The 71,844-nt window shown below is 43.7% G+C and overlaps 3 protein-coding genes across 6 annotated transcripts; all 3 read right to left on the reverse strand.

The window, feature by feature from the left end:
• Window positions 1-5,867: 5,867 nt before the first annotated feature.
• UGT8 (UDP glycosyltransferase 8) lies at window positions 5,868-51,959 on the reverse strand. 4 transcript variants are annotated; one of them, XM_053403627.1, is made up of 6 exons: window positions 51,852-51,959; window positions 22,193-23,016; window positions 9,572-9,714; window positions 7,771-7,847; window positions 6,679-6,898; window positions 5,868-6,348 (listed from the first exon to the last, which is right to left on the reverse strand). In XM_053403627.1, the coding sequence occupies exons 2-6, from the start codon at window positions 23,012-23,014 to the stop codon at window positions 5,985-5,987; spliced, it is 1,626 nt and encodes a 541-aa protein (XP_053259602.1). In that variant the 5' UTR covers window positions 23,015-23,016; window positions 51,852-51,959; the 3' UTR covers window positions 5,868-5,984. The 4 variants fall into 4 exon arrangements, with proteins under 4 accessions (XP_053259602.1, XP_053259603.1, XP_053259600.1 ...); XM_053403628.1 differs by lacking the exon at window positions 51,852-51,959 and adding an exon at window positions 32,330-32,591; XM_053403625.1 differs by lacking the exon at window positions 51,852-51,959 and adding an exon at window positions 32,122-32,591.
• Window positions 51,960-58,078: 6,119 nt separating this feature from the next.
• On the reverse strand, window positions 58,079-61,168 carry LOC128421201 (protein NYNRIN-like). The gene has a single exon (XM_053403629.1). It carries the CDS (start codon window positions 60,505-60,507, stop codon window positions 58,948-58,950), a length of 1,560 nt encoding a protein of 519 aa, XP_053259604.1. The 5' UTR covers window positions 60,508-61,168; the 3' UTR covers window positions 58,079-58,947.
• Window positions 61,082-64,294, reverse strand: LOC128421092 (uncharacterized). Its single transcript, XM_053403348.1, has 3 exons — window positions 64,241-64,294; window positions 63,359-63,961; window positions 61,082-61,246 (listed from the first exon to the last, which is right to left on the reverse strand). The coding sequence occupies exons 1-3, from the start codon at window positions 64,292-64,294 to the stop codon at window positions 61,082-61,084; spliced, it is 822 nt and encodes a 273-aa protein (XP_053259323.1).
• Between the last annotated feature and the right edge of the window lie 7,550 nt (window positions 64,295-71,844).

Genomic DNA, 71,844 nt, shown 5'->3' on the forward strand with positions numbered 1-71,844 from the left:
TACTTCCCAAAAGTGCATGCAGAATTCTGTACTGCTAACTCTAACTCATGTTAAGTACCCATGATGGAAACATGTAGAGAGTAAGTCCACTTTTTCCTCATCAGATACTGAAGTAACATCATTCATAGTGCTTTTGTTCCCTCCTCTTATGGACAAATCAAATACTTAATGTAAGACAATGAAAGGGATTGCATGTGTTTCATTATTCTTCTGTTCTGCAGATCAATGTTTCCCAATCTGTGGGTCACAAAGTCTGTACAACGGGATCATGGGTTTTATAGGTAAAACTCTCTCTCTCTCTCTCTCTCTCTCTCTCTCTCACACACACACACACATGCTTGTAAACCTTAACTCATATGATAAATACCTCTTACAACTTTTTGGTTTGTTGGTGTATTATAATGCTGTGGTGACACTTGTAACCAAATGCCAGAAAGGCCTGAATCTTACATGTTTGCAGGCAGGAGATCCACAACAGTTTGCCACAAGGTGATTGTGCAGGATTTTTGAATGCCTAATGCAGCTCGCCTCTGATACGCAGGTGCCCAAATGGTGAGCTGTAACAGTCATTCAAAAACAGTGCAGGATGCAAGCACTTTGTGAAGGACTGACACCTGAACTGCTGCCAAGGTTCATTCATAGTTAAGCCAAGGTTGATTTTACATTTGCTTAGTCAAAATTTGTAAGCTACATTTCTACTGAAGAAACAGACATGAGAGTAGGCATGAAAGCCATTTACAATTTACAAAGTTGTCTTGTGCAAAAAGAACAACTCACTGGACTGCCGTGTGATAGGACCATCCAAGATACATTTTTTGGAAGTGGGATTTCCCCAAAATTACTCAGTTACTCAGTATCCTGAACTTGCCGATACAGGAATATCTGTGCTGCTCCCGTTTGGTAGTGTGTATCGCTGCAAGACAGTTTTTTCAGCAATAACTGCCATTTAGACAAAATATAGTAGGCTATGTATCAATAATGATCTGGGACCATCAAACCATCTGATCTGAGATCATCAAACCCCAACACAATGGCAAAATGCAAGTCCAGCCACCTCACCAATACTTGTCGAAACAGATATAGTTCTATTTTGGTGTACGGAAAACAGAAAGTAGATTTCTCCTTGTGAAAGTGGACGGGAACGTGAGAGGAAAAACGGTCTTGAGTCAAGCGGTTCTGTTTTCTTTCAACTCACTTAGCCCTTAGACTGCATCAGTGTTTTAATCTAGGTTTATTATACCTCATAAAATGTGTGCAAACCACGCCTTCAATACAGAAGCCCATGGGTTCCACCATTTCTGAAGCCTTGGGAGTCTCCTCCTCGATGTACATGTGCTAAATATGTCTTCAAAGCATAACTGTATCAGCTTTAAACCAGAGGCCTTTCTCCTGGGCATAGTTGGCCAATTGGTATTCCAAAGAAGGATAGAACTTTCTTTATGTATGCTACAGCAGCAGCAAGAATACTCATCGCAAAGTATTGGAAGACACAAGAATTACCCACCTTGGAAGAATGGCAGATGCAAGTAATTGACTATATGGAAATGGCTGAGATGACTGACAGAATCCGAGACCAGGGAGATGTGCTAAATATGTCTTCAAAGCATAACTGTATCAGCTTTAAAAACCTGTACCCACATCCTAAAAATCCACTTGTCAGTAATCCACTTACCATATAGAAACACCATTTATCATGTGAAAACTGAGGACAAGTTGTCTTGTTATATAATCCTTCCAGTGCTAAAAGTTGTTTACCTTGAAATGCAAAAAAAAAAAAGCCCTTCAAAGGACAAGTGTATAAATACAATTGCATCACTATGCCAATATATCCAAGTACTGGAGCTCCCTTCAGCTATTTTAAATGCACACATTGGCAGATCAAGCTACATATGATGCTAAACATATCACTTGAAGTTGCATGTATTTTATTTTTGAATAAATGGACCAACTCCCCTCTTCACACCCTGTGGGGATCAAAAATTTACATACACACATTCTGTGCATTTTCTGTTTTAAAAAATGAGGTGTTGGTACTTCCATTTTCATATAAGCGCCACAGGCACAACCCTCCCCCCAAGTGATGGAATTCTGTACCAGTGAGTAGCATTACCAAAAAGTACTAATGTGCATGTGTAAATGTATAAATACACTCCCCGCCCACACACTATACAACCAATTGACATTCATATAAAGTTTAGCCTTCTGTCATGAAGTTGACCAAAAAAAATCTATTCTTCAGGGTGGGGATAGAAAGATCAGTATATTTTTGCTTTGTTTTGCTTTCACGTGCCTCAGAATTCTGTTTCATCCCATTCCTACATTAATCTGATTTTTAAAACAAGGCATAAAAATTAACATTAAGTACATAATCAATCACTTGCTTTGAACACGTTTCCTTGCAGTTCTAAATGAACTTTAACTTGAAAGACACAATTTGATACATTTGAGCTAAACAGCAATGTCAATGTGGAATTGTGTGTTTTAAACTATTTGTTTGTGCATGTTTTAAAATGTTGCGTGTTCTTGTGGAGCCAATACAAAAGCAGCTTAGTTAAATGTGTGTCATAATTTCTGTTTATTCAGTTATTTTAAGCACCTCTCCGAGTACTCAGGTAACACGGGTTTTAATTCACTGAATAGCAGAAAAATTAACTCCATCTTCACTATTCAAACTGAGCAATGCTAATTTTACACTATCACCCAATAATGCTGACAAAATGCAATCTTGATTTATAAAAATCATATTAAAGACAATGGCTGAAATGAATTTGCTGTTCCTGAACTGCTCCCATTGAAGTTTCTGAAGGATCATCTTTCCCTGAAGGGAAATGAGGAGAAATAGAAACAGCTGGGTGAAATGCCAACATCCAGCTTTCATTGTTTTATTCCCTTTGTAAACTACTCTGAGGTTTTTAACAATCAGGTGGTGTATAATTTTTATGAAATAAAATAATAGATAATAAACAAACTCAGGAAAATTACATGGCAAGTTAACTTTCTTAACTATACAGTGGTACCTCTGGTTACAGACGCTTCAGGTTGCAGACTCCGCTAACCCAGAAATAGTACCTTGGGTTAAGAACTTTGCTTCAGGATGAGAACAGAAATTGCGTGGCGGCAGGAGGCCCCATTAGCTAAAGTGGTACCTCAGGTTAAGAACAGTTTCAGGTTAAGAACAGACCTCCAGAACGAATTAAGTCCTTAACCCGAGGTACCACTGTACTAAGAAATTAATTATTTGGGAACAGCAGTCTCATGAGAGTCTCTCCCAACCAATTTATTGTGAAGGTATAATACTAAGGACTACAAGATCATCAAAACTTTGGGGGCAAACAGGACTCAATAGCAACTACTTTGAGGTTATGTGAAAACATTTGTTGCAAATCAGTTGTGACAACTGGTTGCCAAAAGCACAAGTTGCTGCTGTGCACGTGACAAGCAGGGTGAATTTTCTCACATAGATCATGATGTGCCTTTGGGGGATATTCACGGTAGCCAATTCACATGAACAGTGTTCCTCACAGACACATCTAATAAACACAAGTAAGTTTTTGTCGAAGTAGCTCTTCCAAAATAGTTACACAAATCAACCCTAGCTTTCATTACTCCCAGTAGGGATTTACTTCTACAAACATATCTCGAATGGTCTGGTCTACAAACATATCTAGAATAAAAAGTGTCAGGTATGTTAGGGAGCATACAAACTAGGTACAAGATAGAGATACCTGGAAGATTTTGTGGAAATTAGCTATTCCTAAATCTAAATAACTTCAATATTGGTACCACACTGATTCTTTTCTTGCTTTATTTTTCACACAGTGAGCAATGTCCAAGAATTTCAGTATGATGAAAAACTGCACTGTACTAGAACACAATGTTGCAGACTTAAGTGAGCCCATTTTATTAAACTGACAGTGGACCAAAGGCATGAGGAAATAGGAGTATTTCTTCTTTTCAACTGTGTTATGTAATGTGTGACTGAGTGTATATGCAGAACATACGCACACAAGAATATAAAACCTAACAGATATTAGCCATGCACACAAAGGGTATAGCTGTTAAGTATACACATAAACAGTGTGTTTGAATAAAGATGTGCTTCCAACCATTTGTTTCTATATTAAATCCATGTTTATTGCTTAAGTTGTATCACAGTGGAGATTAAATTATTCTTAATCATCCGGTCAGTGCTTGTGTACCATCAATAAGAAAAACATTAAAACCAACTCATTCATACACTCTAGGTCCTGTCACTTTCCCAACACTCATTGCCTCTTTGTGTTCCTTTAAGTTGCCACATGTTGATAGGATTGTAAAAAGATAAAGCTAACAGACTTATTGATAATATCATTTTTTCTTCAAGTATTTGGAAAGGCAGTACAACTGTCCTGTACTGAATATTAGAAGCACATTTGCAATGCTACTTTATTGCTACAAGATAGAGGCTCCTGATGGGATGATAATGGAATGCCATGTCACTGTGTATGAAGATGGTTTTTAGCATTCTGTTTTGTTCAGAACTCTTCCCATGTTAGTGAACAACACTCAGTAGAGACTTCCCGCCCCCAGCCCCCTGCTGTTAAGACATGGGATTTCAAACTGCAAATAAATACAGCGGACACTCACAACATGTGCAGTGCAAATTCCAAGTAAACAGAATGACATGGAAATTAATAAACTCATAGTTGCCAACACTGGTTCAATAGGACCGTCCTGATATTTGCTCAACGCCCTATGTTCCCATTCTCTGTTTAAAGCCAGAAAAGTCTGGTATCGGCTACAGTGATTGAAAGTGTTGTGCAGAAGGGCAGCTATGGGCGTGGGCAGAGACAAACATTCCAACTAGGTTTCCTAGGTTCAATGTCATGCATGATATCAAACCTCTACAAAGACAGCAGTAACTGACAAAAAGGATAGCCTCCAATTTATTCAGAGAATTGATGTTGGCAACTATGTAACATGGATTGTGTGGCCCAGACCAGCAGAAGGAACACAGATAGAACTATTGACAGTGAACCTCAGAACCACCATGGCTCTGGGGTGCGAGTGGGGAACTTAATTGCAATAATATAAAAGCAAAGACATTCAACTTTGTAACAAATCCCAAAGGTGGTTTGATTCTGCATTGCTCAAGGGACATGGCAAGACCTTTTCCAAAGAGCCTGGGACAGATTTTCTTTCCCCTCTGCTTCATTTGTTTTTCTAAATCTATCTAATCTATCCACACAGCCCTTGTAATTATCAAAATAAAACAACACCCTTACAATGGCATAAAATAATGGATATGTGGAAAGTGAAGAAGGAAGATAAAATATACATAAATATAAAATTACAGCTTACGGTACTCTTGTGCAATTTCCTTTTCTCTAAAGAAATGGAAGAGAAAGGAAGAGTTAAAAAGGATATCAAAATTAGTGTTTTGTTATCATATTCTTCAGCGCCGTTTAAGAATATGATTTATATGGCTGCATTATGATTCTGCAGTTTGTTCACTGCTATATACCAAACACCAGGAAAGATGACTTTAACATCATTGCCAGATAACATAGTGAAACTTCAAGGAATCAAAACAAAGTTCTCTCTGGAAAAATGTGAATGAATATATGAAAAAAAGGAAGAATAGTTGCCAAGTAAGAGTGAACCTTTCCTTATCTGGGACGCACACATGTAGATTCACAAATGGAGAAGTCATAAATATACTTATTGAATTACTTCAGAGAATTAAGGCTTCTAAAAAAACTTCAGTGCCAGAATAACCTTTTTGCATCAGTATTAAGAATAAAATACATTTTGCATTTTAGGTTGTGCTTCATTTTTCTAAAGATTTTCCTTAGTTCTGCAAAATTTAATCGCATAAGATTACATACTGTAGGGGAGCGTTAGAACTGTTTATTGTTTTGCTTTAAGTAGGTGTTAGACTAAGTTACAGCTATAAAATTCAATTATAGAACTGATTCGCTGCTAATGTACATTGGGTAGTTGGCTCATTTCACCTTTTTTTCATGTTTAATGTGGCCATTTCTTCTATACTTGCCATTTGGTATCCCATTTTGGTAATGTCCATTAATGGTAGTATGTTCATCAGTGGACCAAAGATGTTTGCTTTGCTTGCGGATAAATTTTGCTATCCTGACCAAAACATAGCAGAGTAAGGCAGTACCAAGCAGTACAATAACGGCAATATCCAATAAGAAATACTGATATAAAGAGACTGTGAAAACAGCAGCACGTAGATGCTGTGCTCCATTATGACGAAGGATGTAATTAATCCAGTAGACTGTTCGATCAACAGGATGGCCTGGTTGGTCTTTATGAATTTCAGACAGCTTCTGGGCCCTTTGTCTGTAGCTGTGAAGTGCGAAAACAGAACTAATTCAGCATATTGCATCTATGCAATTCCCCCAATTAATTGCTTCATCACCTCTGAATGTAATTTTCTGGAGGTGAATCTATGAAATCTATTTCTTATATTATTACATTTCTGTTTTGCCCTTCCTTCAGAGGAGCCCAGGGCATTATAATATAAAATAACATACATCTGATATTATACAACACAATCATAAATATCTATAAAATATCAACCATTAAAACTCAGTGGACAGTTGCATATGGCTACTATAACTACTTTATAGACTTGTTTTTTTCCACATTAGTGGAAGCTTAGCAAAGGAATCTTACCTGGGATCATTAATAACTTTCACTAGTGCTTTATATAATTCATCCTCAGTAATAGTCTTCCAGTTTAGTAATATTCCCATGCCTTTGGCCTGCACTCGGGTCATAGTGTCATAATGATCTCCGAAAAGAGGAATTCCCACCACAGGTACACCGTGGTACATGGTTTCAAAAATGCTGTTCAGACCACCATGACTCAGGAAGGCCTTAATCTTAGAGTGACCTAAAGCGGCAAGAGGCAAAGGTGTAGGGAAGAAAACGTTTCATGTTAGCTTTAACTTATCATAAATACCGTATCTATGTACTTAATAAATAGGCATTTGCATAAACTTAGAATGGGAATAAGAGGACTTCCCCATCTCCCTTGGAAAAGTGCTTTTTCATTGCAGGTGACATGTGCATGTGGCAGTGTTGTTGCCATGGCTGAAGAACACAGAAACAAGCTATTGCTTGCCAAGCCACTTTTCGAACTACACATGAGATCTAAATTCTGTCTTCACGCTTCAAAGTATGGGCAATAAAAACATCAATGGCTTCACTTTTTAAACAGTGGTCAGAACAGATGCTAAGTAGGTGTGTATACTGCCAAGAGAGGCAATCTCTCTTAAATGCTACATTATTAGCGATAATATAGCTGATGTACCACTAAGCACATTAGTATAACTTTGGTAGTGCAAAGAAAAGAGCCAATGTGGTGTAGTGGTTAGTGTGTTGGACTAAGACCTGGGAGACCAGGGTTCAAATCCCCACTCAAGTCATGAAACCCACTGGGCGACCCTGGGGCAGTCACTACCTCACAAGGCTGTTATTGTTGGGATAAACTGGGGAGGCGGAGAAGCACGTATACCACCCTGATCTCCCTGGAGGAAAAGGTGGTATACTGACATGATAAAGAGTAAACAAATAAAACCATATTCACAACCAAAAGTAATACAAAAAGTGGACATATCTTTCCGAAACACTATTTGAGTTATCAGAACCCTGGTTTTTAATAATACCAAATCTAGAAATCCAATGTATTATACAAATAAGATAAAATGGGATTTTAGTGTTTAAGAGCAGAGAGAACTAAACATCATTTCCAATTCTACTTACCCAGTAAGTCATTCTGCGGTAACCATTCTATGAGTTTTGTATTGTTACCCAAGTTCCTAGGTTTCTTCCCCGAATACCTAACACAGAGAGAAGAAGTCAGTTTCAAAATGCATTCTAAGGAAGATCTAGAGAACAATTTGCTAGTTCCTTTTCTACTGTGCAAATGACTTGCAAATCAAAGGATTTAAAATCCAGTATGCAATTCATTAAAAACAGAAACACATAGCTTATGTGTTAGGACAAGGGTAGGCAATTTCTGGACCTCGGGCCAAAATACACCTGCCAGGGCTACCCAAGAGGCTGTTTTGGCCAAGTGAAACACACCTGTCCTATACCTGGCGTCATATATGTTGCAGCCTTCTCAGAATGTTAACACCTGTGCTCAGAGGTCTGCACTGCTTACCGATGTACTTCAAGGGCTGAGTTCACGGTGTTACTATCAGTATACAATGCCCTTAACAACTTGACACCAGTTTACCCATGAGATCCCCTTTCCCCATATGTACCCAATCAACTGCTTCAATTGGAGGAACAGGCATTTTATAGTTGCTACATAATACTTGCACCGCATTTGTAAGAAGTCAATCATTTAGTGTGGCAGCACCAAAACTTTGGAACTTCCTGCCTACTGGTATTAGGCAGGTGCCTTCATTGTATTCTTTTTGGTGCCTGAAGATATTCTTAACTAGACAAGCCTACACAGATTTTTAGAAAGTTTGTATGAGTTTTAATTTGTTTTACTCTCTTCCATTGTGGTTTTTAAATTTCTGTAATTTTGTAAATTTTCTAGTGATAATTTTACTGTTTTATCTTTTTTGTAAACCGCTTTGAGTGGTACATAAATCTTATGAAATAAATACGATAAATACATGAAGTGTGTGGCAGCTGAAGTTGTGGCTGGACCAAAAACTCGGAGTTGCAGGCACTGCCAATCAGCTGGTTGATGGTGCCCACAAAGACCTGGTGGCTCTTTGGAAGCCCTGAAGATCCACTGGCTGGTGGTTTGCAGACAGCTGTGCATGGCGCTTTGAAGCATCAGCTCATTGTCAGGATTTCAAAGTGAAATCACTGAAAGCACCACAAACATCTGATTGGCAGGACTGGGGCAGGCCACTTGTTTAACATGGCTCATGGGAGGGTGGAGTTATCAGCCCCTGGGTTAGGACAAGGGCAGAAAATCAGGTGCATCAAATGAGGTACACTGGGGATGGATTTTAAAAGTTTCACAAATAGGCTAAAAGCCAAATACATCAGGTCAGTTTTCAGTTCAAGAAAGCTCATGCAATGTAACACACTGATGATAAATAAGACTGTTAAAATCCAAAATTAAACAACTATGTAATATTTGCAATACATTTTTAGACAACCCCCCTTGATTTGGACCTTAAGAGTTATTTTCTTGGCCTACACTTCTTTCCCACCTGTTGTGAACTGCAACTTAAAAGTTCTGTGGGCATGTAGTACAGAAAGGTGGGTGAATGCGCCTGGAATAGACGGTGCCACTCCTTTGTATTTTTTGCTGCCTGTGCTGCACTCTCCTAGACAAGACTTGGGCTGCATAAACACCATCCATTCAAAGCACATCCCTACCCCACAAAAAAAAGCAGGCAGGTGCAATTTACCCTTCACAGAACCACAAATCCTATAACCCTAAACAAATTATGATTCCCAGAATTTTTTGAATAAGAAATGTGCTTTCAATATGCTTTAAATGCATGGTGTTTATGTAGCCTGGACTTGGTCCTGGATATCCATAAATGTTTTAAACCTATTGACAAAGCTATTGTGCTATGATACATACCTCCAAATGACTCGTTGAGGAAGTCTTGCCAGAGCATGGGCCAATTTATGCGCTATATCTTCTGACAAGTATTTGACTCCTGCTCCAAATGAAACAAGGACAAAGCCTTTTTCATGAGCACCATCCACCCATGTTTGGAGATCCTGAGAAAATAAAGAGCTTGCTGTCATGGCTAGCAAACACCATGCCACAAAGGGAAATGCACCCTTATGATCAAACAGTGTCAAAACAAATCCATATGATAAATGCAGTTTTGTTGAAGATTCATTATTTCATTAATTAAAAACAAAAACTGTGAGTACAATCCAGAAAGCACAAGTGCAACAAGTGCAGAATTGAAACCCAGCCCACGGAATTACTAGATACTCAAAGGGAAATAGATTTCCATCACCCCCTACAGGGCATCCGATATTTAGGGAGTCAAGGATGGGATAAAAGGAAGTAATCAAGTAGCCTGAGCATGTCACTAGTTAAGTCCTTCCTCCTCATCCCATAAGTCAGGAGGATCCTGCACAATCAAAACTATGAGCAAACTAGACTTTTTTTGAGGCTCTCCTATTGCTGCCCATAGCTCGAGGCATCTCATGACTAAGGTGGAGATGGAACCACAAACTGGCATACACACTGGACACCTGAGCATCCTCCCAGGGCTGATCAGTTGCACCAAGGATTCATACACTATCTTGGTATGCAGGGTAATGTATAGATTGTGCCTAAAGCACTTAATGCAAAAGCCATATGTCTTAATCTATCTTTTAATAATCAAATGAGTCTTACAGTTCCGAAAGTCATTTCTAACATGCAAATACCACTATGACTTTCAGGAATGGATTCAACTGCTGAATCACAGTTTATTGTCTGTAACTGTAAAAAAAAAATTTTTAATGACCTGTTTCATAAGGAGAGTGTAAATTGAGCCAAGAATGTCTCAGCTGTGTGGCTGTGGTCAAATGGTGACTCAATCACCAAGCAATTCAGGATCAATCCCTTTTCCTCTCCACCTTTTCCCCAGCTGAAAGAGGAAGCAGCACTTTTTTACAGGGAAAGCAGGCAGGTTGGCAGTTTGCAAAGATGGGGGCCAAGAGAGACATGCTTGGCCATAGGAGCCAACTCCTATGGGAGGGGTCTTCAGCCCCCCCCTAAAATATTTGAGGTAGGTGCCCCACCCAAGTTTATGGGCATTGCCATTCAAATTGTGTGCGTGCACTGCATCATGGTGATCTATTATATGGGGCAGGGCTTACGTGTGCCGCTCTAATATTTTATTCAAATTGGCACCCCTGTGCCTGGCTGAAGAAGTCTTAAGGGAGATGCAGTCATAGCAGGGACTGCTACTCTTGGCCATATGTATGATTGCAACCTCTAAGTCTTGCAGTGTTGGCCATCTTGTGGATTGATGTAGCAGGACAGTGAAATACATGAGCTATGACCCAGAAGGCCTTAGCCGTTAAGTTAATTGGAGGCACTAGGCAAGCGACTCTTTCTTAGCTTTTCATCTACAGCCTGAACTTTGGAGGTAATGCAAAATTAACATAGATTATTCCTAAAGACTTTTAAATTTCCAGCACTCTGAGCAGAAAGTTTTTTAAAATAGTATAAATATAATCCAGAATATTACAATCACTAGAATAATACAACGCCCACACATTTTTACATGTAATTGGAAAACCCCAAGATGTGAACTTTGCCTCTCATATTCCAGCACAAAGTCAGCCAAATCACTCATGGGAGATCCGATGCAACAATACTGTACATACTTGAAACTGCCTTTGGGGTAATTCCAGCAGAGGAAGTGATTGATTATATGCTTGCAGAATGTAAACTTTATTTACTTTATTCAGTAGCAAAGATTAGCGTATCACACAAGGAAAGACCCTTTGAGGTAAATCAGTAACCAAGAATAAAAGAATGCTAAAAGAACCCAAATATCTGAAAGTTACAGAATGTTTTTCACTTACTGACTGACACTTCATCTGAGACAGATTGGGGTTTTTTGGTCCTAGAATTTTCACAAGCCCTTAGTGAAGTCAACATATTTTCTAATTTAAGGATAGGAATCTTTGAGGTTTCCATATTCCTACACCTCCTGCAACATCCCCATCTCCCTTGAATTGACTAGTGTCCTCATCTAACCCTTCCATATGCACCTTTTATTCTTTTCCTCCCTGCTTCAAATTGTGTACACACACACACAGCCCGCAGCACTGCTATTCTTCCTCTTTGTCATATTATCAACCCCTCCTTGCTTGTTTCCTGCAGTATTCAAAAACAATCCTCTCTCCCCTTTCCTCAAGAAACTGTTGTTTGGCCTATCTTTCAATTACTAGAGCATGTTGCATTAACTTCTTCTTCAGACTACTTGGATCTTGACTGTCTCCAGTCTGGCATCCACCCTCTGCAGGTCACTGAAATCACCCTCATTAAAATCACTTACACATCAGAATGCCTCTGTCTCATCCATCTTCAATTCACTGCTGCCTTCCATACACTTGATTTCCTTAGCCATGACTTTATCCTAAGCTGATTCCACTCCAACCTTATTCCTTCAGTATTTCCACAGAGGAAGTGCTTCCTCTCTCCACTGGAGAGCCATATGTTCTTGGCCATTCTCTCTTCACACACTGTCTCTGTGAGACCTTATCAAATCCCATCCCATTACAATGACAATATCCAGTTTCATATCTCTCTACCTGATACTTCTCCTTGGATGCTTCAATGTCTTAGCATAGCCAACTCTGAATTTCTGGTTTTTCCACCCAAGCCCTTCTCTCATTGTACTTTCTACTTATTAGTCAACAATGTCTCCTGTCACCCTGCTGTATAAGCACAAAGCCTTTATCTGTCTCCTTTCTCCCCTATATTTTGCTGTGAAGTCACAATGCTTCTGTGTTTACAGCATGGCAAAAATTTGGCCCTTCCTCTCTATTCCCTTGGTGAAAACTCCAGTTCATATTACAGTCAGCTCTTGGAACTAAATTCTACAATATTTGCTTTTATGATCTTTCGTTGACTTATTGGAGGCTTCTCAGTTCTCCCCAGCACTTTACAGACAAAACCATTCACCTCTTTCATGGATACTAGCCATGATGCCTGTTCTGCCCCTTTTCAAATCTCTATACTGGCTTCCTGCCCACTCCCGAATCCAGCACAAATTTCTTGTTCTTCTGCTGAAAGTCCTCCACAGCCTTACATCCTCCTCTCCTCATTCTGACTTCCCTGTACATGCCTTCAAATGACATTTGCTTCTCCTGTTCCACCAACTTGCCACTCCTTACCACTCTCCCCTGTGTCAAATTACAGAGCAGGAACTGCCCTCCTGCACTCTGCAAAGCACCTTACACAGCAGAAGCACTATATAAAAAACTCCAATTGTAGAATCACAGGTCCATCTAAAATGTATTGGACTTATGTGAGTGAAGCCTTGTAACCAACGGGACATGTATGACGACAGCTAGAAGGCAGAACTGATTGGCACATGCTCATCTTTCTCTAACGGTACTACAAGGCTAGATATTCTGAATGCCTATAGCATGTACTCATGATGCAGGACAGCACCATGGAAAGCTTCAAGTGGGCAGCTTGCTCCCGTGAAGACCGGAGGTGAACTGTGGCCTTACAAGTTCCTCCACCCAATCAACCCATCCCAAACCCCACCTCCCTGCAAGGGAAATTTTGTAGGCTGGTGGCTGGGCCCAGTGAAACCTAAGAAGTGACTGCTCCTAATGGGGACTCAATTTCATATACTGATGGAACTTCTCAGTCAAATCTTTGGCTGCAGGCCTTTGATCTTTATTTTAGTCTTCACTTCAGAATGCCCAGGGCAGTATGAAGGCAACTTATATTCCTTTTCATGCCTTATTATTATTATTACCAATTTATTGAGTTTACATAAAACCCTATACCCGGAGGTCTCAGGGCAGTTCACAGAAAAGATCACAACATATATAGTCAGAATAAAAACAACAACCCAATAACACATACACAGCCCGAAAAGAGCCACATTTTAAAAGGGTATAGGATGTCAAACAGATCAACCAAAGGCCTAGTTATTGGCACTTTTACATCTATATTACCTACCTGACATTTTTGTTTCAATCGTGCCCATCAGAACTTGTCTCATAAATCTGAACTGGATTTGAAAAGGTACCACAAAGAAGGGAAAGAAGGGAAATGTAGATGTTGCCCTGGTCAAAAGTTCCATCAAAGTCATTTGAATTAAAATCCAGAATATTGTTCTAAGGTAAGAATCATATCAAACTATATTTTATCCCTATCAGCAATGGAACTAAGTTAAGTTGATTAGTGGACATGCCTCCTAACACTGATAACATTTCACTAACAAAACAGAAACATGGGCTGTGTTAGTACCATTCTGCATACAGAGATCTTTCTTTAGAGCAGCTTCTAATCTGGAAATGAGTATCAGCCATATTTTAAACCTAAACTTCAACTACATTTCCAAAAAATCATGTTCCATTTAGGAAACTGTTATAAGAACAAAACATTGTATCAAATCACATGAATTCATATTCTTATGGAAGGTCATACATTTTAGGATAGGGTATCAAGCGTGTGAATTAGGACTACTAAAGTGCTCCCTGCAGTTTTGCTTTAACCATTTTTGTACTTATATAAAAAATACAAGATATCAGACAGATATGGTATTGTATTTACAGTACTGTGTGATCTTTGTTCTCTTTGGTTTTTCTAGCTAGCTATTCTGCACAGCTGTGACTATAGTGTGAGGTCCCAGCTGGCAGTAACCAGTGGTGCCTAATACTGAGCTTTGTTTCAGATAAACAAAGCACATAAATACAAACATAACTTGGTTTCAGTGTCTGCAGCTCTCTCCCTGTTCAGCTGTTGGAATCAAATATGCAGAAGCATCAGCGCCTATTTGCCCAAGACTTTTGTGAGCAATCATCATTCACAAAAATATATCTTGATGATGTTACTGTACAAGCCATGAATACATAATTTATAAAATAATTATTTAGAAAAAAACTGAAAGATGAGCTACCTTATTAGTAGGTAGTTAGTAGGTATTGAAGCTTTGTTACAAATACTATATAAAAGGCTACATTTAAAAAGCTTTTATCCCATCATAAATGCTTTCTGGAAAATCAGTGGAGGATATTCTAGGAGCATGCATTTGCTTAAAAATAATAATTTTTAGATGCAACGTTTCACATAAATCTATAAAAATAATTCTTAAATCAGTTTGAGAATATATACTAAGTCTATCCAATGTCTGTAACATTTGTACGAGCAATGGAGTTTCAAAGCACCTTAACATGATGTTGCTGCTACATCTTTAGTCTTAGAAGGATGTGCTCTCAAAATTAGGGTCTAACAAATAGTCTACTTCTTCTTACATTACAAATCTTAGAAACACATGTGCGTCCATTTCCAAATAGAAAACCCATGATCAGGAAAGCATATAAGAAACAGAAACAGAAAATATAAAAATAATAATCCTGGCACTGTCTGAAGTGACAACCTCACAGTTCTTAATACTGAACCAATAAGAAGCTAATTGTTCAAGGCAATCTAACTTTGGAAATCATTCAACTATTCTGCATTTTATTGTTTTGCCTTTTTGAAAACCACTTTGAGGTTTTGTTTTGTTTTTTTACAATAAATTAATAAATCACCAGCCCCGCAACCCTTTCCTTTTAAAGTCACTCTTGTCAGGAAGCAATGTCAGAGATAAACTAAAGGGGAAAAGAGAAATAAGATCACTTCTTCCATTCCCTCTGGTAAACTGCTCAAGTGATAGGATGGAAGGGCACAGTGGCTTCAACAGCATGCTAGCAGTACACCAGAAAAAATGGGGGTGGGGTGTCTTACCTCTCTCCTTAATACAACATATCATTCATTACGTTCCGGCTAATCATCACTGGTGCTCCTGTCTAGCCACCGCGTTAAATGTAATTTAAATAGAAAGATGGGAATGGGTTTGGGAAATCACTGGGTGAATAAACTAGGAATCTCTTAATCTGATAGAAAATAATTTTGGAGTTCATAAAGCTCACCTCCCTTTTAAGATGAGCCTCAGAGAGCTTGTAAAATCCTGTGTTAGGCGCCTAAGCCTGGAGAACTTTATCAGCACCTCTATGAAAAGTTTCCCCACATTTTGCTTTAATCCAAATATCTAGCCTCCTTCAGCCATAGCCCTAGCATCAATATGGAGTATAACCAATTTTAAGAAACACCTCCTTGAACTAGGTCTGACACTGTCAAAAATGCACTCTAGACTTAACTTGGGGGGGGGGGGAGAGAAAGTACTTCTTTTTAAAAAGTGTATATGAGTGACTTTCCACATTGCTAGTTATAGTTGACAATGGAAGCAAGGCACGAAAATGCAACTCTGAGCTGAGATACAGAATTTATCTGAAAATGGCTGTTTCAATGTCTTCAAATTACTGATGTCCTATATTCATATTTAGAGCTCTCGTGCACATACTGTGCCTGCCAGAAGCCACAGCAAGTGCCGCTCAAATTCGCAGTGCTGTCAAAGGAGAAGTGAGCTAACCCCCTCCTTCCTTGCTCCCTTCACTTGCCAAATGGCGAGAGTGACCCATTTCTGGGTCAGCCTCTAACTGTGAGACTACCATTGCTGGAGAAAGGAAGGAGAGAGGTGTAGGAGAGCACAGCCTCCTCCCTGCTAACCTCTGCACAGTGTGTCCCAAATCTACTACAGCGGTACCTTGGGTTACAGATGCTTCAGGTTACAGACGCTTCAGGTTACAGACTCCGCTAACCCAGAAATAGTACCTCGGGTTAAGAACTTTGCTTCAGGATGAGAACAGAAATTGTGCGGCGGCAGCACAGCGGCAGCGGGAGGCCCCATTAGCTAAAGTGGTGCTTCAGGTTAAGAACAGTTTCAGGTTAAGAATGGACCTCCGGAACAAATTAAGTTCTTAACCCGAGAGACTACTGTACAGCTGTTACAAGTACAACCATCAGCGGAAAAAGAAACCTGACTGCCCAAATTCTAAACACCAGCAGCTAGTGAAATTAGATCAAGGATTAATTCACAAACATCTAAAAACCAATTCACAATAGTTTGGGCAATATTTCCAAATTTCATATCATCGCTTTAAATTTGCATGAATTGAGCCAAATACAGATCAGTGGCTCTTCATGCAGTAAAACTACGGTAATTCCAAAACTTCTCAGAATTGTATTGTTCACTGGTAATAGAAATCCCTCCTTGAATCCCCAACATTCATTTTTCTACACGCAAATAGCTTCTTATTTGGGGAAGCATTCTGTAACATTCTCTACCTAAAACTGGCAGTTCTTAGCTCAAAAGAAGCATCACTACCAATACGAAATATGCATTTCATTCAAAGCAGTGATACAATAGTAAGAGCTCCTCCCCTTAGAAATGTAGGAAATTAGTTTAAAGTCAGGGAGGAATGAACTACAGGTTCTTAAATTATTGTTCATGATACAACAATAACAATTAAAATTACATTTCATTACTCAACATTACAACTTATTCTCCCTGAGCTGCAATGGGGTAGGCAGAATGGCTGTAGATCAGTGGCAGAGCACACATGCTTTCCTTGCAGAAGATCTCAGGTTCAAACCACAGCATCTCCAAGTAGGAAAGGCCCCATTTGGAAAAGCCATTTCCAGTCAGGGTACACAATAATGACTAAGAGAAAACTAAGGCTGGCTCAGTAAAAGACAGTTCTCATTATCCCTATAAGCACTTTCCATCTATGAACTTCCATCTATGAAATTCTACCAGATAACCTAATCACCAGGATTTTTGAGAAAAAGAAAAACTAACCATCTAACAAGAAACACTTCACATTTCTTAAGCACAGAGAAAGAAGGAATAAAGGAAATTATGACCGGTGTTTGCAAATGGGAAAAGCCAAAAGCCTAATATATACTGCATTTTTTTTAGGTTATGAAAAGCTGCTTCCTGCACCCTCACTATGTTATTTAATAATAATTAAAAATCCTTGCAGCAGCACCTTAGAGACCAACTAAGTTTGTTATTGATAACAATAACAAACTTAGTTGGTCTCTAAGGTGCTGCTGGAAGGAATTTGTTTGTTTGTTTGTTTCGACTACGGCAGACCAACACCGCTACCTACCTGTAACTATGTTATTTAAGTATGATTCTGTAGAAGAAACTCAGAACAGGCATCTTGCAAACATTTTTACAAGTTTAATTGCAGTGATAAACAACATAGACATCTGAATAGATTTAGCTGCATAAAACTCACGCCTTTATTTATGCAAAAATGTTTGGCAAGGCAGTTTTTACCAAGCTGAAAGAATTATGAAAGATTGCAAAATAATCTAATCTTCTTTGCAAAGTGTTAGTGCTCAGTTAATCCACAGAACACCGCAAATTTTCACTTTGCTTCCTATCAAAACTCATTATTTGTGGTCACTACTGACACCTTCTCTAAAGTCCAAGTCCTTTGCATTTGCAGAGGTCTCAGGGAATGGAGAGATATTTGCCATTTTGCAGAACATACAAGTAGCGTGTCACTACTGCAACGTCCTATTAATGCACAAATAGGGGGAGAGAGGAAGCACTTTCTCCTTTCTTACCACGTTTTCTTGAGAGGAAAGAAGTGGTACTTTCTGTTCCTTCCTGAAAACTTTTTCTGGGAGACAGCTGCTAGTACTGTCTTAAAATGACTCTTCTTTCATACAAGGAGAATGAAGAAGGAAACAAGAGAGAGTCTCTCACACCTGAGCTGGACTTCGTCCACAGGTGCATACATACTCATATGCACTACTGGCAAGCAATGCTTCAATCCTCAGTTCATGACTTCCAGACTTTGAGAAAGCGTGGAGATTTGTCAGTTTTCAATTTACACTATTTTCCCTCTTACAGGTCACCAATTCACATGAGTGCAAATGCACATAAATTTACAGCACAAATGTATGTGTGTGTGATTTCATTAGGCTTGCATTCATAACATGCATTTTTTAAAGGAAAAAACCCCACTGAAAATTGACAACTGTACTTAATTCAGAAGGCAAGACGAACAGAACAACCATCACGTACAGAACAAATTTGAGCAATTCTACATATTACTTAAACTGAACAAAAATAGTATTTTATGCATATGCATAAAGATTATTCAACTAAAATGTTTCATACCAAAATATCCTATTAAAAAATGAGTGAGTTGATGCTGAGAATAATGCTGAACACACTGATACTCTTTCTATGACTAAGTTCAATGAGGCTTACAATGGGTGGCTGCATTTTCCTTCATTCTTTATGCCTCTTTTCTACTTTTCCTAATCATAATTTTAACATTCTATTTTGGTGCCTGCTGGAAACATTCTGATTTAGACAAGCCTACCCAGATGCTTACGGGTGTCGCTGTGGGTTAAACTACAGAGCCTAGGACTTGCTGATCAGAAGGTAGGCGCTGGGGTAAGCTCCCGTTGCTCAGTCCCAGCTCCTGCCCACCTAGCAGTTCGAAAGCACGTCAAAGTGCAAGTAGATAAATAGGTACTGCTCTGGCGGGAAGGTAAATGGCGTTTCCGTGCGCTGCTCTGGTTCGCCAGAGGCGGCTTAGTCATGCTGGCCGCATGACCCGGAAGCTGTACACCGGCTCCCTCAGCAAATAAAGCGAGATGAGCGCTGCAACCCCAGAGTTGGTCACGACTGGACCTAATGGTCAGGGGTCCCTTTACCTTTACCCAGATGCTTAGAAAGTTAGTAAGAATTTGTTAGTAACAAATTTAATTTAAAAAATTAAAACATTAAAAAAAAATTTAAAAATTAATTTAAAAAATTAACAAAGTTAATTTGTTTTAGTCTAATCTGCTGTGGTTTTAACTTTCCGCATGTTTCAAATTATGGGTGTAAATTTTTTGGTGATAATTTCATTCTTTTATCTTTTTCATAACCTGCTTTGAGGTTTTTTCTACAATTAAGGAGGGTATAAATTTTATGAAATAAAAGATAAATAAATAATGAGAATTGTGAGAATTATCTACAAGAGTATTCCTATTTACTCTGGGTTCCACAGATTATACTAGCACTAAATGTTTAAATCAGGACTCTCAAGGGATAACATGTACAATGCATTACAGTCACAAAACCCAAAACTCTCCCTAAAGAGCAGTATTACCAAATAACAAAACTTCCCCAAGATAAAATTGGAACAAAATACGCAGTGGGAAACCACCACTAATAATACCTGAAGAATCAGAGGGCAGAAGACCAGCAGCTGCCATTCAGATGGGATGGAGAAAGGAATAAAGTACACATGATAAAGAGGACAGGCATATTGGCGGGTGGGGTGGGGGGCACAATGAAGAATCATTCAGAGTGGAGAGAGAAGAGGAGTGTGTACAATGAACAGAACAGGACAGGACAGGATAGCCCCTTGAAAATGTTTTTGCAAGCCTGAACCAACTCAAATTAGTTCTCAAACCCTTTTGGGAATTTAAGATGTTGAATTATTTACCGTATTTTTTGCACCATAACACTCACTTTTTTCCTCCTAGAAAGTAAGGGGAAATGTCTGTGCGTGTTATGGAGGAAATGCCTACGGGTGGTATGCCTACGGATTTTCCTCCTCTAAAAACTACGTGTGTGTTATGGTCGGGTGCGTGTTATAGAGCGAAAAATACGGTAGTTCAAAAACCTCAAGTCCATTTGGGAGCATGCAAACCCTTGTGTACAGCTAAAGTAACTGTGGACTGTGGCATTTAAATCACTACTCTGTCATAGACTCACTGTCTACCATATGTAGGCTATCCAAACCCTGCTGCTGCTGCTCTCTGTATGCTCCACAAAGCCTTGGGGATCTATGCCCATCTTTCCCCACTACCCAGCCAATGAGCCATCAGCTGGGCAGCGGAGAAAATATCCGTTCCTTTGCTGCTAATCAGAACAGAAATAGGCATTTTGTGCACTCTGCCTGCCTGTGTGCATGCATTTCTATCTATGAAGTCCCCAATCCACCAGGTTCTGCCACCTGCAGCCTCAGAGACAAGATTGCACATTTCTGCTGTATACCTGGATGTTGGCTGGTTTCTCACTTAGGAGATTAAGAACCGTCACAAGTATGTCATCTGCTACAATCACAGATAGATAAATTTGCTCCTTGTTTCTTGCCTAATAACCTCCAGACTAAAATTCATTATGACTAAATAGTTGAGGTGTTATCTGCCCTTGTTTACTGACATAATGCCTTACCACTTTCATAATTCCTTAATTAAAAATTAAAATTAAAAAATTAAAAAAGAATTTGCAACTTCGTAGAGTTAGAAGTATTTAATCTACATCAGAAGTAGAAATCTGAAGATGAAGGGAACTAGTCATCTGTATAATAATAATAATAATAATAATAATAATAAGTTATTATTTGTACCCCACCCATCTGGCTTCCCCAGCCACTCTGGGCGGCTTCCAACAAGGATTAAAAATACATTAAAATGTCATACATTTAAAACTTCCCTGAACAGGGCTGCCTTCAGATGTCTTCTAAATCTCAGGAAGTTGTTTATCTCTGAGGAGATTTCACCCCCCCCCCCCCATATCCAAGAATCTCCTGATGAGTCTGCTGATTCTCCAGAGAGGAGGGCGGTGTTCTGCTCTCTATTTATTCTACTCCAGCACCACATCAAAGAGTCAGTCAGTCAGTGTGTCGGAGAGAGAGAGACTGAGTGTTAGAGATCGTGTGTATAGATAAGGTTGCTGCTAAGAGCAGCTGCAGACACTCAGTGCAGTTTAGCATTCATTTATGCTTAGACCTCATTTAGCTCTGTATATAGTTGTGTATAATAGTTGTAGATAGAATAAAGAAGATATTCTACAGAGCTGCTCTCCGAGTCGTTTATGCTCTGCTGTACTCTGCTATACTCTGCTGTGCGACGACTGTCTTCTTGTTGGAGTGAATCCGGTGCTCACAACTCTAAGCTGTGAGTCCACAGCACTTTGACCTGTTCCTGTGCAGAAGGTGGTCTCTGGAAGTGCTACCCAGCTCGCCTAGCCCAGTCGGGGCTGAAGTGGATGAGTCCAGTTAGTGGCACTGGCTCAAGGGCGATGCTGACAATCTCTTTGACATCTGGTGGGAGGGCGTTCCACAGGGTGGGCGCCACTACTGAAAAGGCCCTCTGCAATATTGACTTAAGCAACCACTACTTGCCTCTACCAGATAATTAAAATGGTTGTTTAGCTTTTTCTTAACTTAAAGCTGTTGGCTTTCATCTAGAATCGGTTTCACAGACCTGATTCTAGAAAGGCAATGCAAATACTTTCAAGTCAGTGAATTTAAATCATGCTCAGAACGTAAAAATGGAACACTGTGTGCCAGTAAATTTGTGTGAGTGCATGTGCTGTATGTGTGCTATTTGTATGTGCCCCCTATGCAGCCCTTAAAAGGGTTGGCTAACCTTGAATGCAGCCCTCAGGCTGAAAAAGCCTAGCAATCTGTGCACTAGTCCTAGAAATAAGTGAGCATATGAAACCTTATTACAAAATACACCCGTCCTGTGATCTTGAGAAGCCACAGAAAAATATTAGTAAGTTTAAAAACAGAGTATAAAACAGTAATTATACGAAATCATCATACATAAAGGTAAAAAACAAAAACAAAAAAACTCTGCAAACCTTACTTCTGGTAGAGGATTGGCTGGTCTGGTAAGGATTCCTCCCACATACACAACATTCGGAAGAGTGGGTCTTGGAAACTCTAGTGCTACATCAGTACACAGCATCCACAGGCTAGAATCATGAACCAAGTCATACAAGGACCTTGCTGGCTGTACATTGTACTTCTGCATTATCCTTTCGTATTTTGGCAGAACCAAAAAGTTGACTCCAAATCTTGAAACCAGGTATACAACAGTGTTCTTAAGCCTCTCTAGCAAGTTCATATGATCTGTGAGAAGTGAATTAAATTCTGGAACATATGCTAAAGGTGATGGAGCACCTACTTCTGCTGGATACCAAAGTCCAGTGGAAAAAACCGCGTATTTAATCCCTAAAAGATGAGCAATAACAAATCCACACATTTCATTAGGATCCACTAGCAGCAGGTCAAATTTTTCCTGTTTCAGGGCATGCAGGAGCTTCTTGTTGCCTACAATCATGTCACAATTCTTGGAATAGTGTTCCAGAATGTCAAACAGTTCCAGGGCTGTTAGTTTCCCAGAAAAGATATTCCTCATTTTGGATTGAAGAAACTCATCTGAGGTACTGGTATTAAAGATTCCTGGGTAACGCTGCAGTCTATAGTGATTAGATGGAGGGATGTCTCTGCCCTCAGACAGAAGGAAAACTGTTTGGTGGCCTTGCTCGTGCAAGGCTGAGGCCAGGGTCTTGAAAATATACAGATGGCTTTCAAACATAATTGGCGGCACAATAACGATTTTGGCAGCCCTTGAGATTCCGACAGCACTCCAAAGAAGAATGAAAAATGGAATGTAAGACTTCATAGCTGAAATGACAAACAAAAAGAATTACTTCAACATATGTTATTCAGAACATAAAAAATAAACACTGCCCAGTAACAGTGTGAAGTATCTGATATTTTAAACTCCAACATCACATTGTTCATTATTATATCATGTAAACAATGTAGCCTGGACAAGAGATGGAGCAAAGTTCTGGCTATCCAATTGGGTTAGATGCATTTCCAGAGAGGAACCAAGACTTGATGCTTTTTGGTCCATTCCAGTATTACATCTCCCCTCTATGCCTGGAGCCCTCCAGACCACTAAATGGCCAGTGCTCAATGTAGCTGCTTGCTTGACATGAAATAAACCTCAACAGATGAAGTGAGGCCAAGTGCTGCCTAGGAGACATTCCAGGACTCCTCTTGTCTTTTCCAAGGCTCCCTGCATGCCTGGTGCAGTCACTGAAGAACTTCTGATGCACTAGGCCTCCCATTGACTTCTCCACAGCCAAGAATTAGAAGATGGCCAATTTCACTGTCCTCTGAGCACACTGAAAAACTATATGCTGTGCTAGGCTCCTTTCATACAGCAAGAGTAAATTGTAGAATCCCTTCTGGATGCTTCCCTGTCCTCTGGAATTTTGGTGGAGCATTTGTTTCACTCTCCATCAGAACTGTTCTGGACTCTGCACCACAAAGTCACAAGATTTCACAAGTCATTTTATGGGGCACAAGTCACTCCAACATCAGTCATGTATGATTTCACAGGGCCTGCTCCATCTTATTTAACACTAAGTGCAACTTTCAAGAGATAAATAGATGGGAGAATCACAGAAAGTATTAATAGTTAATGTCAGTCAATGCAATCAGCTTAAATACAACACATAGGTATCAAGTCTGAAAACTGCCCAGAACCATGAGTTTGCAGTCACCTGTATGGTACCAAAATACTACCCACCGCTGCTGCAGTTAAGAACCGTGTGAACTCATAGCACAACACAATAGAAGCTATTTCAACAAACCACAAGATAAAACTAATCTCTGAATAGGCAAATTGTAGAAAAATATTAAAATGAAAATTCAGCGTATTAATAAAATTATATGCATAATATAGCACATTCCATTAACACATAATATGATCCTCAGTTAATAAAAACTGTATTAGCAACTACTGCCACTATAAATAACATAATTTGCTCCAAGTGGTGTCATAATTTTGTCTTTTAACCTAATTCAAATTATATAAAAAATAGTATAGTATTACAAAAAAACCAGAATATGTATATTTTCTAGTTACAACTGCCCCTGTGATCAATTAATCATATATTTCATTATTTAAAACACAAATTAAACTTTTCAACCCTCATTTTTTATTCCTAAAATTAACATAAGCACAAATCTGTAGAAAGCCCAGGGAGGAGGAGGAGGAGGGGGAGGGGGAGGAGGAGGAGGAGGAGGAGGAGAAGAAGAAGAAGAAGAAGAAGAAGAAGAAGAATTATTATTTACATGCCTCCCATATGACTGGGTTGCCCCAGCCACTCTGGGCCAGCTTCCAATAATTAGAAACATTAGTCAATAAATAATGTTCCAATAATTAAAAATTCCAGTAATTAAAAACATAGTTATTTCCTTTACATGTAACAGGAAGGCGTTCCACAGGGAGGGCGCAACTTCCAAGAAAGCCCTCAATAGTAACAAACCCAACATTTTATGCAAGCACCCAATTGTAACATATTTCCCAGAAAGCCTCTATCATTTTAATTGGCCATAATGCCTTCTGTAATAGTGCTTCCTCTCATTCAGAAGAACTCCATTGGGTAGAAGATATTATGTGTGATTACAGTGTAAGTAAGCAGCCACTCCCTTATTATCATATTAATTAAAATCATTAGGAAGAGTCATGCTCTTCCCTTGAAACATATTAATTCATTAGATTTAGTGTAATGTACGTCACAGATCTCACACCATGGTCTGCAGACAGTGCTGGAACTAAAAGATGGGCAACCCTTTCAAGATTACCTATGTGTCCCTTCTGAACTGAAACATTCTCAAAGGAGCTATAGGAGCTACTGGCAGGTGCAAAGGTACCCACAGGCACCACACTGCCTATTCCTTTGCTGAGAGCGTACTTGAAACTTACTTCCTTGCATGTTTATACTTATTATACAAATTCTGGGAGATTTTTTTGAAGTGTTAAAGCAGAACAAGCAACATTCTGAGTTTCTGGATGAGGCAGTGTGCATTTGCAGTTAAAGTGGAACTTGTAGTTTGATATGTGATAAAAGCAGAAGGGTAAGAGAGCAAGTGATATGGACAAACACCATAATGGTCAAGGAAATCTTTATCTCAGGGACAGTGGGAGCCAGTGCTGCTTGAAGAATGTGCAGAAGCAAAATGTATATGAGATCAAATGCTTACTTCACAACACAACATCAAAAAAAAATCTTTGTCAAGTGTTGCATCCGAAAATATATATATAAATGCTTTGGAAAAGTATGAACTACTACTGCTTATCTTATTACATTTTTTTAAAAAAAACCAACTGCACAACTTTCAGTGAAGTATAATCCGCACTTCCAGGGTGCCAGAAAAGTTAAGCCACCTGGAGAAAATGACTTTGGGAAATAATTCATGATTTTTTAATGATGAAGACTAAAAAAATAAGGCTTAAGACAGAACTGATCTATTTATGAAATGCTTCCAGCTGTGCTCATCCACTAGAATAATAATTTTAAGAAAAACAGCAACAGGATAACACCTTTTTTTAACCAAAAGGTTATAAAATAGCTTTGAAGGACTCTTTCTCAGGCTAGCTATTATGTTAAACAAAAACTGCAAAAACAGTGTATGTTTAGGGTACAGCAGAAATGACCCAGTGGAGCCATACTGTAATGTTATTTCAAAAATGCAGAAAATGTGCTCTCAGATTGAAAACAGAAGCTTTTCTTTCATGATTTGCATGGGATGAAGGAGATGTATTTCATGACTGCTATGTATTGGGATTGTGGTATGCATGTGGGAGGAGACCCATAGGGCAGGCTTGGTCCATAACCACTTATATTAGACAAAACACACCTAGAGCAAAACTTAGCTATGTATAGATACAAGCTCATACTAGTACAAGATGGAATGCATAATGGCTGTGGAAACAAAAACAAAACTGTGTAAACACCATATAGTTAAACTTTAACCATTCTAACAGCCTATCAAATAAACTAAGCTTCTGCTTTAGCTCTGCAGGGAAGGGCTCAACAAACAGTTAAAACATAAGAAGCCAAATAAAAGAATAACAGAGATTTAGTTCAGCACATTGCTTTGGCTGAGACCTTGCAGAGTTATAGAAACTGTCCCTACACTACAAAACAATCTAGAAATCTCAGTCTCGCTTTCCCAGAAAGTAGGATTGCCGGGGGGGGGGGCAGAAGAAGCTCTCAGTGGTGCCAATGTGACCTTTTACCCCCACCCCCACTATGCATGCTATCCAGCAGGAAATTTTGGGGGAAGTTGCAGCAAGTGGGAAGGGTTTTCTAAGACTACATGCTGTGCAGGAACATAATTTATGTTGGGAAGGGAAGGGTCGAGAGAAATAAAAATATGAGGTGGCCCTATCTGCCACTGTCTTTGGAATGTGATTTATTCCACTTATGATAATCATGATTTCATAGAAACAGCACAAAACTATTACAGTGGAGACAGGGCCAGCAGTCAAACCCCAGAAAAACATTATTTACCTTCCAGCTTGTCCCTGGCCATCTATGGCCCCACTAACAGATTATTGGTTGGGGCCATAGATTATGGCCAGGAATGCAGCTCTCAAGAAAAAGTGACCCACCTGTTTTTAACTGTTGGTTTTTACATTGTAAGACACCCTGGAAATCATTTTAGGCTTAAGGGGTGTGGTATAAATACTTGTAATTCACCTTTTTTTAAGCATTCAGAATTAAATCTATTTTTTAAAAAACAGAAATGGAAAATGAACTTGCCTGGTACTGGCAATCCTCTTCCCTGCTCCAAAAGAAAAAAATAGCAGGGGAAGGAAAAGGCAGACCAGTTGGGTCAAAATGTAACCTTCCACAATGGCTGTCCTATGGGCTAATCCATGCTTGCACAAGTTTCTCCTTTAAGTCTTACCATGAACTGTAAGACTTAAGAAAAGAGTTGGAAAAGGTTCAGTAAAGGGCAACCAAAATGATCAAAGGGATGAAACAACTCTACCATGAGGAAAGATTGCAGCATTGGGGTCTTTTTCGTTTAAAGCAGAAGTGAGTGAGAGGAAACATGATAAAGGTTTATAAAATTGTGCATGGAATGGATACAGTCATAGACAAGGCTATGATGGCTACTAGCCATGATGGCCATGTACTACTTCCAATGTCAGAGGCAGTATTCCCCTAAATACCAGTTTCTTGGAACTGCAGGCACACAGAATGCTTTTCACTCATGTCCCACTTGGGGGCTTCCCACAGGCATCTGGTCAACCAAGATGTTGGGCTAGATAGGCCATTGGCCTAATCAAGCAGGTTTGTCTTACATTTTTAGCTGTGACCTCGTTCAAACAGATGCAACAAGATTCATGCAAGCACAATGTCCAAGGACACCGCCTTTACACAGCTTATGCTGTTAAACCTGTACATTCAAGCTGTACATTCAAACATAGTTAACTAATATAGGCAAGCTCTGTATACAAACCAAAGATTTTATGGTACTGATGAAGTAGAGCTTAAAGCCTATAATGTAAGAGAAGAAAAGGTACACTTTTTAGAGCATGTTTTACAATTGCACCGCACTACAGGTATACACGTTTCCAAAACACTCAAGCAACCTATCCCTTGCAATCACAGGCACAACTATGAGCCAAACTACTGCATGGCCTAAACACTGTGCAAAATCTACCTATTCCCCTCCTGCTGATAGAAATGGGTTGGCCCTGAGCTGTCCTTAGTTTTGAGTGGAATGTGGGTATTATATGATTGCAGCTCATGGCAGAGGCTCTGTGACTGGCCTGTGGTTTTTCCAGGCCATGGCTTCTAGGATTGCTTAGAATTTGCGAGAGCTGACTAGCAGTTTGTTTGTGCTGATACTGGACACGGAATTATGTCAGCACAACACATAGGGTTTGTAGATTAAGCCCCACATAATTCTAAAGCAGGCCAGCTTTCCAATGAGTACATCCTTAACAATACCATCTATAGGTCTTATTGATCCACCAGATAGTCATTACGGTCAGTAGCCCCAGAACTATGAAACTACTTTAAAAGCAAGCAGGGCAGACAGAACCAAGCCTACAACTAATGTCCCCATTGCCTCTTTTCATCCAGATAACAACAATTCCAGAATGGGATTTCAGCTGTCTGCAAGGAGAGGGTTCTACCCTCCTTGCCCATACACCCTTTTTGATTTTAAAATTCAACTGTTCTGTGGATGAGGAAAGTTCCACATACTTATAAAAATGAACACAAGTGGCTCTTGCATCTAATTCGCACCCCCCCCTTCCCTAAATGAGAGGTTAAAGCAAATCGGCACTGGAAAGCAAAATGGATAAACACAGCTTTACAACCCATTATTTCTAACATGCTAAAGCTCAATTCTCATACCAATCAGAAGCTGGTCATTTAAACATACTGCATTTTTTACTACCTCTCTCTATGGGGTACCTTTTACCTACAGTACCTTTAATAAGGTGAAGTGTTTGAAAACTCCTTTCTGAACTCAGAAAATACTAGAAACATCAAAAATAAGCAGCAGTCCTTTACACACTTCTCTCTATATAAGCCCCACTGAAACCAGTGGGACTTACTTCCAAGTAAACTCAGATAGGTATGACCTGCATTTCTGCCAATCATTAAATATCTCTATTCTCAATAAAAGAATTGACCAAATTACAATATATATGGACATTAATCTCTCTGATATTTCAGCCACAGGTGAAAAAGTCCAGGGAAATAGGGAAAACACTGTTAAACACGTTACCTCATATCTTTCTTTGTTCAGTTCACTTCGCTCCTTCCTGAGCAGTTTAAGTCTCTTCAGCAAGAAGAAAAAGTCATGGCTAAAGAGAGGCTCTTCAAACCAATTAGCAGCACTTTAGTGCCAGCCGCTCAGCAATCTTTACAGCCTCAGTCTCACTCATCATGTTACCAGGAGGTTTTAAATTACTTGTTACATCATAAGAGATAGCAAAGCAGGGCAGGACTCTTAGCACATTATCTGCTTAATTAATATGTCTTTAACCTCTTGAAATCGCCATTCCAATCCAAATTAGCAGTTAATTAGTTATAATAGTTTTGCGACTCTACTTCGTTGTCAAACACTGACGACTGTGATATGGAAACATCCCTGAAGCTGAGACAGTAAGGCATACAAAGTTATAGGTACCACCACCTCAGAGACAGTGCCACACACACCAGCAACTGTTTACTTTCTATCCTACTCTTTTTACTTTACTTTCTTTCCCTGAAAAGTAAAGATCTTGATAGTTCTCCAGAAAGACCCCCGTCTGACCCAACAGCCAGCTAAATTATCAAGTTCCCTCAATCAAGAGACCATCCCCTGTTTGTGTTGGAATTTCAGTTAGAATGTGGTGGTTTGAAATCAAGAAAGCCATTTCTGAACAGTTCCAGCCAATAGGCTTCAGTTATGCAATTAGGTCAGAGAAAGAGGAAGGTGATTAGCCAAATGTGGCATTTATGATGCTCCAGGGCCTTTATGAACTCAGACAGTGATTTCAAATTGTTCTGCGGGGAACATCCTGATCATGTTTTGCCTCCAAGGTATATAAAATAGACACAACAGTAAGTTCTGGAAGAACAGCTTCAATTGGTATAATTGTGTTGAATTACACAGAGCTTTCCATAAGGAAGAGTTTAAGAGTCCTTTATTCCTGGCTACATAGAAAGCAATCTAGGCTACTAATATAGTGTATGATAAGCAGAAAGCCGAATTACGTAAGGTATTCGACATAATGAACATTGGTCTAACTGGTTTGTTCGTTTTGCCAAAGTTGTTGTGTAACTTGAACAACACAGAGACACTCTATAAAGAACATTAGAAGAGGTCACAGTGACCCCACAGACATGGATGCTGATTCCACCCCCCTTCTGTTTATTCATTGGTCATCTGAATAGGGTTTTTGAGAGAAGAGCAAAAATATTTGCATTTGTAGACTACTCTGTTCCATACATAATTGTAAACATGTCTTCTGCTGTCTGACTGATTAAGAATTCTATGCAGTTTAGTTAAAGCAGTGAACTTGCAGAACACAACTTTGTGGGTGGAAACACTTAGGGTTTTACATACTGTTCCTGGCCACATAAAAAATATATACTACTTGTACTCTTACTCTGCCCTATGATCTACATAGATGGGCAGACTAGAACTGACGTTAATAAATATATTGCAGAATCACTCAGTTTTACAAATGGTATGCCTAATATTATAAAACAGCCTTACTGTGCTACTGTTAGGAATTCAACTGATTTCAAAAGGTTTTTTTCATGAAATAAAAATATGAGTATTTGCAAAACCAGGGGTCTATATTGCAAGTTGCAGTTTCTTCTGTAGGAATGTTCTTACACTGCTTGCTCTGTGCATTCCCTCTCACTTTTATGGGTGATAACTCAGTAGTAGAGCATATGCTATGCACACGAAAGATCCCATATTTATGCACACACACCCCTGAAACCCTGGGGGACATGGGTGGCACTGTGGGTTAAACCACAGAGCCTAGGACTTGCTGATCAGAAGATCAGCGGTTCGAATTCCTGCGACGGGATGAGCTCCCGTTGCTCGGTCCCTGCTCCTGCCAACCTTGCAGTTCGAAAGCACGTCAAAGTGCAAGTAGATAAATAGGTACCGCTCCAGCGGGAAGGTAAACGGCATTTCCGTGCGCTGCTCTGGTTCGCCAGAAGTGGCTTAGTCATGCTGGCCACATGACCCGGAAGCTGTACGCCAGCTCCTTCGGCCAATAAAACGAGATGAGCGCCGCAACCCCAGAGTCGGCCACAACTGGACCTAATGGTCAGGGGTACCGTTACCTTTTACCGAAACCCTGGGGAGCAATTGCTACTCAGTGTAAACAATAGCTAGCTGGATGGGTCAATGGTCTGATTTTCCTGCTTCATCATAATCCACAATGTAAAAATCAAAGTTGATCTAAGTTTCAAAGTAAATAATAAATTTCACTGATTTGATAAAAAAAATTACTGTGGAAAACATTTGGGGGAAATCAGAGATATATTGCTAAATGATTCTCCCAGTAGCCTATACACCTATGTAACACAACTTTTATCAGTTTTGCCACTTAAACATATAGCACGTATCTGTACTGCACAATTAACCTTATTATACATTTGTGTAAAATAAGCCCAGGACTGCAGCAAGAAGTTTTGCCAGGCATTCTGTTTTATCCAAGTGCAGTCAAGAGTCCACAATAAATTAGCATATGAATCTGCACTAGTGCTGACACTGAAGGTCACTTTTTAGGATGAGAAAAAACAACAACATAAGCCATGCGGTATTTTAAACATTAGTAATCCTAATCTAAATTATAGAGCAATATACCACTTTGAACACAAGTCAGGAGTAATATATTTTTTTTCATTGCTGAATGTCTAAAAACCTGATTTCCTTCGTTTTACAAAAGACAGTTAATCACACAATGAAATTATATAATCCTCCCTATCACCCTTCATACATGCATCTGACAAAGCTTATGGCACCATAAACCCTATAGCTAATAACATTTACTTATTCCTATATTTCCACAGCAGTGTCTTTTTGAATATCTGAACTTTTGAAATGTCTCCATAAATAGGTCTTTCTAAAGAAATCAAAGAACTTAATCTTGAATGCAGTTTCTTATAGATGAGTTTTTAAAGATCATAAGAAATACAAAGGAACAGGAATACCCTCCCCCCTTTTATCTCACTTGAGAGCTTACTTGAGTTTACTATTATTTTCCACTAACATCAATTTTGCCCAATATGTGGTTATATAAAATTTATCTTATATCGCTACCATCAAAGCATTTCAGCTATCTTTCTTAAATAAACTGGCCGCAGACTTCAATTCACGGTTTCCTAAAGAGTTGAACAAGCATAATCTGAAAGTTGAATGGAAAACGTATGAGCATAATCACCATCTTTTTACCTGCTGAGGCCTGCAGTGTGTTACAAAGCAGCATTGCCGGAGGAACAGATCCCTAATAGAAAATCCCTCTGAGAGAATATCCGGTACAGGAGAGGGAGACAAAGGAACCATCTAACATGCAGTCTGTAAGCAAATATACAACCAGAAATAGTGAAGAAATGGAAAGCAATCAGCTTGCGCTGAAGGTTCCAGAGGAGAAGAAACATACATAAATGAACAGGACACTCCAGGGCTTCAGAAAGATGAAGGCCTACCTAAGGCCTTTACAGATTTCCATCTAGGGCAGGCTGACAAGTTGTCATGTTAAAATGAGGAAAAACTGCAGATAAAGGCATGCATGCTTCATCTCCCTCTAGAGGGCCGGAGGACTTGAATCTCAGATTACTTGGGAAGGTAACATATTTTAAGAGTTAATCTTGCCGGCTTCATCTTTTTACTGCTAATTTATACTGTCCCTTATAACGCAGAGTTCCAAGGCAATATTTCTCACGAAACATTGACAGGTGGAAGCACAACAGGCTTGTGGTTAAAAGTCTTTCCAACCTTATAAAAGGAAGCGTCAAGCTCTTCAGTATGATTCCATGTGATACAAACCAGTGGACAGTATGAATTAAATTTCCTGATTTTAAACCAGGCTTCCTCAAACTCGGCCCTCCAGATGTTTTTGAGACTACAATTCCCATCATCCCTGACCACTGGTCCTGCTAGCTAGGGCTCATGGGAGTTGTAGGCCAAAAACATATGGAGGGCCGAGGTTGAGGAAGCCTGTTTTAAACCATAGCATCTGGGGGGGGGCATCTACTGAAGGATAACCACAAACAATTCTACGCAAAAAGATAGAATAATAATAATAATAATTTATTATTTGTACCCCGCCCATCTGGCTGGGTTTCCCCAGCCACTCTGGGCGGCTTCCAAAAAAAAAAAAATTTAAAATACTCTAATACATCAAACACTAAAAGCTTCCCTAAACAGGGCTGCCTTCAGATGGCTTCTAAAAGTCTGGTACTTGTTGTTCTCTTTGACATCTGGTGGGAGGGCATTCCACAGGGAGGGCACCACTACTGAGAAGGCCCTCTGCCTGGTTCCCTGTAACTTGGGAATATTTGGATTTCTGTCTTATTACGTTTGGCTTGGTACAAGGTAGCTATCCTGATGTCACACCAGTAGGCTACCCTTTACTCATTAATATTATGAATCGCACTGTGCAATTATCAGGAGGAACGCCATGCTGCTAGATAATTTCAGGCATCAAACACACTGCCAGACAACCTGCATATGAATACCTCTATTCATGGATGGAAGCAGACCCTCCAAATGTCCCTATTTTCCACGAACAGTCCCAGATTTACAGAAGCTGTCCTAGTTTCTGATTTGATGCCAGAATGTCCCACTTCCCTATTTTCATCAGAGAAATGTTGGAAGGTATGGAGTTATGCAACCCCCAAGCCAAGGAGATAAGTAACTATACAACATTTAGAAGACCTCTATTATACAGGACTGCCTTCAGAGAAGTTTTTAAATGTTTAATGTTTTATTATACTTTTGTTGGAAGCCACCCAGGGTGACTGGAGCAACCCAGTCAGATAGGCACAGTATTGTTATTATTATATAGAATGTCCCTATTTTCATTGGAGAAATGTTGGAAGGTATGTGGAAGCTGATGGACGAGAAGCTGCTCACATGTAAGTTTTCCTGATGTACAGTCAACAACAACATGCAGAGGCCAACTTGAAGTATGTCCAAGTATGTGGAAGCTGATGAACGAGAAGCTGCTCACATGTAAGTTTTCTTGATGTACAGTCAACAACAACATGCAGAGGCCAACTTGAAGTATGTCCAATACCAGAGGTGTAGCCCTGCTCCCGGTAGTTGTGTGGAGGCAGCTTAGAAAGCCAATTATCTGGATTCTGCAAACTCTACAGCAGAAATAATGTATTTGCTCTGTTTCTGACCTCATCACATTTCTATGACTTGCAGTGTAATTCTACACATGTCAACTCACAGGCAAGTCTCACCAAGCTCAGTGAGATTTACTAACAGATGTAGTTGCACTTACTGGACAATGCTGTGCATGCTTACTCTGAAATAAGTTCCTATCAGCTTCATGCCTAGTAATTGTTTAGAGCTGTAGTCTAACTCACAGAATGAATCTCAATGTAAAATGCATTAAAAGTCTGATAGTGCATGCCTTTCTGTTTCTGTTGCAAATCAACACTCAGTAAAACAAAATGGCATTTTACATTCCAAATGGCAATTCCGTGTTTAGAAATTGCTTAAGACAGGGTTACAAGGTATGAAGACACACATGTCTTCATTTGGAATATGAAGAAAAAGGAATCCATAGCTGTCAAGTGTCCCTTATTTGAAGGGACAGTCCCTTATTCCAACACCATGTCCCGCTGCTGTCCCTTATTGATGGATGTCCCTTAAATGTCCCTTAAATGATGTCCCTTAAATTTCAAAGGAAGCAGCTCCTCTCCCTCCCTCCCTGCCGGCCAGGGAGGAGGGAGGCTTCAACTGTGTTGCTTGGCTGTGTTGCTCACCCCATAAGAAGCCTAAGAACGACTGGGGGGTGGAGCTTGCATGCCTTGTGTGTGGCTAGTTAATGCAAGCGGAGGGGTTTTTTGAATGCTGGACGCCATTTTGTTGCACGTGCTGCTGCAAACTTTGCAGTGCAAAGCCAGGCTGGGGAGTCATCTTAAGTTGAGGCTGCATAGGCCTCGTGGTGCATGTGATTCAGATTCTATTCAGTTGAACCTCTGGTTACAAAGTTGGTTGGACAGTGTTCTCAAAGCTACCAGCATGAGTTTGACCAGACTGCAGGAGGACAGGAAGACTGGAGTGCCTGGAACAGGTGAGGCTGCAGGTCCCTTATTTTGGCTGCTGGTCCCTTATTTTCAAGGCTGCTGGTCCCTTATTTTCAAATCTGTAAGTTGATAGCTATGGGAATGTCTTTGTGATGCAGGAGTTGGGAGGGAAGCAATTTCCTGATGCAGTACAGTGGTACCTTGGGTTAAGTACTTAATTCGTTCCGGAGGTCCGTTCTTAACCTGAAACTGTTCTTAACCTGAAGCACCACTTTAGCTAATGGGACCTCTTGTTGCTGCTGCGCCGCCGGAGCACGATTCCTGTTCTCATCCTGAAGCAAAGTTCTTAACCCAAGGTACTATTTCTGGGTTAGCGGAGTCTGTAACCTGAAGTGTATGTATCCCGAGCTACCACTGTACTCTTAAAGGAACAGGAACCCTACCCTCCATTGCAAATGGCACTTGGGCCATACTGCTAATTATCAACATGTAAAATAAAGACAGAGGGTTGTATTCAACTTTTACTCAGAGAAGATCCATTAATCAACCAAAATTATCACAGACATTAATTTCAATCCAGAGTGTATCATTAGAATGAGGGTTTGAAAGGATGAACAATAGTTCAATTCTCTACTACAGGCTTCCTCAACCTCAGCCCTCCAGATGTTTTTGGCCTACAACTTCCATGATCCCTAGCTAGCAGGACCAGTGGTCAGGGATGATGGGAAGTGTAGTCTCAAAACATCTGGAGGGCTGAGGTTGAGGAAGCCTGCTCTACTATCTCAGCTTGCAGAAAGATAACACATGTAGGTGATAAGGGGGGTTTCTGAAAACTTTGGATGGATGTGTAAACACAGGCATCCCCAAACTCGGCCCTCCAGATGTTTTGGGACTACAATTCCCATCATCCCTGACCACTGGTCTCGTTACCTAGGGATGATGGGAGTTGTAGTCCCTAAACACCTGGAGGGCCGAGTTTGGGGATGCCTGTGTAAACGTATTAGAAGGAATAATTTAGATTTGTCCAATAATAAGAAATGCATTATATTTATTTTACTTCATAAAATTTATATAATGCTTGATTGTAAAAATAAACAAACCTCAAAGTAATTTATGAAGCAAAGAAGTCTCCACCTGAACTATATCGACACAGACTGAGAGCACTTGATGTCAAAAAAAGTATAGAGAAGCTTTTAAAGTTTAAACAGACAGGTGCTGACAAATGTCTGGATCAGGATATATTAGAAATACATATACTAAACCTCCCATGTACTCAGTGTGGGGGACAAGATAAAAAATGGTTAAGGAGAGTTAATTCAAAAATCGACCAGGTTTTTTTAGGTGGATTGATACTTTACTCCAGTTCGGTGGAAACAACTTCCTTGCGAATTTGCCCCAAAACGGAATGTGACATTTGTGTGATAAAGAACACCAGATGCACAGGGTTCTGTCTAACATTGTGGGGGCCTGGCACGCACATGACTTCACACTGTGGAAAGAGGCCTGACGGGCCCTCCTGCGGCTGTGACAGGCTCCGCTTCAGTAGGAGGGGCCGACATAGCCCATCACAGCCACAGCAGGCCATTTGGAGGGCATAACATGCCCCATCAGGCCTCCTTTCATGGTGTGGGCTATTGAATACTGAGGCGGGCCAGCCCCCTCATTTAAAATTGGGGGGCTCAGCCCCACATGGATGACGCCCTTGAAGAACAGCATTTTTCCCCCTGTGGTTCCTTCATCTAGACGAGTGGTTCCTAAACTCCCCCCTCCCTCCACCAGATTACTTGAAAATTGCCTAAGATTTTATTGTAATGTGCTGCGTTAAATTCTGTATGATTTTTAATTGTATTTCCACAGACCACCTGAATGATGCTCACAAACTCTGATCTAGATTTTACCAGAGCTGCAAGGGGAAAAAAGACAAGAGAAAGTGACCCTCTTGACACTAACTCTACAGGAATATACAAATGAACATCAGGTTGTTGCAAGACCGAAAAAAAGAAACTCTAGGCCAGAAATTATTAGAAAGAATATCGGAAAAAGTATCATACTGCAGCTAAATAAATTTATTGTGCAGACATATTTAAAGTATTGTTTGCAGTTCTGCTTACACAGTCATACTTATTAAGTTATCTGATCGTAAAATTTCATATCCTTTAAAAGCAAGTTAAACAGCTTATACAATTGTAAAGCAAAACCAGACAAAAGCAGCTCTGTATAGATTAAACAAAACAGAAGAGGTGGGTCCCACAAAGATTCCTCAACTGCCAAAGGCCAAGGTAAAGACACATGACCCCAGCATACAATGGAAGCTGTATAATGAAACTGCTGGCACACGTCTGTGGCGAAAGGAGTTCCACAATTTAGGAGTTACCACAAAGAAAGCCTTCTCCTGCATTGCCATTCACCACACTTCAGAGGGTGGTGGAACCTATCAAGAGAGCTTCTTTCCTGTTTTTAACACCTGATGGGGTCTGTTGGAATAGATGGCGCATTTCAGACATTTGAGGCCTAAGTTGTTTATAGCTTTAAACATCAATATGAACATCTTGAATTAGGCCTGGAAACAAACTGGCAACCAGAGCAGCTGTTTTAAAACCCAATTATATGTGCTCCAAACAGTCTACCTGATCAGTGACACAGTCACTGCATTTTGGGCCAGATTTCCCAATCATCAAGGGCAGCCACACATAGAGTGCCTTGCAGCAGTCCAGCCTGGAAGTATGGATCTAAAATTCCAAAGAGACTGGAGTAAATTTATTGACTATATAAATAATAACTGTAGAAGTTTGAAGACACTAGCAGGATTAAAATAAATCCTACGATGTAGACTTTATAATATAAGACTAAACTGTGAGATATAGATTTGAAAAGGGAAAGCTTGTTGGTGGGATGGAGGGAAGTGATAAACTTGGCAGAGCAGTAGGGAATGAGATTGGTAGCGCATATTGGAAATTATTGTTTATTGTTTAAAGTGAAAGTTCAATAAAAATTATATTTTAAAAAAAGAGAGCATGGAGTATTGTAGCCAAGTAATCTCTGCCCAGCACTGCCTGTAGCTCACAAACCAGCACCAATGCCAGAAAGAGACACTGGAATATAGCTGAAAATTGGTACCAAATGGACAATTTAAATGGTCAAGGGTTTGGAGAAACTTTCTCATAAGAAAAAGAGTGACTAACGGGGCTATGTTAGATAGATCCATAAAGAATGTGGAAAGAATAAAAACAGTCCAAATTTTAGTACACTAAGGCTACAACTTAAGTGGGGGTTATGCTCCAGGGATACCACCTAAAGCCAAAATTGCGTATAGCCAAAACACATTGGGTTTAATGACAGATGGGATTACCAAAGTAATTTTTCCTGGAACCCTGTCCCATTTCCATACCCTTGTTATTTTTATTTTTTTCAAATATTTGCCACACGTGTAAAGCTAAATACATACAAATTACCATAAATGCACATAAGTCAAGGTTTTGCTGTATATGAGAATTTGTTAACACAAATTAAATAAGGAGAGCCCTCCTGGCAGATCAGAAACCTGCTTAATCCAGCATGTTGTTTCCAACCATGGCCCCTATGAGAAGCCCAAAATCAGGATATTAATGCAATAGCAACTGGTATACAGCAACATGCTGCCTCTGCAGACAGTTGCATAGCCATTATGACTGACAGCCTTATGCTGGGCATGTCCAAAGTCCATTTTGGGGGGCCTAATCCGGCCCGCCAGTCGATTTAATCCAGGCCCCATGGCAGTATATGTCCTGAGGTAAAATCCTTAAAAAAGCTCAGCAACTTCGGTCGACCCCCACGCATGTTCACTTCAACAAATCGGACCCTCTCTGAGAAAAGTTTGGGCACCCCTGCCTTATGCTTTATGAATTTGGTTAATCCTGTTTTAAAACCATCTAAACTGGTGACCATTGAAAGTAGCTTCAGAACATATAAAGTTGACATATGACTTGTCAATAAGTATGCAAAATTTACTAGTCTGTGGAAAAAAATTACTAGGCTGATTGCTTATATATCTAATAATAATTTGTGGCTCCAAATTAGGCAGATTTAATTTTTGTAAGCTGGATTTAGAAGAGGCAGAGGAACCAGAGACCAAATTGCAAACATGCGCTGGATTATGGAGAAAGCTAGAGAGTTCCAGAAAGACATCTACTTCTGCTTCATTGACTATGCAAAAGCCTTTGACTGTGTCGACCACAGCAAACTATGGCAAGTTCTTAAAGAAATGGGAGTGCCTGATCACTGAAGCCTTAGGTCACAAGGGATTCATTTTGCCCGCTTACCCCCAGGACCGAGGAGAGAACAAACGCACCAGGGAAGTTCCTCTTCAGAGAAAAAAAGTTTTATTGAGATCTGCGCACAGAGGTAGCCAGTGGAATCCTTTCCAAAGACTGGCCCACAGATACAAATAAGCAAGCATCTTTATACCTGAGAGCCTGCCCATCTCTTCCCACCTCTCCAAATTCCCCAATCAGCTGGCAAGATGGTGCTTATTACCTAATATGGCATATGGCTATATGGCTAGCTAAGCCCCCCCCCCCCATGTTTGTGTGTTATTCAACTTTTGCGTTACTCAAGCAGAAAGCATAAAAACAGGAAACATGTCTGGCCTCTGATGGTAACAACAGTTGCGGATTTAGTCAACTGTCTCCTTTGCAGAGCGAAAACAACTGCGCCCGACTGCAGTTTCTGTCAACTGCCTCCCTCGCACCACCCAAAATAAGTTTAGGCACAGATAATATTGAGTTTAACCCTGCCTTCTCCCTTCATTTCCCTCCTCTTCTTTTGGACAACCTATCTCCTAGGTTCGTCCTGGTCTCTCGGGTTTATAATCTTCCTGAAGGAGAGCAGTAAGGGCCATGACACGGGGCCCCATCATACGGGACATAAATTTTTGCATCACACCTTGCAAGCATTGAACGAAGCAGGGTATACAGAGGCAAAGAAGCAAAAGGATTAATAGCGGCCCTGCTAATAATACCACAATATGCCTGAGCTAACTGCCATGAGGCAGCCAGGAATATAACCAACCCCATGGATCACCTCCTGTAGTTTTCAGCGGGTTCCTGGCTATCATTGTTTCCATGTGATCAATGGTGGCTGAGATGCTCACATTGTTATCTGGGACATATTTGTTTTATTACTGAAGGGCCCACTGATATTCGTATTCTACCAGCTGCCTTGCTTCTTGGGAGGTTGTGTCCCACCTCTCTGAGGAGGAGCCTATTACCTTAACCAATTTTCCCACCTGTCCTTGTGGGTGCTTAATACTCTCGTGATTTCTTCCCAACACACTGTATCCGAAAGGGGCTTCTCCCTCTACATATATTAACATACACCCACAAGAATATATATCCACCCTTGCAGAGGCCTGACACACGGAGTGACTATATCAAAGAGTTCTGGCCCCAATATCAAAAGTCCTGGCGGTGCCTCGGAATTTGCTGGGGAAAAAAGTCTCTACGTTGGGGACGCTGCACGCGTCCCTCCCATCCACTTGTCCAGCTGTGCGTAGAGGTATCAGCGTCCAGAGTGATACCAGCAGGGGCAACCAAAGGGAGTCCTCCGGATCTGGTGTTACTGTCCAATCTAAAATAGCCTTCTTCACTTGAGTGTGGTGGACCCGAGGGGTGATGTCATCAACTTTTACAGCAGTGGGTGTCGAGAGCAATACAGTGTATGGTCCCTTCCAGCACGGTTGCAGCGGCGTCCGTGCCCAATTTGTCACCCATCACCTGGCTCGAACTGATGGAACAGTTCAGTCAACACACAAAGGGGTGCGAGCCTGGGTCTACCTCGGACGCCCTCTCAGTTCTGGTAGGCCAGGCTTCAACCCATCCTGTATACATGCAGATTGCCACAAGTAGGTAGCGGTATAATCCACAGCGGGGCAATTCAGTGAAATCCACAACAAGGTCTTCCATGGGTGCAGTTCCAATATGCTGGATCCCCGGGGGAGCCAAGGGTCCGGTTCTGGGGTTATTCTTTTGACATAGCAGGCACTTCCTGGAAATCTGGGCTGCCAGTTGATAAAGGTGGGCTATATAGAAGCACTTCTTCAGCTGCCTGGTTGCAGCGTCCGGTCCCATGTGGGTGGACTCATGGTATCTCTGAGTTATCTGCCGGGACAGGGACTCTGGGATCCATATTCTGTCATCATGAGTAAGGTACCATCCTTCTTCGGACAATGTCAGCCCCTGGGCATCTGCAGTGTCCCTTTCCTGCTTGGTGTATATTGGCTTATCAGTGGTGCTTAAAATCCTTCCAGGGACCAGTGCTCCAATAACCAACGCTGGGGCTGGTTCCCGGGCTGCTTCCTTGGCCACTCTGTCTGCCAGTCGGTTTCCTCTGGCCACTTCTCCTGGTCCAGCCTTGTGTCCATAACAGTGTATCACTGCTACTGCCTCGGGTTCCCACACTGCGTCCAGGAGGCGCAATAATGCTTGCGGGTGCGCCACCTGACTGCTTTTGGAGGTAAGCAAACCTCTCTCTTTCCATAAGGCCCCGTGGGCATGTAAGGTTAGGAATGCATACTTGGAGTCAGTATAAATGTTTATCTTCTGCCCCTTTGCCAAGCACAAGGTCTTCCAAGGCTACCACTGCATAGCCTGCCTTCCGCTGCCCAGCCTCAACAAAGCTGCTTCCATCCACAAACCACGAAGGCCAATGGGGGTCTGCTTCATCTTTGAGGTCAGGCCTGCTAGAATACACTTCGTCCATAACCTCAATGCAATCGTGCGTTGGCTCCTCACCTTCTCCTACCGGCAACAGGGTAGCTGGGTTGAGGGCGGTGGTAACCTGGAACTTCAAACGCGGGTGCAGCAGTAACATTTGACATTTTCTCATTTTATCCTGGGAGAGAAAATAGGTACCCTTCATGTCAAGCAGAGCTGGGACTGCATGCGGGGTCACACAAACGGTGTCTTGGCCAAAGGTGAATTTGTCTGCTTTGTTTAGTAGAGTGGCTACTGCCACAACTGCTCTCATACACGGTGGTAAACCTTGCTCTGTAGGCGTCAGGCGCTCAGATAGGTATGCCACTGGCTGTTGCCAGCTTCCCAACTTTTGGCACAAAACCCCTTTCGCCGTCCCTTGGTCCTCATCCACGAATAGAGTAAAGGGTTTCTCAGGATTTGGGATGCCAAGCGCTGGGGCTTGCTGTAGTGCCTTCAATTCCACGAAGGCTTGCTGTTGTTCTATGCCCCAAACAAAGGGGTCTCTCTCAGTTCCTCTGGTTGACTCATGTAGAGGCTTGGCAATGATGCTGTAATTAGGTATCCATATCCTACAAAATCCTGCAGACCCCAGAAAGCCACGGAGTTCTCTGCGGTTCTTTGGCTCTGGTATCAGGATAATGGCTTGCTTCCTTTCTTCCCTCAGGGTTCGCCGCTAGTGGGATATGTCAAATCCAAGGTATTTCATGGTGGGTTGGCATATTTGGGCCTTTTTTCTTGGATAGTCGGTATCCAGTCTCAGCCAGATGATTTCGGGGGCTGCCTGGGCTACAAAGGCAGCCTTTATAATGGGGGCATTGGCATTTTAATCTGGGTCCAAGGGGGTGTATACTGCCCATATGCTTCCTTTAATCTTTCTAAAAACGCCCCAGGTGGCTCTTTGGACCCTTGGACCACCTCTCTCACCTTCATTAAATTTGTAAGTTTTCTGGCGGCTCTCCTCATGCCAATCAAAAAGTTCTGCCTATATGTATTAAGCAAATTCTGGCCTCCAACATCTTGATAATCCCAGTTGGGGGTAATCCTGGGATAGTTAGTCTCGATTTGTAAATCAGTCAAATCTTGCTGTCTCAAATGGTTCCTGGCTTTGCTATGGATCTTCCTGACTTCTTCTGTGGTTAACAGGGAGTCCAGGAGGTATTGCACATCATCATAGGTGGGATTGTAAGTTTTGAAAATCCCTTCAAACAATTTTATAATTCTTGCTGGGTTCTCCTCAAAGGAAGGGTTTTGATTTTTCCAATTGCACACATCTGCACTAGAAAACGGGACGTGCTGGACCGTGTAAGTGCATGGTGGTACTTCCCCACCCTGTCCTGGGGGGCCTGGTGGGTCATACACTCTGCGTAGAGGCATCATTGCAGTCCCACCCTTTTTCTGTGCCTTATGGGACTTATGGAAGGACGCCCTGGTTGCTGCTTCTATCCATTCCTTCTGCCATTATACAAAAACAGTTATGTCATTCAAGCAACGAAGGTTAAGCATCGCCTAACAGGGTTCTATGTTTTCCAAGCTTGAAATGTAGTTGTGTTAACCTCACAGACTAATCCTGAGAACTCATTTGGTTATTGTGGTCTCAGTGGGATCTACTGTTTGTTGTTGTTTCAATCATGTGTTGTAAATTCTAGAAGCTCTTTTCGCTACAGTTTGAGCATCTGGTAAATTCTCTTCCTGTTCTTCGGTCTGCTTCAGCTTAAGAAACACTTCTGATTTCAAGAAGCGGCTGTAGCTGTCATACTTCATGAGGCTGAAAATCTGGTCTTGAAGCCTCTCCCTCTTCAACTTGAATCCCCAATCATCCTTCTTTGTTGCCACTTTCCAGTTATTTAAGAAGCACTCCAAGGGAGTACATTTACTGCTTCCAGACCCCATGTGTGCCAGGATACTCCGCTCCTAACCGGGCTTAAAATCCTCTCACACTCCACACGCTACAGACTGTGACTTGGACGAGCTCGCGCTGCCAAGAAATGCACAGCCCTGCAATCGCCTGGCCAAGGGGACACTAAAGCCCCGACCTCTCATTCACTCATCCTTCCACTGGAGTATCCCCACACCACATACAACACACAACACACAGACCCCCCCTTTTCCTTTTTCCCCTTATACCGTCCTACCCTTGTCTGGCGGCGGCACCTTATTGCCACAGCCAGTTCCTTTCCTGGCGGCACTTTACTACCACGGCCAGTTCCTTTCCTGGCGGCACTTTACTGCTCACGGCCAGGTGAGGTTGATCAAGCCTCGCACCCTTTCCCTTGGGCTTACCTTTTTCCGCTGCGGATTCCCTTCCTCGGTGCCGTCCTTTTTTTCTCTCTCGACCAGGTGTCTCCACTCCGGAGCGGTGTGGCCGGCCCCCCCCCAAGAACAGGCAGGGGTGCGCACTTGGAGCCGCAAACGCCGGCCCGGGCTGTTCACCGAGGTCGAGCCTGGCTCTCCGGTCCCCTGGGGTGGGGCAAGCTTCCCGGCCAACGCACCAAAAATGAAGCCTTAGGTCACAAGGGACCGAGGAGAGGGCGTCCGAGGTAGACCCAGGACCGAGGAGAGAACAAACGCACCAGGGAAGTTCCTCTTCAGAGAAAAAAAGTTTTATTGAGATCTGCGCACAGAGGTAGCCAGTGGAATCCTTTCCAAAGACTGGCCCACAGATACAAATAAGCAAGCATCTTTATACCTGAGAGCCTGCCCATCTCTTCCCACCTCTCCAAATTCCCCAATCAGCTGGCAAGATTGTGCTTATTACCTATTATGGCATATGGCTATATGGCTAGCTAAGCCCCCCCTCCCATGTTTGTGTGTTATTCAACTTTTGCGTTACTCAAGCAGAAAGCATAAAAACAGGAAACATGTCTGGCCTCTGATGGTAACAACAGTTGCGGTTTTAGTCAACTGTCTCCTTTGCAGAGCGAAAACAACTGCGCCCGACTGCGGTTTCTGTCAACTGCCTCCCTCGCACCACCCAAAATAAGTTTAGGCACAGATAATATTGAGTTTAACCCTGCCTTCTCCCTTCAATCACCTCATCTGTCTCCTGAGAAATCTCTATGTGGGACAAGAAGCTACAGTTAGAACTGGATATGGAACAACTGATTGGTTCAAAATTGGGAAAGGAGTACCACAAGGCTGTATTTTGTCTCCCTGCTTATTTAATTTATATGCAGAATACATCATGCGAAAGGCTGGGCTGGATGAATCCGAAGCCGGAATTAAGATTGCCGGAAGAAATATCAACAACCTCAGATATGCAGATGACACAACCTTGATGGCAGAACGTGAGGAGGAATTAAAGAACCTTTTAATGAGGGTGAAAGAGGAGAGCGCAAAATATGGTCTGAAGCTCAACATCAAAAAAACGAAGATCGTGGCCACTGGTCCCATCACCTCCTGGCAAATAGAAGGGGAAGAAATGGAGGTAGTGAGAGATTTTACTTTCTTGGGCTCCATGATCACTGCAGATGGTGACAGCAGCCACGAAATTAAAAGACGCCTGCTTCTTGGGAGAAGGGCAATGACGGGCCTAGACAGCATCTTGAGAAGTAGAGACGTCACCTTGCCAACAAAGGTCCGTATAGTTAAAGCCATGGTTTTCCCAGTAGTGATGTATGGAAGTGAGAGCTGGACCATAAAGAAGGCTGATCGCCGAAGAATTGATGCTTTTGAATTATGGTGCTGGAGAAGACTCATGAGAGTCCCATGGACTGCAAGAAGATCAAACGCATCCATTCTTAAGGAAATCAGCCCTGAGTGCTCACTGGAAGGACAGATCGTGAAGCTGAGGCTCCAGTACTTTGGCCACCTCATGAAAAGAGAAGACTCCCTGGAGAAGACACGGATGCTGGGAAAGATGGAGGGCACAAGGAGAAGGGGGCGACAGAGGACGAGATGGTTGGATAGTGTTTTCGAGGTTACTAGCATGAGTTTGACCAAACTGCGGGAGGTAGTGGAGGACAGAGGTGCCTGTCGTGCTCTGGTCCATGGGGTCACGAAGAGTCGGACACGACTAAACGACTAAACAACAACAATAACAAACTTTTGTAAAGCTTTGTCCTGTCTAGTCTGGCCCAGCCAAAGACATGATGATGTCTGAGGCAAAACAGCAAATGCTGATCCCACCACTCAAGTCAAGGTACATGGTAAGGTAAAGGTCCAGTCGTGGCCGACTCTGGGGTTGCGGCACTCATCTCGCTTTACTGGCCGAGGGAGCCGGCATACAGCTTCCGGGTCATGTGGCCAGCATGACTAAGCTGCTTCTGGCGAAGCAGAGCAGTGCACGGAAACGCTGTTTACCTTCCCGCCGGAGCGGTACCTATTTATCTACTTGCACTTTGACGTGCTTTCGAACTGCTAGGTTGGCAGGAGCAGGGACCGAGCAACGGGAGCTCACCCCGTGGTGGGGATTCGAACCGTTGACCTTCTGATCGGCAAGTCCTAGGCTCTGTGGTTTAACCCACAGTGCCACCCGCGTCCAAGGTACATGGTACCCGCCCCCCAAATCCCACAAGTACTTGTCCCAGGTAGTAATATTACAATAATACTAACTTACCTAACAACTTGCTGCATTTCATAACCTCAAAAAATAAGCCACCCCCTCATTTTGTGTTTGGAAATGCTCATTATCACAATTAGATGGGAGGCTGTTTAGAAGTGTACAGGCATTTGTTTACACCACACATATCTGTCTCCTGAGAAATCTCTATGTGGGACAAGAAGCTACAGTCAGAACTGGATATGGAACAACTGATTGGTTCAAAATTGGGAAAGGAGTACCACAAGGCTGTATTTTGTCTCCCTGCTTATTTAATTTATATGCAGAATACATCATGCGAAAGGCTGGGCTGGATGAATCCGAAGCTGGAATTAAGATTGCCGGAAGAAATATCAACAACCTCAGATATGCAGATGACACAACCTTGATGGCAGAAAGTGAGGAGGAATTAAAGAACCTTTTAATGAGGGTGAAAGAGGAGAACGCAAAATATGGTCTGAGGCTCAACATCAAAAAAACGAAGATCATGGCCACTGGTCCCATCACCTCCTGGCAAATAGAAGGGGAAGAAATGGAGGCAGTGAGAGATTTTACTTTCTTGGGCTCCATGATCACTGCAGATGGTGACAGCAGCCACGAAATTAAAAGACGTCTGCTTCTTGGGAGAAGGGCAATGACAGGCCTAGTCAGCATCTTGAGAAGTAGAGACGTCACCTTGCCAACAAAGGTCCGTATAGTTAAAGTCATGGTTTTCCCAGTAGTGATGTATGGAAGTGAGAGCTGGACCATAAAGAAGGCTGATCGCCGAAGAATTGATGCTTTTGAATTATGGTGCTGGAGAAGACTCTTGAGAGTCCCATGGACTGCAAGAAGATCAAACGCATCCATTCTTAAGGAAATCAGCCCTGAGGGCTCACTGGAAGGACAGATCGTGAAGCTGAGGCTCCAGTACTTTGGCCACCTCATGAGAAGAGAAGACTCCCTGGAGAAGACACTGATGCTGGGAAAGATGGAGGGCACAAGGAGAAGGGGGCGACAGAGGACAAGATGGTTGGATAGTGTTTTCGAGGTTACCAGCATGAGTTTGACCAAACTGCGGGAGGTAGTGAAGGACAGAGGTGCCTGGCGTGCTCTGGTCCATGGGGTCACGAAGAGTCGGACACGACTAAACGACTAAACACCAACAACAAAAAATTATTGTCTCTTTCCAAATCCCCTGGCTTCTTCCCACTTCCATTTTGCATGAAGATGATGGGCACTCCTCAAGAAGCCTGATAAATATGTAATCCTATTTCTACACCTTTCTTTCCATGCCTCTTTCCCAATTTTTATTATATAACTCAGCCCCATCATTTTTCCTCACTTCAGGCACCTACCCAATCACTGTTTCTCACTTTATCAGCAGTGACATTTCACATTTTAGAGTTGGGGATATCATCAGTGAGTATGAAGGATTGTGTGCAAGAATAAAGAAATTGCTTCACCTCTTCAGATTTCAATACAGTGGTACCTTGGGATGCGAACGGGATCCGTTCCGGAGCCCCGTTTGCATCCCAAATGGAACGCAAGACGTGACGATGCGTCTGCTGCGTTTCACCACTTCCGCGCACACGCGTGACATGATTTTGAGCATCTGCGCGAGCAGCGAAACCTGGAAGTAACGCGCAACTCGAACACACTCAACCCGAAGCACATTCAACTCGAGGTATGACTGTAAATTGTGGCTAGAACATTTGTTGTGACTAGTATAGCTGGTTTTTTAAAAAAATCTTGTTACAACTATTGAACCTTCATGACTTCTGACCTACTTACACAGACCCATTTAAAATGTATATATAGCTGAAACTCTGAGCTCCTGAGGAGCAGTCACATGTGAGCTAGAAGGCAAAAGGTAGGACCAATAACCTTTTCCTTTTATGGCACCCCAGTATTTCCAACAGCATGGCCTCCTCCCCTTCACTCCCCCCCCCCCATTCTCACTTAGCCCAAACCTCATTCGCCTCCCCAAACATCATTCACCCTCAGCATTTCTTCCATTTTAACCAAGCCCCATTACTAAACACCGCTCCTTGACTTCCACCAGACTTGTCCCGAAACAAATTCTCCCAATTCAATGTCACCTTATTTTGCTAATTTATGCCAACGTCCTTTGTCAAGCCGTGCTATGGCTTACTCCTATTTCTCTGGATTGCATAGCTTGAGTAAAACATTAACCTTCATCAAGGTTTGGAAGAGGGAGCTCCATTAGTGTACAAAAATGCATAACCTCTTCCCAAAGTGCTGGTGTAGAGCAGTGGTGCCTTCAGGGCAGGACTTTGGGCAGAAGTTCCTAGTCCTATCCAGCAAAACGTGCATGCCCTCCCCCATGCAGCATGACTGGTTCACCACATTATCAAGTATAGGAATAAATACACATTATTATCTCAAGCTTAGTTTCATTTTTCCTGGCTGCACCACTAAAACAAGGTAACTGGCAAATCTGTTGCGTTCTGTGCCTATTTATCTGCTCAAACATCAGGATGAGTCAAGAAGAATGTTTACTTTTCCTTGAAGTAATATCTACCTCCCCTTTATATGTGGTTGATCATATATAAAGATATTCTCTACTGTGCCAGCCTGAAACTGGTACAGCAAAATCTCAAGAGAATAGCCTGTCCCACGGTCTACCCTGAACAGCAGAAGCCAGAAGGGATTCAGGTGTGGCAGTGGATCTGCAACTCTCATCATCTCTCAGGGCATGGTTAGCATTGTTCTGTAGGACTGGAGAGATGTAATTTCAGATAGCCACAAATTGACCTTGTGCCAGTCACTATTTCTCAGGCTATGCAACCGCACAGGGTGCTTGTCAAGATAGCATTTGGCAGTATCTTTGGAGGAAAGATAGAGGATACGAATGTGGTACATTAAAAATAAATGATTATGTTATGCCACTATTTCTATTTTGACTAATATAAATTCCAATTTTTTAAACAAATCATAATCCAGGAATGTCTAGCAACCATCACTGGAGGGGGTCTATCAAGAAATCCGCAATCCTTTTTTATTTGTGAGATAGTTTTGGTTGAACTTATTTGCGTACTGTATGGAAGGACAAGTTAGCAGCCAAAATATTTTAATCAGAAAAAAAGATTGCTTAAGCAAATTGAAGAGCTATATGTTCCTACTGTATTTAATTATTTCTTTGGCTATTTACTGTATTCATTTTTATGCCAGTGCCTAAATATATTCAAAGAAAATTGAATACTTCACTTTCAATGTCACAACAAAAATGAATCTGTATCTACCAATATCTACACAAAATTAGTTTTTAAACAGTGATAAAAGTACAAGTAGGCATATTGTATTAAAAGGCATTTTGTCATTTAAATACTTCAGTTTCACAGCTCCTATACAAAAATAATGAACGCTTTGCATGACTGGCAAGGATTGTGGCATTACGGTTCTAAGAAGGACAAAGAATGTGAAGAAACGGTAGCATTGGAACAGATGGAGAGGAGGTGCTTACTGCAGTGGTGCAGCAGAAGCAAATGAGCAAAGTCAAGCTGTACCTGGGATTTTAGTGTTGCCTTTGCAACACACTATTCTTCTTCTTTAGAGTAGACTGTATCTAGATGGTACCTGTCCTGTATTATTATTATTCCACACAGTCTGTTCCTTTTCCAAATACCGTATATAGCTGAGACTCCACTAGCATTTTGTCAAGGACCCATCATCGGTTCCCACATGAAGCATCATCTCTCTCTCTCTACAAGCCAGGTGTGTTCAGCCTAACAATACACATTTGAGTTTGTGCCATTCAGTTTTTTTCAGATACACCTTCCATTCTACCCTTCTTAACCAGATCAGGGGAGCAGTGCAACTCAGCACTAGTTAATTCCCTATATTCCAATGCCCAGGGCTTTTTTCAGCCAGAACTCAGTTCTGGCACCTCTCAGGTGGGAGCCATTACCATTGTAAGACAACAAGGGAGGCATTCATAGTGAGTTCCGGCACTTCTTTTTCTAGAAAAATAGCACTGCCTATGCCCTTTCTGTATGCATATCCCCTCCAATGACAACTGTCTATAATCCCTCCAGAAGACTTTCAACTCCTGCCTGCAATACTGGACCTGCTCCTGGCAAGTTCAAATAAGCCCTCTAGTTCACCCCACCATGCTTCTGAGCTACTGATCTCACTTCCATACAAGCCTGCTTGGCCTGCTGCCCAAGAGAGCCTCCCCACACCCTCTTTCTTTCTTCTTCTACTGGCATTACATATCCCAAACACAACGTATAGAGGCCCTAGAAATAAGCTCTACTTCCAGGTCTAGGAGCTCCACCCCATCTGTTCATGGCAATGGCACTAAGTTTTGTTGTTGCTCCTAGGAGACCAGCCTCTTTCCCTCCCCAAAGATACTCTCCCTTTTCTGAAGCACTTTTTAAAACAAAGCCCCTCATCCCCCCCCCTCCAGCGGGCTGTTGGATGCACAACCAAGGGCATAACCAAAGGGGGCGGGGAGGGCAGCTGCTCCCCCCCCCATTCAAACAAACGAACAAATAAATAATACTTAACTAGCCAACCACATGGCAGATAGCTCAATTCTGCCCCCCCAAAACACATAAAGCCTGCTCTCCTGCAGCCATGTGCACAGCCTGCCTCTACGTACTTCCCTTAATGTACTCTTTCGTCCAAATCCTCACCCGTTCTTTTCTTCCTCCTCCAGAAACTTCCAACTTACTTCCCCAGACACAAAAACCCCTTTTTTTCTGGAAGCAACCCCTTCCCCCTCCCCACCCCCACGACCCCCTACCCTTGATGCCTCCTTCCCACGGGGCCCCGGGCTTAACCCCTCTCGCTGCGCCTCAGGCTCCTCCCTCAGGGAAGGTCGCCAGCCCCCAACGGGGCGTCGGGCACCGTCCCGCCAGCCAAGGGCAGCCGGGAGTTCAGTTGCGTGGGGAAAAGGAGTCTGCGGCTGGGGAAATGAGTTGAAAGTTTCTGCAGGAGGGAGAAAAGAGCGGGCGAGGATTTGGACGAGGCTCCTCTCAGAAGCAGCCCTCTCCTAGTCCTCCTCGGCGCCCTCCGGCCAACTTCCTCGCCCGAGACACGCGCGCGCATATATATATACACATACTGTACATATACTGTATACACAAACTCCCGGAGTGGAAGGAGACAGACGCGCGCGGGGACACATAATAGATACAAACTCTTGCCTGGGCGCGCGCGCGCGCGCGCGCTCACCCCTCTCTACACACACACATAGGGAGAGAGAGCAAAACACACACATACACACACCCCGGACTGGGATACTAAGCTGTGTGTCCACAACTCCCACCCACCCCTTCTCCCTCCACAGCACACACGTGATGCTCTGTCTCCACCTGCGGTTCCTAAGCTACCCACGCCCTTCAGTTTCCCAGCGCCGCGTCGACTCCACCCATCCCCCCGGCTTCCGTCTCCCCTCGGCGACCCTCCCCAGCCCTCGTGGCCAAGTGCGGGCTCGCAGGCAGGCGCGCGCGCGCGCACACACAACCCGCTCACCGGGCGTGCGCCCGCCCCGCCGGCCAACTTTCCCACCTGCACAACCCCTCTTCTCCAGCAGCGACGCCTGTTTCACCTTCAGCATCCCCTTCTAGCAGCCTCCCTTTCTCTTGCCAGCGCCAAGAGGCAGCCGCCGCCGCGGTTTCCTGCAGAGCTCCTCCGCTTCCTTACCTCACTTCAGGACCTGATCCCCTGCCTTTGCCTCGGAAATGGGGGGAGAAGAGGAAGCGTCAGAGAGGGTTGGGGAGCGTCTTGCCCGCGGCGATGTCCCGCCCGTCCCCTTTAAACGCAATGGGCGTTTGCTGCTCTTTTGCAAATCCGCTGCGGAGGCGGCGGCCGGTCCGGGAGAAGCAGCAGATTCCCTTCGCTCCCCTTGGTGTCTCTTCCGCTATCAGCCGCTGTACCTGATGCGGAGCTCGGCAGCTGCCTCCGGGCTGGAGGAGGAAGCAAGCAAGGGGGTGCAACTTCAGGGTTCCCTCAACTTCTCATCACTTGGGCGTCCCCTTGATCTCCCTCCTCCTCCTGCTGCTGCTGATCGCCCCCGGGCTTCAGAGCTGGGCCCTCAGTATCAGCTGCGCACATGGACCGCTCGTGACATTGAGAGCGCACCTCCCAAGCACAGCCGCGCGCTGCACCAGCGAAAGGTCCCTGGAGAGAGACGGGAAGGTCAGGCAGCTACTGCTACTGCCGCCGCCACCGGGTCCAGGTCTCTCCAGGAAGGAGGAGATCCGTTTCCCCTCCCCCTCCTCCCACGCCGACAGCCGCTCTCAGTGGCCCCCCGGGCACCTTCCGATGGCATGCACTGACCCCGGCTCCCAGTGCAGCAGCAGCAGCAGGGACCGCTCCATGGGGCAGCCCCTATTCCCACCTCCCAGCGGGCGGGACCGAGCCTCCCTCCCTCTCCAAGGCGCCTGGCCACTTACAGAGGGGCGCTCTCGGGCAGGAGGAGGTGTCAGCGGAGCTAGGGATCGGGACTCGGGCGAAAAAGGACACCACCACGCAGCTGCTTCCAGACGCTGCACGGGGCTGGCGTCTTGGTGGGGTGGGCTGTCCCATCGCTGCAGCACCGAAAAGGTGATCCATCAAAGCGGGGTGCAAATAAATGGGAGGGGCGGGTTCGCCTGATTCATTGGTCCCAAAGTATTAGCGAAAGTATCGATTGCATCTCGCCAAGCAGCCCAGCATCTTGGTGCAGCAGCAGCAGCACCACAAGCAAAAGGATGCAGCGTTGTCCTGCATCCTTCTGGCTCCAGCGAGGCTCAAAGTGAGAGGAGACAGCGCTAGGTCCGCTTCCGAGTAAACGCAGAGTGTTCGGTCTACAACACCCCAATGCTGCTCGCGTTTGATCCCTTTGCAGCGTGAAATTGAAGTTGGCTGGAGTGCAAGTTTGAATTTTAAAATGGTTTTCTGTCCACAGGTTAGCACCATCAGTGTATAAGACTCCAAATTTTTTACAATTTTTTTAAAAGTAAAAAAATCTTACAAACGGAAAAATATGGTACATCATTCCAGTAAATCCAAACCCTAGAACTTGCATCACATCACTCAATCTGCAAAATCAGCATCCTTTGCATGCAAAAAGTCCCACTTTCCCTAGCATCTCCAGGTAGCGCTGGGAAAGAGTCTGAAATCCTGGAAAGCTGCTGCCAGTCAGTGCTGACAATATTGAACTAGATGGATGAATGTTCTGAACTGCTATGAAGCAGGCCCTTCTAATATGCTTCAAAGGTGGATTCTTGTCATGGACTGGCTGCGGGGGGTGGGCACCAGTTGGGGAACCCCCAGGGGATGAAGGCTCAGAGGCAGAAAATTGGTGGTGGGATGACAATGTGTGGTCAGAAAAGGAAAAGGGAGCAGACTGGGAGGATGGGGTACTGGAAGCTGAAGAGGCAAGAAGGGTTAGTGAGCTGGAAGAGGCTGTGGCAGGAGAGGAGCCGGACTAGGAGACACAGATGAGGCAGGCTGCTGAAGAACCCAGGGAGTCTCCCCCTCCTGCTGCAACCAGTCCTCCCCCCCACCCTCCCAGAACATGCAGAAAAATAAAGAGGGAAGAGCAATGAGAACAAGAGATGAAGCTTTTGGCTGCTGGGGAAGGAACTGGGGGATGAGCCTTAGAGAGCGGTGGGAAGGCGGAGACCTTCAATCCTTGCAATAACTTCACTGGGGCAAAACCTACTGGGAAGGATTGTGGGTAGCTCGAGTGTGCTGGTCCGGGGGGGGGAGATCTTCTGCTCACTGCTGCAGCCGCGAACAGAGGATCCTCCACATGCGGCCGCGGAGGTGCAATGGCTGCTCACGCCGTCACACTCAGGCTGGGGCGGCAGGGCTAGCACCCCGTGGGGTGCCTTCTTGTCACCCTCCCAACACAGAACTGCCCCCCCCACCTTGCAACGCCACTGGGTAGCTCTACCGGATGCCAGAACTCAGCCCAGGAGAGCAACCATTTTGAGCAGCACTAATTCAGTCGCATTACTGTCTTGCAAAATGGCAGGGGAAGCCAAGGAGGAGGCAAGCGGCAGAATCTCTCCTCCTAAAACCTTCAGAGGACAGTTATCATAGCCTCTTCCGCTTCACCAATGTAAGTTGTCACAAAAGAGAATTTTCTTCACAGCACCCACCTGAGCACTGGCTGCTTAGCAATAACAAGCCTTTGGCTTTACTCATTTCTAAGCTGTTGCAATGTTGTTTAAAGATATTTATTTATTTATTTATTTACTATTTATTTATTTGTTCATATATTTAATTACAGCATTAGCATCTTTTTCTTCAGCCAAAACGAATTCCAGAGCAGCTTAAATATGATCAAACAAACAAGACAGGTCCTACCTGGAGGGTTACTGTTAGGGTGTGGGCAAACATATAAGACGACACAGCAATTCTTCAAACAGCTCTTCTTTATTCTGAGGCCAGAACTGAGCTGAAGGGCTCAGTCAGCCTGCTTATATAGAGCTCCAGTACCTTGTTACTGTAACAACTTTCTAAAACTATCCAATCACTGAACGTCACTTTCAATCCTTCATTTGCATAACTATCTACAGTATCCCCCTGCTGGCCCAGGGTGAGAGCTTCAGTACATAACACTTACCATCTTAATCCCACAACACAAAAGGGAAAGGGGACATGGAGGAAAGAGGAAAATCAAAATTATTCACAATTACCTTCTGCCCCACTCTTTCCAGGCACAGGTGCATGCTTAAAAGCTCTGTGTCTGAGCATGGTCTTTTGTGTGTGAGGATGTTCCCCCAGAGCTTTCCCCGCAAAAATAACAAAGAGGATAATGGAGTCAGCCCACACTTTTAGTTTAAAAAAATTAAAACTATCCTAAATTACATGAAGCAGAAATTCTAAGAACGTAAATCAAGTTTTGTTTTGTTTTTTAAAAAAGGAAAGTACAATAAAATATATGGTAATGGTGATTCTTCAGTTTAATATATTAATCTTAATATATGGTCTTTAACGTTGTCAGCACAAATGTCAATTGAGATCTTAAGCGCATCGCTGTTTGCTCCAATTGAGCTTTAAAGAGCAAGTTATCATGAGAAAAGGTCCAGAGGAAAAAATAAAAAGGGTGCTCAGACACAGAGCTTTAAAGCACAGATCAATCATACCTGGAAAGGGCGGAAGAAAGGTAATTATGACTCACCAACAATTAACCAGCTAGCATATTCAGGAGTAGGAGGTTCCTGGTGAAGCTGGGCCTCCAGCAAAGCTGATGAAATGAGCTCTGTATTGAGGCAGTCTGGTGCAATGGCTGCCCTGAGCTGATCCCTGATGGGAAATGAGGCCTGACAGAGCTGGCCGGTCATAGCAGAGTCAATGGAGGGAGCTCTGCTTTTCAGCACCCCCACTATTTCAGATAGGTTGCAGCTATGAGTTTTGGCTACACTGACCCCAAAGTCGGAAGAGCTCCTGAACAGAGATGACATTCGACTCCTTACATAGTTTTCCTGGGCTTATATCCTGTGTCTCACCCCCACTTTCAGACCCTCAGAGCCGGAAAGCAACTGACATTGAAGCAGTTGAGGGCCCCTGTTCAGCAGCACCTCTTTCTTCCATGAATTCAGGCCTAGAAGTGTGGTGAAGGGGCTACTCAGCCACTATGGCTTGACCTTTGCACTGACTGGTAGCGCCTTCTCCCTGATCTTTGGACACCATCATTCAAATCCAGCAACATCTGGAGGGCACCATGTTGACTGCCCTTGCCCCATGGCATTCCGCACTATTTTGAAAGAGCCATTAAGTGGCTGCCTGGCAGTCATTGTAGCTCACGGATGCCAAGCAAGCTATGGAGAAGCTATGAAGGTATGAACCAAAAGGGTTGCCTGGGTCCTCTCCTCCTGGCATTTTATTATGTGGACTGCCTTTTCCGTTCAATGTCTCTGAGGCAGAAGAAGCATGTGTTTGCTCTCACTCTTTTCTTGAAGCAATTAGTCTCCTTCCCCACGGAAACGGCCTAATCAATGTACTGAGGCCTAGCAAGTTTTGTTAAGAACCTGCAAACTGCCCATTTGAGTGTAAGGTTAATATTTGAGGGAGGCCCTTCTGCCTCCTAGTAGCGTGTGGACTGATTGGCTGCCCTGAGGTGACAGCACTCATTGTGGCCGGTTGGAATGAAGGGCTGTAGGCCTAAATAGCTTTGCATGTGGAATAAATAACTGGTCCTCCTTAAGAACCTATTGTCTCTTTGTTGGTGAAAGCTGGAAGTGCACTTCAGTACTGATTGGAGAGCAAGTCCAGCCACACCTCCCTGTTCTGAGAAGGCAGAGCTACCTTTACCCCCTTCCTATCACGAGGTTCAGAGTTGGAGTGTGACAAAAGATTAATGGCTGCACTGAGGCTCAACTTTTCAAGTAACAACAAAATGGAGAAGAAGAGCGGTGGTGTGTTTTTCCTTCTGAGCAAATGCCTTCCTCCTTGCCCTGCCCCACTCCCAGATGAGGTGCAGGGCTGGAGTGTGGCAGGAGCCGAATGGCATCACAAAGGCCTAGTTTTCAGGTGAGAACAAAATGGAGGGGAGCGACTACTTCCAGGTATCGTTGTTGAAGCCTTAATTACTTGGGATCCATTTGCCCGCTTACCCAGGACGTAGAGGAGACAAGAAAGCACCAGGGATTCAGTTCCTTCGGAGAAAAAGGTTTATTGTGATCTGCGCAGAGGCAACCAGCGGAATTGCTTCCAAAGGCTGGCGGCCCCTAATACACGTAAGCAAGCAATATTTATACCCCTGCAGCACCTCCCGACCACCCCACCACCAGTAACTCATCATATCATATTCCCTGATTTGCCTTATTGCTTCATTGGGCGTTGCTAAAGCATTTCGCCAGTGCACTCCTTTTGTTTATCAGTCAAGCCTGCATATCTTGTTTGCTCCAGCTGCATTCCTCGTCCCCCCCTCTGGGCGTTGCCTTCCAACTGTCAATACACTCCCTGCCTATTTCCTTCATTCCCTCCTCTTCTTATGAACAACCTAGTCCATAAGTTCGTTCGCAGGGATGGGCCTATACTCTTGCATGAGGGCAATCACAAGGGGCCCCATCATTCGGGACATCATTTTTTGCATTATATTTTGCAAGCATTGCACCAAGCAGGGCATACAAAAGCAGAGCGAAAGCAAAATTAGCAAAGGTCCCATAAGCATAGCAAAGAGCCCCCGGAGCCACCCTGTTGGGAGGAAATTGTCTAGCCAAGACATATCCCATCCTTCCCAAGTTTGTATAGGAACATGGGCTACTTTTTCAATGCTAGCCGCCAAATTACAGATGGCTTCGCCATGATCTGAAATGTTAAAACAACATGCTCCACCAGTCAGGTTAAGGGCCGCACAAAATCCTCCTTGCTTGGCCAAAATAAAGTCCATTCCCAACCGTAATTGGAAAACGGCGGTGCGGGTTTCATCTAACTGGGTGGCCACGAGGCGGAGGGCAGTGGCCGTGGCATTGGCTACAATTTCCACCACTGCCTGGAGCCAGATGATGCGATTGAGATTGTAAATAGGTTCTCGGGCTCCTGTCACCCACTCATCGGGATTCCAGAAGGCAGGGTCATAGTGGGCAATTATGCGTTTAGGTGGCCATTCGTCCTTTCCCCAGGTTTGTTTACTACCCCCTGCGATGTTGGAGATATCAACAGAGCGGCGGTTACGATGGAATGGCGAAGAGGGTATCCACATTGGAGGTACAAGAAATGCTGGAAAGCAGACACCAGATCCGTTCCGTGGATAGAGGTGATAAGCTTTTGTCCCACAAATCCAATAAATGTTGCTGCCGTGCTGAGAAGAGGTTCTCCTGGCTTGAGAAGTTGCCTCCATGAGTCCAAGGTTGGTACAAGCCCCGCCACATTCAGAGGTGTCCAAAGGACCACATGTACAATTACATGATGACCGGCCTAAAAACCTCGTACGGTTGAGAACGGCATCTCAGGTTTGATTAATACAGAACCACCCAGAGATCCTATAAACTCGTAAAGGAGTTGAATGGTTCCAATAAGGAGTTGGGCTGGACGGACTATACGTATATTGGATCTGAGAACGATTGAGGGGTACGGGGAGCATGGGCATTCCGCCTCCTCCATCTAAGGGTCCGAGGGTACAAACAAAACAAGCAGTTTTATTTGCTTCATGGGCTACTATTTCTGCCAATTGAAGCCACTTGTTATAGAGACTCTGAGCCCCCTGTCTTCTCATTTCCTGTGTGAGGAGAATGCTATTACGATTTAAGGCCTGGAAGCATTCGGCCTTGGGAGTGGATTCTCCCACCATAAATAGGAGAAGGATCATCAAGGGGATGGAGAGGGATCACTTCCTTCCACAAATCCTATGGCGCTCGTGCCAACAGAAATTAAAGACCATCCAGATGATCAGGGCGGTACATATTACTCCTACCCACCATGCCCAATGGTTCCATGGTTCCTCCCACCAATAATCAGACATTATGAGGGCAGTTCCAGGACTGAGAGTTGGGGCCTAGAGTATAGCAGTATCGACCTTCAATATTGGTGGGGTGCATGTGGCTATGGTGGGTGGGTGATAGTCTCAGCCCTCCGGGGATGGGTTGAGAGGAAAAATACACTGCCACACACCCACAAGAATAAACAGCTGCCTGCACGGGGCAAGAGCACGGGGACAAAATTCCTACAGGGGTGTTGGCACACCAAATAATACTAATCTGGGACCCTGCCCTTGTCTGGGCCACGAGATTTTCAGGGGGTTTAGTTTTAATATCTGGAACGTTGGGGGCGCTGCCAGCGGGCGTCCCTCCCATCCACTTCTTCAGCCGTGCGTAGAAGCGTCAGCGTCCGGAGTGACGCTAGCAGGGCGGTCATCCGCTGGGCACCTGGATATGGTCAGCCGGAGGGGGTCCTCGGGATGCGGGGACACAGTCCAATCAGAGACTGCTTTCTTCACTCGAGTGTGGTGGACCCAAGGGGTAACGCCAGCGACCTTCACAGCAGTGGGTGTAGAGAGGAGAACAGTGTAGGGTCCCTTCCAGCACGGTTGCAGTGGGGTTTGGGCCCAGTCCTTCACCCACACTTCGTCACCTGGCTTGAACTGGTGCAAAGGCTCGACTAAAATGCAAGGAGTCTGAGCTTGGGCCCACCTGTTGAGAGAGAGAAAAACTCGGGAGAGTGACTGCACATAATTATTCAACTCCACATCTTGAACAGGGATAGGTGAAAGCATGCGCACATAAGGAACCGGTCTCCCAAACATCACTTCAAATGGTGACAAGTGAGTACGTTTCGATGGGAGACTACGGACTCTAAGCAAAGCCAAGGGCAACATGGACACCCAATTAGACCCTGTTTCTTGGGTCAATTTGGACAGTTGATTTTTCAAAGTCCTATTCATTCTTTCCACCTTCCCAGAACTTTGGGGTCTATATGCAGTATGTAATTTCCAGTTTATTTGCATTATTTTTGCTAATTCCTGTAAAACTGAATGCACGAACGCTGGGCCATTATCTGATCCTATAGAGCGGGGCAAACCATAGCGGGGAATGATTTCCCGCAGCAGACATCTAGTGACTTCAGATGACCGCTCAGTCTTAGTGGGCCATGCTTCAACCCATTCCGTGTACGTACATACCGCCACAAGCAAATAATGATACAATCCACACCGAGGTAATTCAGTAAAGTCCACAACGAGGTCCTCCATGGGTGCCGTCCCACTGTGCTGAACTCCTGGTGGAGCCAAGTGTCCAGTTCTAGGGTTGTTCCTTTGGCACAACGTGCATTTCCTGGAAGCTTGGGCAGCCAGTTGGTGGAGGTTGGCCACATAAAAACACTTTTCCAGCTGCTTGGTCGTGGCATCAGGTCCCACATGGGTGGACTCATGGTACCGCTGAATTACTTGCCGGGACAATGATCCTGGGATCCATATCCGGTCATCAGGGGTGAGATACCATCCTTCTTTAGAGAGCCTTAGCTCCTCAGCGTCTGCGGTGGCCACCTCATGGGCAGAGTACCTTGGTTTCAAGGTGCTATCCAGAATTTCTTCTGGTACCAGGGCCCCAATGAAAGGTGTTGGGGATGACCCCCGGGATGCTTCCTTTGCTACCCGGTCAGCCAGGCGGTTTCCCCTGGCTTCTTCACTAGGTCCAGTTTTGTGTCCATAACAGTGTATCACTGCCACTGTTTCAGGTTCCCAGACAGCGTCCAGAAGGTCCAAGAGCGCCTGAGGGTGCACCACTTGACCCCCTCTGGAGGTGAGCAGACCTCGTTCCTTCCACAGTGCCCCGTGGGCATGCAGGGTGAGGAAAGCGTACTTTGAGTCAGTATAGATATTGATCTTTTGCCCTTTTGCTAGGCACAGGGCCCTGGTAAGTGCCATTATTTCTGCCAGTTGGGCTGAGGTTCCCGGTGGGAGTGAGCTGGCCTCGACCACGTTGTTTTCCAGGGCTACCACTGCATATCCTGCCTTTCACTGTCCAGCCTCAATAAAGCTGCTTCCATCCACAAACCATGAAGGCCAATGTGGGTTTGCCTCATCTTTAAGGTCAGGCCTGCTGGAATACACTTCATCCATGACCTCTACACAATCATGGGTCGGTCCCTCACCTTCTCCTACCGGTAATAAGGTAGCTGGGTTAAGGGCTGTGGTAACCTGAAACTTCAGGCGTGGATGTAATAACAGCATCTGGCACTTCCTCATTTTTGCTTGTGATAGGAAATAGGTGCCTTTCATGTCAAGTAAGGCTGGGACTGCGTGTGGAGTCACACAGGTGGTGTCCTGTCCGAACGTGAATTTATCTGCCTTTGTGAGTAGGGTGGCCACTGCCACAACCGCTCTCATACAGGGGGGCAACCCTTGTTCTGTTGAGGTTAGCCTCTCTGACAAGTATGCAACGGGTTGCTGCCAATTTCCCAGTTTCTGGCATAAGACTCCCTTGGCTACCCCCTGGTCTTCATCTATGAATAGGGTAAAAGGCTTCTCGGGGTTTGGAATGCCAAGCGCTGGGGCTTGTTGTAATGCCACTTTGAGATCCTGAAAAGCCTGCCCCATATAAAAGGATCCTTCTCTGTTCCCCTAGTTGACTCATGCAGGGGCCGAGCAATGCTGCTGTAGTTAGGTATCCATATCCTACAGAACCCTGCGGATCCCAGAAAGCCATGGAGCTCCCTGCGGTTCTTTGGCTCTGGTATCTGGATAATAGCCTGTTTTCTTTCCTCCCTTAGAGTTCGCTGTTGGTAAGAGATGTCAAAACCAAGGTATTTTACAGTTGGTTGACATATCTGCGCCTTCTTCTTGGATACCCAGTATCCAGCCTCGGCCAGGTGGTTTAACAAGTCCTTGGTGGCTTCCATGCATGTTGTTTTGTCCAAACATGCTAATAAGAGGTCATCTACATACTGCAGCAGAACCCTAGTTGGGGAGGTGGGGAAGCTAGCCAAATCTGAGGCCAATGCCACCCCAAAAAGGGTAGGGGAATTCTTGAACCCCTGTGGGAGCCTAGTCCAGGTGTATTGAATCTTGATGCCAGTCCCTGGGTCAGTCCATTGAAATGCGAATAAAGGCTGACTTTCTTCTGCTAATCTGCAGCAGAAAAATGCATTTTTTAAATCCAGCACTGTGAAGCACCGAGCTGTTGGTGGAATAAGGCTCAATAATGTGTATGGGTTTGGCACATTTGGGTGGAGCATTTCCACAGCCTGGTTCACCAGCCTCAAGTCCTGGACTGGTCTGTATCCTCCTCCCTCCTTCTTTACAGGGAGTAAGGGGGTGTTCCACTGTGACTGGCATGGTTTCAGAATGCCATACTGAAGAAGCCGACCCAGATGGGTCCATACTCCCTCTGCTGCCGCCCTCGGGATAGGATATTGGTTCACAGCTACTGGGTTGGCGAATGGCTTTGGCTTTACAATTATTGGAGATATATTTTTGGCCATGCCGGGGGGTTGTCCTCTGCCCACACTTCAGGGTTTACCTCATTGAGGAGTTCATCAGGGACAATTCCCTCCTCTTCTTTTACCATCATGAGGCGCCAATGTTCCCTCAATGGTACCTCTAGGGCCCACTCTCCGACGGGCCCAGTGGACATGGCAACTTCCCCAGATGGGTTGAAGAAAATTTGAGCTTGTAGTTTTGCCAATAAATCTCGGCCCAACAATGGGATGGGGCATTCCGGAATGTACAAGAATTTATGTTGTACTACCTGGCCTCCTAATTTACAAGTTACAGGCTGTAGAAAGGGGGCTTTTTGTGATTTCCCAGTTGCCCCAATTATGCGGATTGTTTTGGTAGTAGGCTTAGTCACAGGGATTGGGACGACAGAATAAGCCGCACCTGCATAATTCCCTGCTTGTATCTTGACCATGGGCTCACGGGAACCTATATCAGCTGGGCCTGGTCTGTCCTAATAAGTCTCTTCATCTTCCCTCAGGCTCATGGCTCCCGGCTGCCGCTGCGGTGGTGGCATCGATGGAGGCCCTAGGCCTCTTCCTCTACCCCTCCCTTGATTCCCAGAAGCCCAGGGTCTTGGACCCGGGCCTGGTGTAGCCTGGGCGGGTTCGGACATCCTAGCTCCTCGTCCCCTGGCTTCTTGTTGTGCTTGCGGGCACTCCCGTTTCCAGTGCCCTTCCTGCCGGCAGATCGCGCATTGGTTCCGTCCCAAGCGACTTCGCCCTCCTCCCCGGGCGGCTTCTCCTCCCAAAGGGCCGCTAGCCCGTAGCGCCATTAACTTCTTAACTTGGTATTTCTCTTTCTTTTTCTGAGCTTCCTCCTCTCTCTGGTTATAAGTAGTCTGCGCTATTTCTAGCATCCACTGCAAGGAATGTCCCATGAACCCTTCATTCTTCTGGATTTTTCGGCGAATATCGGGAGCTGCCTGGGCTACGAAGGCGGCCTTCACAATGGGGGCATTTGCTCCGTCATCTGGGTCCAGGGGAGTATACTGTCTATAGGCCTCTTTCAGTCTTTCTAAAAATGCTCCGGGTGGCTCTTCAGGCTTCTGAACCACTTCCCTAACTTTCATCAAATTAGTAGGCTTCCGGGAGGCCCGCCTCATCCCAATCAATACATGTTGGCGGTACGTATTTAAAGAATTTTGGCCTCCCACTTCTTGGTAATCCCAGTTAGGGGTTTCTCGGGGGTAGGCGTTATTTATGGCCACCTCACCCAGGTTTTGAGCCCGCAAATGTGCTCTTGCCTCAGTGTGGACTCTCCTAGTTTCTTCTGTAGTTAGTAGTGAGTCCAGGAGGTATTGTACATCATCATAAGTGGGATTATAGGTTTTAAAAATCCCTTCAAACAATTTTATAATTTTCGCTGGGTTCTCCTCAAAAGAGGGGTTCTGATTGCGCCAATTACATACATCTGCACTTGAGAAAGGCACATGTTGGACGGTATATGTTTGCGGCGCTGGCGCCCCTTCCACCCCCGGGGGTCCCGGTGGGTCATAAACCCGGCGCAGGGGGGCTATCTTCTCTGCTCTCTCCTTTTGTTCCTTAGCTGCCTTATGCAGGGCGGCTCTATCCCAAGCCTGTTCCCAATGTCTCTGTTTCTTCTTCCATTGGTCCCTTTTACACTCCGCGGCACTCACTAAGTGCCCACTCACGTCTATTTCTTTCTTAAAGTCCTCTACAAAATCTCTAACTCTTTTCCTTTGTTCTTCAGTCCACCTCTTTCCATCCTTTGTCAACTTTCTAATAGTCTGTCTAAACTCCTCATCCTCTTCCTTTTCCTCATCTGATTCATCATCTTTGGCCGCCCCTGGCGCTGGCAGTGCCGTTGGTGGGGCATATGGGAGAGGAGGTCTCAATACACCTCCTTCTTCTTCTTCCGGGCCCTGTAAGGCCGGGGGTTTTGGCTGCGTTCTGACCACATCAGGTGTGGGGCAGGCGGGTTGGATGTGAGGAAACTGTCCTTGTGGGCCAAACTGGGACCCCCGGCAACCCTAAGTAGGACCGTGGGCTGGAGGTTCCCCACCCTTGCTGTAGGGAATGGGCCTGGCACTAGTTTAAAAAGTTGTGATTACTACTAAAAAGATGGCCTAGTCAAGCTGAGGCCTCAGGAATTAAAGTGGCACTATCTCCCAGGTTTATAAGTCTTGGCCAAAGGAAGCTACAGGTCCATCCACACTATATTCGAGCACCCAAATTCTAGAGGGTAGTTTGTGCATCTCTTCTTCACATGTCTCTTCTGACAGGACACCACAGGGCTCATATATCTTGTCCCAATGTATTTATCTGTAATTGATAAATGTTAATCTGCTAATGGTATTTTGTTTGTAAGTTATTTCTGTAATGAAGTCAAATTCTGTAACTTCATGTTTCTTTCTCTCTAGGAATGGCAAAAAATGTATTTTCTTGTTGGTCCTGCCTTCTACCTGGTGGAGTTAACTTTTTTCTGTTTGCTGCATTCCCTACTGATCAGAAGAACACTTCACAGTGAGTCCAACTTTCCATTCTTACTCTGTTTTGTGTGTAAGTGCAAAAGTTATAAACATGCCCCACCAAGTGTGAAGAATGTGCGTGTGTTGAATTAGTTGTCTGTCTCTCTTTAAAAATTGGACGTAGAAACCTGATCTGTTCATGGCTGCTGTGTCCTTCACACTTGATGGGTTGTGCATGAGTATTTTGTACTTGAGTAAAAGAGGTAAAGTGAAAATCCACGCTTAGACTTCTAGCTGTATGGTGATGTTCATGATCCGAAACGATAAAGCAACAAAGGTTTTTTTAAAAAATAAATAAATCCATAATTTGTCAAAAGAACATCTGTTGCATATCTATGATGAGCCACTCAATCAGCAAACACAGAGAAATATATTCTGTGATAACTAATAGTTCTGCATTTCCCAAAAATATTAATAATCAAGATGTAAATGATGCTTATTTCAGTCCTAACAAAAATCAAACTTCTTTAAAAACATCCTAATTTTGAAAACTCAAATATCTGATCCTCCACTATTTTGTATGAAAATCTACCCTGTTGGTGACAATCACATAATGATGTATGTGGAGAAGATTATTTATTAAATAATAATTTCTATTAGAGCTTTATTTGTGTATCAAAGTATGCATCATTTTCAGGGAATGTCAATCCAATCTAATTTCACGGAGATTCTGTTTAGCATGGAGATTCTTGGGCATCAATTTATATTTTTAGACAATGAGCATCACAAGTGAATTGTGCATTTTGTAAGGTTTATGGCGCCCAGATCCCCAGCTTGTGCCAATAAGAAGACGGTTACAAGCTTATTCTCTGATATTATTCTCAACAAAATAAGCAGCACTTCATTTACTGTTGCTACTGTTTTTTCCTGATTTCCTTGTTTAAAAAAATGATTATATCATTCAGAATGATTATATATTTGCTGTGAATAGAGAACTCTTAATTATCTGAGCCTTAAGGCTTGTTTCACATGTGCAATTAGTACCTATGTAATAATTTCCATAACAAGGAAATGCTTGGGTAAAAAGCAAAGCTAAGCAACAATTATGTTTTTAATGGCTTATTCATATTATTTACAACTTTCAGGTTTGACTGGTAAATATTGTGTGGTTTAGGACACCAGAATTTCAAGATCTGCTTTTCCTTACATGAACCCAGTGGCGTAGCGTGGGTTGTCAGCACCCGGGGCAAGGCAAGTAATTTGCGCCCCCTAACCCGTGGATTTGCGCCCGCTAACCCTAACCCCCAGATGTTGCGCCCGGTGCGGCCAGCCCCCCCTGCACCCCCCACGCTACGCCACTGCATGAACCTGAAGTTCATCAGAAGCCTTTCTCCATATGCCTCATCCAAGGGATAAGCAGAGCAGAGCAACACAAGAACAGGCTTTTTCAGTGGTGTCTTTCTGCCTCCACATTTGACAAATGCTCTCTATGAGGAAACATGCCTGGCATACCACTGTCAGTTTTTAAGCACCAGGCTGAGCAGGGCTGGCAGATTGAAGCAGTCACCTCAGGTGGCAGAATCCTTTGGAGCAATGCCCCTGCGAGTGCCTTGGCTGCTACTGCCAGGGTTGCACAATGGTGGCTTCCAGTAAGATCTCACTGGAAGCATATATGTGTCACAAGCAAGTGCAGCTGCAGCAGGGAAGAGCATCTATATTTAGGATTAAAACATTTACAGAAGATTATACAATTAAGATTAAGATTATATAACTGTTGCCACATCTTTGTATTGTGTAAAAGAGACTCCACCTGCAATAGGATGTCTACTGCTAGTATTCAAGTGATTAAACAGGAGCATAGGCAGCTGCCTTTATTGAGTCAGAGCATTAGTCCATCCAGCTCAATGTCTCCACCAGGTATGGGGAACCTTTGACCCTCTGGATGTTACTGAACTACAGTTCCCATCAACCCTAGCAAGCATGTCTAATGGTCAAGGATGATGGGAGTTGTAGTTCAGCAACATCTGAAAGGACAAATACTCTAACTAGTCTACGCTGACTGGGAGCAGGGAACATTCCCAGTCTTAGCAGGAGAAGCTGGGGATGGAACCTGATGCTGTACCATGGAACTTCAGCCTCTTCCTTACAAATGATTATCATGTTGAATTCTAGACTATGTACTGGAATATTAGACTCAAAGCATATATACACAACTTTCTTGCACACATGCACTGGTTTGGCTGTAAAATAAGAGTTGGGGTTATGCTAAATAGACTGCATGCTCCATTTAACCTCAAAAAATGACTTTTCCCCCCTTTTATAACCAAACCAACACATGTATGTTTCATTAACACAACAGGTCAGCTTTGACTTTTATTTAGGGCTTGTCCACACTTCCACTTATCCCAAGGAAAAGCAGCAGGACAAGCGGAAGTGTGGACAAACCCCTATATAATCAATAAAGGTAAAGGTACCCCTGACCATTAGGTCCAGTCGTGAACGACTCTGCAATCCTAAACATGTCTGCTCATATGAATGAATTTACTTTATTATGGTCACAGACCAGCATAAACAAAACATCTAAATAAATAGCATCACAATATCTCTAAGCAGATAATTATTAAATTAATTGGGAACAAGAACCAAACGTAGATTAAAACATATACATAGAATACCTGATTAAGCATAGGTAATGGATGAATAAACCCGATAAGGAAAATTTAAAGGAGATCAGTTAAAAAAGAACAGCTGTATGGGGTGGGTCTTCCGAAGTGCGGATCTAGCAATATGGGCCTTCTATTTAGGACTGATTTGTAGCATAAACCATCCTTCGACGAAAATCAGGCAACTAAATATGTGACTTCTGGGCTTTTGTCCTGTAATAATAGGGAGATGTAGTGTTGTTCTGTACACCCAGGGAACTTCTATAGGATGGGGTGGATAAACCTAGCTCGAATGTCTGTGTAATACTCGCAATAAAGAAGGGCATGCTCTGTTGTTTCCTGCTGCCCAGTGTCTGCTCATAAGTAAGTCTCAGTCAATAGGAGTCATCCCTAGACCAGATAAATGTGGGGGGGATTTCAGCCCACATAGTCAGTAGTTTTAACAAAATTGAAGAAAATTTTCCTGGATAAAATATGTATGAAGAAGAGCAAAATTCAAAATCATGAATTTCATTAGCTATTTTTCTCCCCCTATTTCTGTTGTTATGCCAATTAATTTCACTGGATTTACTGTGGTTTCTTAAAGGGCAACATACAGCTACGTTCTGTTAAAGGGCAGTGCACGATTGCCACAAATCTATCAAGATATCATCATAAACAGTCAGATAGTATAGTTCCTGGTGAAAACATTGAACGGTGATGGCAACATCAAATTGATCTAATCCTGGGTGTTTTTATAATCTGAAGGGATTACTTTAAAAATAATAATAAATGCTATGGTGGAAGCCAGACCCTTTCCAGTTGTGTTTGAGTACAGAGTAGAAACCCATGCTCAGATATACTCTCTTTTGTATTAGTATTGTTATATCTACTCAAGTGCTGAGTCCAGGCACTGAAGAAACGTGCTCCAGTTTCCTAAGTACACTAACGGTCAGGGGTACCTTTACCTTTACTGTATTGTTATAGGACACAAAGCCACTCCCGACATCCGGAGGGGAGGGGTTGCGGGCGCACGCCCCATACACACCTTCAGGGGCTGGCTGCAGCCCCACAGGACTTGGGGAATCCCGGGATTCATTAGGATTCATCATTCACCGCGCCAGCCAACCGGCTGGCGGCGGGGGCAGGACTTGTAGGGGGCATTTAAATTCGGGGCAGCCCACGCTCGCCCCTTTCTTTTCTTTCAGCAGCTGCTGGCAGTTCCTGCAATTCTGATCAGTTTAAATTGCTTTGTTGTCACAAGGTACCTTTGCTTTCTTGATCATAGCGTTAATCCTTCATTCATTGTGCTGCTGGAGCCATTTGATTCCTTGGCGTTGCTTGAAGCATTAATAATTCTTTACGGGGCCGGGACAAATTAAATCATCTTGCTGCCTGATACCAATAATTCATTCAGGGGTTATTGCTGAAGGAGCTGTCTTCGCCTTTAAATAATTCATAGGTTTAATTAAAAAGTTGTGCGAGATGCGTTTAGGTGGCCACCCGGCAACGACCTGCTACAAGAATAAGCAGCAGCCCTTTCGGGGCGGCAGGGGTCACCTCCACCAGGGAAACCGGGGTGCCCCCTCAGGCGCGTCAGGACCCTCCCGCAGCGCAGTGGGGAATTGCTACTAATTTGTCCCTCGACCTAGCTCACTCTCCTATTAAACTCCATCCCTTAAAAACACTCTTAAATCTATATCCCAATAGGGAAGCCGCCCTTCTTCTGTGGGAAGGGTTTTCCCAAGGGTTCAGAATTCCAGTCGCCTTCACCCCCAATTCCAGTAGCCCCCCCAATCAAAAGTCAGTTTTGGAGAGACCAGACATTGCCATGAAAAAGATTCAGAAGGAAATTTTGGCCGGCAGGGTGGCTGGTCCATTTGCAGAACCTCCCATTGATCAGCTGCATATTTCACTGCTTGGCATCGTCCCCAAAAAGGCCCCGGGGGAATTCCGTATGATTCATAACCTTTCTTACCCCAAGGGCGCTTCTGTTAACGATGCTATCCCCCAGGAGCTGTGCACGGTGAAGTATGCATCCTTTGATCAAGCAGTGAAGTTGGTCCGGGGTTTCGGTAGGGGCGCCTTCCTGGCAAAATGTGACATCGAATCCGCTTTTCGCCTTCTCCCAGTCCACCCTGAGGACTATCGCTGGTTAGGCTTTAAATTCCAGGGTGCTTATTTCATCGATAAAGCGATGCCCATGGGGTGTTCAATTGCCTGTGCTGCCTTCAAGACTTTCAGCACCTTCCTGGACTGGGCGCTGAAGTTCAAAACTGGTTCTGAAGGGGTGGGGCATTACTTGGATGACGTTATTCTGGTCGCAAGTAAGGCCTTCAAGTCTATGGCTGAGAAGCTGGGCTTCCCTTTAGCAAATGAAAAGACCGAGGGCCCAGTCACTATGATGACTTACCTGGGCATTGAGCTTGACACAATTGCCCAAACATCTCGTCTACCTGCTGAGAAGTTGGTTGCCCTAAAGGAGCTTGTTTCACAGCTATTGCCATTAAGGAAGGTTACCCTCAAGCAAATTCAATCACTCTTGGGTCACCTTAACTTCGCGTGCCGAGTGGTTTCCCCCGGTCGTCCCTTTTGTTGACGACTGGCAAAATTGTCAGCAGGTTTAAGGTCGCCACATCATAGGGTGCGTCTCTCGAAGGCAGTAAAATCGGATCTTGGGGTGTGGCTGCAATTCTTAGACGACTATAATGGAATATCACTTTGGCAGGATAGCATGGCCCTGCAATCCGATTTCCAGGTGCATTCAGACGCAGCAGGTTCTCTGGGTTTCGGCGTCTACTTTAGAGGGCAGTGGTGCGCACAGCGATGGCCCTCTTCATGGCAGGGAAAACCCATACTTCGCGATTTAACATTCTTAGAATTCTTCCCTATAGTAGTTGCAGTTCATCTATGGGCCAAGCAATTTAAAGACCACAGGGTCTGCTTTTGGACAGACAACCAAGCAGTGGTGTCTGTTTTAAATAAGCAATCTTCTCGTTCGCCTAGAGTAGCGTCGCTTTTACGGTATTTTGTCCTTTCTTGCCTTCGGCTAAACTTATATGCCTCAGCCAAATTTGTACTGGGTATTGATAACAACATTGCGGATGCTCTGTCTCGTTTCCAGATGGATCGCTTTCGCTCATTGGCACCAGATGCGCAGCAGCTGCCTCAGCCTTTCCGGAGCACCTCTGGAGTATTGGCAACAAGAAGTGATAAAGGAAGTATTGTCAGCAGTTGCTCCCTCAACCCTAAGATCCTATAATAAGGCGTGGTCAGATTTCACATCATTTCGCCAGAAGAAAGGGCTATTTAAGCCAGGCAGGCCCTCGGCCAAGTCGGAGGTTTTAGAATATCTAGTGCACCTCCACGACTTAGGGCGGGCTCCCAAAACCCTCAATATTCATTCCGCAGCAATATCGTTCTTCTCCAAAGCTCTGTTCTCAGTCGACCCCTGCGCACACTTTGTGGTACGGAAGCTTCTGGAGGGCTGGTGTAGGTCACAACCTCCTAGCTCCGATAGCAGAAGACCCATAACTTATGACATACTCATGCAAATGCGTAAGAAGCTCAGGGTCATCTTCTGGTCTAGGTATGAGGCCAGGTTATTTTCCACAGCTTTTTCATTTGCCTTCTTTGGCGCCTTGCGCATAGGTGAGGTGGTCTGTGAGGACCAACCAGATAAAAATAACAGGGGGCTCCTCTTGGAGGACGTGACCTTGTCTAGCTCTGAGGTAATCTTGAAAATTTGCAGCTCAAAGACTGATCAGCTTGGTAGAGGGGCCCTAATCTGCCTGCAGGCTACTCAGAAGGCCGGCCCTTGCCCAGTAAAGGACGCAAGAAAGTTCCTGTGTTTAAGACGTAAAGCCTGTGGCCTTTTCTTCATACACGCAGATGGCTCTCGCCTGTCAAAGCACCAGTTCACGAGGGTTATGCACAAGGCAATCGCTGCCATTGGGCTCCCATCTGAGGAGTACGCTGCACATTCCTTCCGCATCGGGGCTGCAACCACCGCTGTGCACATGGGTTTACCGGTGGAGAGGATAATGGACATGGGGCGGTGGAAGTCGAACGCTTACAGGGGATACATCCGGAAGACATGCTAACGTTCCTTCCCCCATCGGCCCTCCCTGACCCGGTTATCTTGCTCTTTTTATTTTCAGGTGTCGGGACGGTGCGTCTGTGGATCATTGGCCACAGCATTGTCCACTGGGCAAGAGTGCGTGTGGTTACCAGGGGCTGGTGCGACCTGCAGCTTCCAAACAATCTTGAAGTTTCCTGGATCGCGCGTCGTGGAATGCATTGGGAAGAATTCTTCCCAGCAGTTACTAAAAGAATTGCTGTTGAAGGCCCACCAGAGGCGGTGGTCATCCAACTGGGCGAGAACGACCTAGCTTACAGAAAGGGGGTGGACTTAATGTGGCATAGTCTCAATGACCTGGGGGAGTTGCGGGCCTCCTATCTGAATCTAACAATTACCGTATTTTTCGCACCATAGGACGCTCCGTCCCATAGGACGCACCTAGTTTTTTGGGGGGGAAATAAAGGAAAAAAATTTCCCCTTTATTTCCCCCCCAAAAGCAGGTCAGGGAAACCGAACCAGGTCGAGGAACAGCGGGATGGTGGCGCTGCGCCTCCCTGCTGTCCCCCGAGCTTGTGGGGCTGGCTGATGTCTGCCTGGCGTGCGGGGCGCTCTGC

The sequence above is a fragment of the Podarcis raffonei genome, chromosome 9 (genome assembly GCF_027172205.1).
Source record: "Podarcis raffonei isolate rPodRaf1 chromosome 9, rPodRaf1.pri, whole genome shotgun sequence".
NCBI classification, from domain to species: domain Eukaryota; kingdom Metazoa; phylum Chordata; class Lepidosauria; order Squamata; family Lacertidae; genus Podarcis; species Podarcis raffonei.

What these genes read in the sequence shown, in the direction of transcription:
- UGT8 (XM_053403625.1), bottom strand. Translation starts at nt 32,155, where the DNA reads ATGCTGCTTTGTAACACACTGCAGGCCTCAGCAG. An exon ending in CAGCCAATCCTCTACCAGAA is followed by an intron (nt 9,715 to 22,192) that starts GTAAGGTTTGCA and finishes TTATTTTCTCAG; the next exon opens with GATCTCCAAACATGGGTGGA. An exon ending in CCTCAACGAGTCATTTGGAG is followed by an intron (nt 7,848 to 9,571) that starts GTATGTATCATA and finishes TCTCTGTGTTAG; the next exon opens with GTATTCGGGGAAGAAACCTA.
- LOC128421201 (XM_053403629.1), bottom strand. Translation starts at nt 60,507, where the DNA reads ATGGCACTTACCAGGGCCCTGTGCCTAGCAAAAGGGCAAAAGATCAAT.
- LOC128421092 (XM_053403348.1), bottom strand. Translation starts at nt 64,294, where the DNA reads ATGCACAAACTACCCTCTAGAATTTGGGTGCTCGAATATAGTGTGGAT. An exon ending in AATATAGTGTGGATGGACCT is followed by an intron (nt 63,962 to 64,240) that starts GTAGCTTCCTTT and finishes CCGGCCTTACAG; the next exon opens with GGCCCGGAAGAAGAAGAAGG. An exon ending in AATACCTCCTGGACTCACTA is followed by an intron (nt 61,247 to 63,358) that starts CTAACTACAGAA and finishes GGATATGGATAC; the next exon opens with CTAACTACAGCAGCATTGCT.